This window comes from Coffea eugenioides, chromosome 6, assembly GCF_003713205.1.
Source record: "Coffea eugenioides isolate CCC68of chromosome 6, Ceug_1.0, whole genome shotgun sequence".
NCBI lineage: Eukaryota > Viridiplantae > Streptophyta > Magnoliopsida > Gentianales > Rubiaceae > Coffea > Coffea eugenioides.
Window position 1 is genome coordinate 51776649 of NC_040040.1, and position 72089 is coordinate 51848737.

A 72089-nucleotide genomic window follows, 5' to 3' on the forward strand; every position below is an offset into this window, starting at 1 on the left:
AGAATTGCTTGGCCCGCTTGATCAATTTTCTAAATTTTAGCAAAAGCAAATCCCGTTCCATAAGATGATGATCGTACTCCTTCCTTTTCCAGGAAAAAATTTCTACAATCTTCCGTGAGGTGAGAAGAAAATAAAAAGAAGGGAAGCAACTTTAGAGAGATGTGGAAACCCAAACCGTTTTCAGAGACCGATTATTTTCTTACTTTAATATGTAAATTTTTTACTTTTAGTATTAGTAAGTTTAAATTAAACAAAAGTAACATTTGTCAAATAATAAGTAAATTAAATTACTGAAACGGTATATTTCTATTTTTGACTAAAACTTATCTTTCAGACATATACTTACAAGTTTTAATTAAAAACTTACTAAAGTTAATATTAATTATTTTAATATAATATTTAAAAAGTCGCTAAAAAATTCGATTTGTCACTAAAGGTAACAGAAACCTGTAATAGTAGGTTTCCCTAATATCGTTACCATAACTATAGGCACTGTAGCATTGTCCTAATATACATTGCTAGCCTAGCCTGAGAAGCTTTATGTCGGTCTGGAATAACTATTAAACATACCTAGTAGTTGGTTCAGAAACTCTTTCATTGATTCATGAACAACTATTAGGCATCTATTAGTTGTTCCGAACCGACATAAAATTTTCCCTGCTAGCTTATACTGCTATATTGAACAATTCAAAAATTACTAATCTATTTTTTTTGGAACTACCCATGCACCTTGTTCTATTATATGTGGAATTATGCATCATTTTCTGCATTTCAAATTGCCATTTTATTGGTCGGTTAGAATCTAGAAAAGCATAACAAGATCCGAGAAAATATCACATACTTATATAACACGTAACTTGCAATCCAACATTGGCCAGTTGTAAAAATGTTATACTCAAAAAAAAAAAAAGGAGACTCGTTATTAAATAAGGATTTTTCTGAAGGGTGATCATTGGGCACTCGTTAATATATCTAAAATTTACCTAACTTACAATTATTAAAATATTGTACTCAACACCGGCTGGAACCACCGTACTTTAAAAATTACCTAGAGCTTATTTAGTAAAATCAGACTATCTATATGTTATTAAAAAAAGGGGGATAATTTCAGAAACCTCCCCTGAGATTTTTAATAATTTCACTAGCCTCCCTGAAGTTTGCAAAATTGCACAAATCTCCCCTGAAGTTAATGTTTTGATAACAAAATTAGTCCAATTAGAAAAAGTAACATTAAAAAGGTACTTTAAGGAGAGAAATAAAACTTTTATTTCATAAATACCCCTTATGCATGTATATAAGTTGTATTTATACAAGAATAAAAATAATTAAAATTTAGAAATAATTAATACACACATTTCATCACTCAAAAAGTTCTCATTTAATAAATTAGATAACGCAAATAAGTAACAAAACTACACTAATAATCACAAGATTCAATAAAACAGATTAGTCATTTCTTTTGACATGATGTTTACTATAACTCTTGTAATTTTGAACAGAAAAATTTTCAAATTTGCCTTTTATTTCCCTTCGTTCTTCTTTACTACTATCTAATAATCAAGTAATTAGAGTACTAATTAATGAAAATAACTGTTGAAAATTTCTTTAATAGTGAACGATGACTTTTATTAATAAAATAACATCAATTGATATACCTAATGGAGGAAAAGAGAGAAAAAAGGCAAATTTTTAAAAAAATTTGAGTGGTAAAATTGCATATTTAAATATGAATTTTTTAAGTGTTAAAATGTGTATATTAATTGTTTCTAACTTTTATTAATACAACTTATATACATGCACAGGGGTATTTATGAAATTAAAGTTTCATCTCTCTCCTTAAAGTACCTTTTTAATGTTATTTTTTTCTAATTGGACTAATTTTGTTATCAAAAGTTTAATCTCAAGGGAGGTTTGTATAATTTTACAAATTTCAAGGGAGGCTAGTGAAATTATCCCTAAAAAGGGGAGACTAACCAACTAAGTTCGTTGGCCACCAGGGAGGGACAACTCCCAGAGTGTAGGTAAGAAGTTTGAAACCTTTCGTCCACATTTTTCGTACATAATTTAGTGGAACATTTTGGGAAGTAGTTTAGTTCCTTTCGAATTTTTAATAATTTAATTGGGTCCATCCCTATCCCCCTTCCTTCCTCTAATTATAGGACCAATTGGAAAATTGTTGCACTAAAAAAAAAAGGGAGTTTGTGTTTATGATTCACGAATGGCAAATTAAGTTGATCTGAGAACTCTACGAAGCCACTGTCTGTTGGTATAGCAATTGACTAAATTCACTGTAAATATGTTAATTTCAGCCACTTGTAAATTGTAATCTAGGTATGCTTGCCCTGAACTTAGCACATTGGCCATTCGTAAGACAGGCAATTCAACTTATGCAAAAATGTTTTATTTGCCCTTGTCAGAAGTCTGTTGTTTATGTTTAATGAGTTCAGTGGCAAGTTTTCCTGCTTGCTCAATGTTTGGATACCGAGGTTCCTAGGTTAAAGTATCAGATTAAAGAAGAAAATTATAATTAATCATCAAATGATGGCTGTACATTAATATATATGTTGATTAACTAAGCACACAACCATGAGACTCGAAACAACTTATTTTACTACCAGAACAATGCCCTAATTAACATCACTGTCACGGTCATATCATAAAATTTTATCCTTATAGATTCAAGATATTGCACCGTTGGTTTCAAGATAAGCACAACTTTGATGAACCGTGTTAATGTGGCTTCTTGCTTTGCTGCCAAAATGTTTTTTTTAGCCACTAAGAAAAATGTTGAGCAGCTAATTAAAGTATGTGGCTCCTTCTGCAACAGCAGAGATTCAACAAATGTAATTGACTATAACATGCCAATTGGTGAAGTCCACCCCACGAGTCTTCGTGTCTTTAGGACCACATGCTGCTGATAATGAACTAAACCGTCCAAGTACAAGGTCACAAGACTTCGCTCAAAAACAGACCTGCGGATTTTAGTATCTGCACACTTAATCAATTACTCAGCGGTCATTAATATGTTACAAGTGCAGATTTTGGTAGTGTTAGTCTCCCTTGCCTGCATTTCCTGTCTCAAGATTTCCTGAAACATTTCAAAAGATAGTTTAGCTCCCTTGAATTCTCAATAGCTTAGTTGGGTTCATTCTTATCCCCCTCCCCATAGTTTGGGACCAATTGTAAAATGTCGTACTCAAAAAGTCTCCCTTAGTTGGCTTAATTTACTTTTTGTTGTCCGGGTTCAGCTCTGATAATTTTGTCGGTAACATTTGCTACATACCGGGCGATCGTCACTGGAAAAATGAACCCGTGATCATATTCTTTTCCATTTTTTTTTTCTTTTTGACTTGGCGGTCTAATTTTGGAATGGAGCTCGGATAATTTTGTCGGTATCTCTTTTTTTTTTTTGGGTTATATTAGTACTTGACTTGGCAGTGTATTATTTTTATTATTGTTGTTGTTACCATTATTATTAATATTTACGGTGAATCATTTGAAGTTCCAGTCCAATATCTTCACTTCTTGTAGCAATTCACCAAGAGCTATTTATCCAATTAATGCTTCACTAAGAAAACTTTTCTAGCATCATATGATTGTTGGATGGTGCCACAATCTAAGCTAGGAGTTGCTTGTGATATGCTGATGAGAAAAGTTTATTCTCATGCTAAACTATGAATGGAAATTGTGATATATCGTGGACAGTAGCTTCCAATATTCTGTAAAACTATTTCTAATATTTTCTAAATATGAGCAATAAGCCAGTACGTCCAAAAAGTTTTCACTTGACCTCCTTTTATGATAATTTGTGCTGTAAGAATTTCTGTTGGATTTTTCTGCTCAATGTAGCAAATGTTATTTTAATTTTCTTAAGCTTAAATGCATTTACCGATCAAAACTACCATCAATGGAGCCCAACAAGAAAAGTCTGCTTGTTGGTAGTCTAAAAGTTGATTTAAAATGGATTTCCAAGTCAACACTCAAAAAAAAATTTTCCAAGTCAACTGATCATCAATCATGGACCCAGACATCAATAATCATAGAAGGATCACTTTATGAAGGAACCTCTCTCCTTCGCTTAAAATCTTCCTGTGATAATTATGAATAATAAATGTTATCAACAGCCCAGAGAGGAAAGTTCAACCAAGGAGAGGACAAGGAAATTGGAGATTGTATGACTGAAGAAGAAAATGGAATTGCGAGGAAATTAGTTTTGAAAGCAATGTGGTGCGTCCAAATGACCCCAAATGACCGTCCTTCAATGACAGAAATTTTCGAAATGCTCTGAAGAGTCAACAGAACAACTGTGCAACTCTGTAGCCAAGAAATACACTAATGCAGTTGATTTTTTAATCAATTAGTTAATTTTATCATGTCAACCTCTTCATAATTATGCAGTTGATTTTTTTTCTGTTGAAAATTAGAAGCCACAACGAGTTACAAAGTGATAATTGCTAATAAGTTATCTGTAACTTGTAATGTTGTACACCAATATTTACTATATTAGCACTTGTTTAATATATCTAAAGTCTTCTTCTAAAGCCATCTGATCATTCCACCTGTTGGTTTTACTGGTAAAGAATGGTTAGAGTATTAGCTACAAATACATTTTAGCTACATTTTCCATCACTCAATAGAATTTTCCTGTACAATAAAATAAATGCATCTTCGTCGTAAATATCAATGGATATGGAGCCCAGTATGAAATTGCCTAGAAATGAAAATACTACAAAAGCTGACTGAAATTGTCTAATAAGAATTTCCTTCCATCAATAAATCAAAAAAGATTCCATGTCTACATTCAATTTGGTTGGCCATCTCCGTGTGGAAAAGAACGAAGAAAAGAGAAGAATAGAATTGTAGGAAGTAAGAATAAAAACAAGATAAGATATTGAGTTGTCTTCCGCTAGTACTATGTTTTTGTGGAGCAGAATTCCTAAGTAGGCCCTAGCTGCATGTTTCTGCCCCCTATAGTTGGACCCCTAAATTGATAGAAGAAAGAACAACTTGAATAATTAATGCCGGTATCAAAATGCTAATTTGACATATTTACTATGTGATGTTTGTAGATGACAATGAAAACTTGCTCAATATCTACACTTCTATCAAAACCTATTCGACAATGCAGTCGAACTTTGACATCTTTTGTGATACGGAACGAGAAAACCAGGGTTTAGGAACCCATCATACGTATTCGTTGATAATTGTTTAGGGTTTTTAATTTAGAAGTTAAGCATAATAAAATGGTTGGAATTTTTTTGATTTTCCAATGTGGGACAAATTGAACTTGTACTGTGAGAATAGTTCGTCGTTTAACTTCTAATGCATTCGGTTAGCAGCTTCCCCCATCGCAGCCCAATGCCAAAAAAATAGAATGGTTTATGGAATTTTGCTGGTTTATTAAACAAAACATCCCAACTCCCAAAACTAATGGAAGAAAGTACAACTTTACTAAAACTAGAACTTGAGATATAAAAACCAGCTAATTTGAAATTAGGCTTGTTCTCATTTGCTATGAAATTTTGCAAAATTTAATTAAAGTGATTGGTGAGGATAATGAGAATCAGGTAAATCTACTCTTCAGTAGATTCATAATTTTAATTTCTTTGACTATTGAAAAAATCTAAAGTCTAGATGTAGAAGCAAGAATATAAAAAAGTTAATCATCCAAATTTTAGAATGTATAATCAAGAAAAATAATCAATCGAAAATAACCCTTAATTGTCATGTGCAAGGATCTAAGTTTAGTCTACTAGAGTGTTTTTCCCACAAAATGTGATTTTGTTGTAATTGACTGTCAATTTCAACTATCAGGGTTGGCATAATGATCACGGAGGGCTCTTAGAATCTTCCTGCTTGAGGTAACTCTTTAGTAATAAGGCTATCTGAAAGAGATAATTCATAAATTAATTTTGGCTTACATACATACATGTTGGAGACCTTAGGTCCTGTTCTCTTTACCAACTAAAGAGCCCCTTCTCTGTTTCCTATATATATATCTGGCTTCTTCATCCTTTTTTTTGGTGTAATTCATTCAGTCAATGTTTAACAAGCATGCTCCAATTTCAGTGTTTGGTAGTTTTGTTGTCTCTAATCCTGATTGACTTCTTTTTGCAGATCCCATATGATTATGATTATATGCTTATGAGGGATGGTCACAGATATGTTTATCGTACCTTCAATTCAAAACACACAAGCTGCGACCATAGCCCATCCACTTGCGTGGGTAATGACATCAATTTACAGTGCCCATTTCAGTTTAGAGGTGATCATCCAAATCTATGCCCTATTGAATTCTGTTGTGAAAATAATCGCACCGTTCTACCCGTAATTGGTGGTAACCATCTGGAGAAACAACAGTATAACTTTTCTGTGAAGCTAAACAGTATTGATTATGAGCAACAAACACTTCGTCTCTTTGATCCTGGGGTGCAAAAGAACAACTGTTCTACTCTGCCAGTTTACTCATTCAAGCCAAACGACGACTTCTACCAAAAGCAAGTTGGGGCTTCTACCATAATGTATATTGATCCCGATGCTGGTTCGTTGGTCTTTGTCAGCTGTCAGAATCCCGTGAAATCGAAATATACACCTCTTTATGTAGACACTGCTTCCTGTAATATCACTGCAAATCAGTTTTCAAAAATGAAAGCTCCGTCCAATTATTACAGCTATGTTGTGGTGGGCAAAAATGTGGTGGCATCTGATATTGAAGAGTCGTGCACTGTCTATAAGACAGCTCCGGTAGACCTGCGGTGTCTCCCTAATGTAACAACAGGAGATATTTCGTTTCAAGACATCCACAATCTTCTGTCCAATGGTCTTGACCTCCGGTGGTTAAGAGAGTGGCGGAGCAGGAGACATTTTCCTTGTAAGTACACTGATTTGATGATTTATTAATATGGTGATTGATGATAGCTTATGATGATCTTTAAAAAGTATTCAATACTACTGCTTGAAACTATTATGTTTTTTGGGAAATTAGTGATAAGTTATTGTATCTTGAAAGATTTTATGATATGCAGTGGTATGTTTGGAGGCTAATTTTGGTGTTACTGCTGTTCAACTTTTTTATTTTTCTTAATAGAACAACCAAAATATTGTTAATGAATACAACTGTTTATTTCAAAATCATTGGAGGTATGGATAACTGATTAAGAGAGTGCTGCAAAATATAATTTTTAATTTTCAAAGGATAACTCATTAATGCATTGGAGGTGGACCTAGAGTAATGTGAAAGTGTGATTTAACCTATCTCAGTCTTTGCTCGAACTCATTTTCCCCAAAAGAGAAAAAGAAAGATGGAGGAGTGGAATGATTGTGTCTGCAAATGTGGTTATTGTTTGGTATGATTGTGTCTCGTTATTGCACTCTTTATAGCGATTAGTACCTTTTTTTTTCGAAACAATAATTTTTTATAGCGATTAGTACATATAGAGATAAATTGTTATACTTTTTACAATATTTGGTGTCCACAATCCATAGCAAATAATTAAATGCAAAATTCATGTATATAATAAGAGAATATAAATGTATAACAAATTATGCAAAAAAAAAAAAAAATACAATAATAGTATACAACTACACCTGCCCCAATTTTCCCTAGGTCATCTTCTAATTTTGTGGCAGATGAAGTATTTTTGTGTAAGGTTTGTGACAGTAGATCTGACAGTAGATTTGTGATCTTGATAATAATGTTTGAAATCGTATTCTTCAAGTTAGGTGGAGTAGTTTTGTAGGGGAAGAGAAAGGAAGCAACACACTACCGTACCGTATTGCTAATAAACATCTAGTTTCAAAGTTACACATTAACTTGTCCGGCCGCTTGCCCTTTTTTTAAGATTAAAAGAATTAATGAATTTAACTCTCGATTTCATACAATTAGAATACCAGAAACCTACTGTTGGAAATCTTTGTAAGCAAACAAAAGTACAGGAACATTGCTGACTACATTCTCATATATTTTTGTTTTTTTTTTTTTTTTTTTTAAGAAAGTTTAGTTGTTGTGTGATCCCAACAAACACATGAATTATTGAATTCTCACTTTGAACCATGCAAAACATACATACTTTGAATTTATTCTGCAGTTTGAAACTTATAAACATTTGAGCATCCAATTGGACATTGACTTTGATTTTTGTCCTTGGGCGATATAGGGCTCCCACAAGGGCGAATCAGCGACGCAATTCGATGTGAGTAAACTTATTTCTTTGATATACACACACACAAAAAAAAAATCATTCTTTAATCAGGCAGACTCTTCATATTTCAGTATTTCCATCATAATCCTATGAGTTTTCTTGTATGAGCAGCTTGCCGGTTTATTGGTGTCCCAGCTTTGGGTAAGGCATCTGATTTGTAGTTAACAACTCTGTCCATTTGGAAAATACTAGAAGTCAGTCAATCATTGCTAAAACTTATTGTTTTGTTTTTCTATTTCAGTTTACCTAAATGCAGCAATAAAAGTCATTGGCATTATCCTCTTGTTTGCTTTCCTCCTTTATCGGTATCGTCGGAGGCATTTATCGAGGTATGATACAATCGAAGATTTCCTACAAGCAAACAACAGCCTCATGCCCATTAGGTACTCATACAAAGAAATAAAGACAATGACAAAAAATTTTGAGGAGAAATTAGGTGAAGGAGGCTATGGTTTGGTTTACAAAGGCAAATTGCGCAGTGGAGGTGCAGTTGCTGTCAAGATGCTGAACAAATCAAAAGCTAATGGCCAAGAATTCATCAATGAAGTTGCGACTATTGGAAGAATACACCATGTGAACGTGGTTCGGTTAGTGGGATTTTGTGTTACTGCCTCAAAACATGCTCTAGTGTATGATTACATGCCTAATGGCTCTCTAGATAAGTTAATTTTCTCAAACTGTCAAAATAGTCCTCCATTGAGTTGGAAACAAGTTTGTGAGATTGCAAAGGGGGTTGCTCGTGGCATTGAATACTTGCATCAGGGGTGTGATATGCAAATTCTACATTTTGATATTAAACCACATAACGTCTTACTTGATGAGAACTTTGTTCCAAAAGTTTCGGACTTTGGACTTGCAAAACTTTACCCGATGCAAAGGAGTATTGCAACTCTTACTGCTGCGAGAGGAACTTTAGGTTACATGGCCCCAGAGTTGTTCTACAAAAAGATTGGAAGAGTCTCGCATAAGACAGACGTTTACAGCTATGGAATGTTACTGATGGAGATGGCTGGGAGGAGGAGAAATGTGGATGCGCATGCCGAGCATTCAAGTCAAATATACTTCCCTTCATGGATACATGACAAATTCGATCAGGTGGAGGAAATGGAAATCGGAGATCATGCAACTGAAGAAGAAAAGGCGATTACAATAAAATTGATTTTGATTGCATTGTGGTGCATACAGATGACACCTGAGGATCGTCCTTCAATGAGAGAAGTTCTAGAAATGCTTGAAGGTGATGCTAGGGGCCTAAAATTGCCTCCTAAACCGTTGTTTTACCCTCCAGATTCACCCATATCCATGCAAAGAAGCAGTAATAGTTGTTCTTCTGGTGAGTCAACGGTGCCCCTGTGTAGCTCTGTTGCTTTAGAAATAGAGCAAATGGATGACTAAGTAGTACTTTCAGTGAAAGCTTTGTCTAGTAGATTTGTCTTTCAAACTCTTAAATATGCCACCTACTACCAGATAACATGGCAAACTGAAATATCAGTTTGGTATCAATAAAACTGAAGGGTAGCACCTTGATATATGCTTCATACACTACAAGAAATATATTTTTCAGTGACAAAAATTTATGTGACAACAAAAATCTTGTCACAGATAACCTAATTCAGTGATGACATTAGGTGTCATCACAGATGAGTACAGCACAAGCATAATCAGTGACAACATTGGAAGTTGTCATTCTCAACTCGTCACGAAATAGTTGGCGCGCATCTCATTTGATGCCGCGGGAAATGATTTTATGACAACTCAAGTAAAGTCGTCACAAACGCTCTCTCTACAGTGACAACATAACTTGTTGTCATTGAAAGTCTACCCGGTTCCAATTTTGTGACAACTTTTTGCATCACTGTATACTACAGTATTTTCATCAACTTTCAGTAATTCTACTATGACACCCTAATTTTATTTTTTACCCCCCAATTCTTTTATATTAGCAAAAGCACCGAAGATATGACATCCTAATTTTATAATTTAGCCCCTATTCATTATGTATTAACAAAATGCAAATGATATAATAACAAACTATTTTTAGATATTTGTAATTTTTGCTAAGTTGACATAATAGACATGTCTGAGCATAAAAAATTTTTCATGAATTGTTTATTATTACTTATAACAACCCCCAAAAATCAATAACTGAAATAATTTGAAAAAGTGTAATTAAATATAATTTGTAGTCTAATGTTAGCACTGTGAAAGATTAGTATAACGTGTAATACATCATAAGTAATAATTATTTTCATATGGAATGGGTATATACGAAATTAAAATTATTCAGTAAAATATCTGTTGTGCAATAAGATTGAGAGTTGTAACACATTTAACAGAATATTTGATTACATGTTTCTTTTAATTTATTATAAAAACTAAGTAATAGACAAAGAGTAGGATAAGCATGAGTAAGAAGTGCTATACTGTATATAAGCAATTCTATGCATGTTAAATTTTTGAAACATGTTTTATTGTGTAAGTTTTATTGTAAGGTAATTTCTTAAATAATTTGTATATTGAGTTGTCCAAACCCAAAAAGATGTATATAGACACAAACAAGCACACATATATATATATATACATGCACAAAAAAGAAACCAATATCAAATAATTTATTTGATATTTATAGATGAGATTAAGGAAAAAAAAAAGAGATTAAGTATGAAAAAAGAAACCTGAAAAAAAAATTTGACCAGGGAAAAAAAAAAGAAAAAAAATGTATGAAGCTAAAGGTGTGAATCCTGGAATCTCAAAGATGTGCTTAGATGCCAAAAAAAAAAGAGCGCCAGTCTGAAATCTGAAAGAGGCGCGAGGCGGGTGGCTGAAATCTCTACAAAACGACGTCGTTTTTGGTTGTTCACACACAAACAAAAGTCTCGCCGCTTCTCTCTTCCAACACTTAGACAAATTTCATTCTCAGTCTTTCCTTCCTATGGTGAACTAACCCTTCCTTCCCGTAGATTCGAAATGCCGCTCGCCACCGTTAGCCGCTGAAGTCCGCCGCTATCCACCACCATCAGCAGCTGAAGTTTGCCGCTACCCAGCAACTTGAGCTTTATTCTTCAGCCTTTCCTTCACCACTGACGATGACCCTTTCTCCCCTCCATTGACCCGCAACCGTGTCGAAATGCCGCTCACCACCGTTAACCGCTGAAGTCCGCCGCTATCCACCACCATCAGCCACTGAAGTCCGAGCTATCCAGCACCATAATTTATTCTTCAGCATTTCCTTCACCACTGACGATAGCCCTTTCTCCCCTCTATTGACCCGCAACCGCGTCGAGCTCTTTAGCACCAGCAAATCCAAGGCAATTGGGGAAAGCTATACATTTCTTAGGTAAGTTCAACTGAAGTTTGTTCTTTGTTCTTCATTTCCTTGCCATTTTCGAACCTACATTTTAATTTTCCCCTGTTTTTGTTAGCTCATTATCCAATGGCTTCTGTCCTACCCCCGAAAGGCTTCATTTCCTTGCCATTATTCGAGGCAATTTGGGCTTCTGAAATGTTGCATTTTCAGTTTGTATCTTGAGAAATTTCTGTGTACGGTTCTTCTTTTATTGACTTTGTTCCATAACATCGTAGAGGTATCTGGATTTAACATCGTTTGTGACTTTGTTCTTCTTTTAATTTTCCCCTGTTTTTGTTCTTTTTTTTTTGGGTTGGTATTAACAAGCGTATTTTTTGTTCTGTTCTGTTTGTTTTAAAGTCTGAGCTTTAGAAGTCTCTCCTCTTTAACATTTGTTTGTTAATTGCTAGTGCATTTGTTGGTATTAACCATCAGTTGGTATTAACATTTGTTGATTGCTAGTGCATTTGTTGAAGTCTCTCCTCTTTAATTTCTATTGATTTCATGGTTAATTTCATGGCTGCTTTACATATGGCTTTTTTGGATTTTAGGAAACTGCTTTCATGGTTAATTTCATGTTCATTTTGTGGCTGCTTTACATATTACTTTTCTTGATATATGATACTGATTTCATGGCTTTTCATATGAATTTTCATATTACTTTTATGGCTGCTTTTCATATGACTTGTAGCCTTAATTTTTGAAAAGGCTAGTTAACAAATTATTCTCTTTAGTTTGATATTAGAAAAGTATTTTGTACTAAAGGCTGATGTGTCTATATCTAGGACATGGATAAAACTTGGATGAAGATTAGCAATAGGAAGGACAAGGCTTATGAACTCGGAGTCAAAAATTTCCTCAAGTTTGCATATTCTCAAAAAGTTGAAAATCAGAAAATCCCATGCCCATGTACACAATGCAATAATTTTTGTAACCAAACTAAAACAGTTGTGGAGGATCACTTATTGACTCAAGGCATTCGTAAAAGCTACACAAGATGGATACACCATGGGGAACAATTTCGACACCAAAATTGTGGGGATAGTACTAAACATGGGGATGGAGAGGAGGATAGTGATACTGAAGATTTAAATGACATGTTGCATGACATTGGGACAGCACAATGGGGGGACAATTGGGCTGGTAGGGAAGAATCAACGGATGATAGTCTAAATGCGAATCATAGTGACACAGATAACTTTCTTAAATTGTTAGAAGATACAAAAAAGGAGCTGTATCCAGGGAATCATTTTTACTCAAAGCTATCCTTTGTAGTCACTTTGCTCCATTTGAAAACAATGAGCGGGTGGACTATAAAGTCCTTCAATGCATTGCTGGAAATTTTTAGACATGCACTACCTCCTGAAGCCACAGTTCCCAAGTCTTTTGCTGATGCTAAGAAGCTCATTCGAGACTTAGGTTTTAAATCTGAAAAAATCCATGTTTGTGTCAATGATTGTGTTCTCTTCCGCAAGGAAAATGAAAATTTTGACACTTGTCCAAATCTAAATTGTAAAGAACCTCGCTACAAGATGGCAGGTTCAAGAGTTCCACGCAAAGTTTTGCGTTACTTTCCTTTGAAGCCTAGGTTGCAACGATTATATACCCACAAAGAAATAGCTTCAGATATGAGATGGCATAAAGAAAAGTGTGTGCATGATGATAACATCATGCGGTATCCAGCAGACAGTGAAGTATGGAAACATTTTGATAGGTTGCATCCGGACTTCGCCGTTGATCCTAGAAATGTGAGGTTAGGTCTTGCAACTGATGGTTTCAATCCTTTTGGGACCATGAGTAGTGCTTATAGCATCTGGCCTATTTATCTAATGCCATACAATCTGCCCCCTTGGAAGTGTATGAGAGATCCTTTCTTTTTCCTATCAATGCTAATTTTTTTTTTTTTTGTCAAAATCCTATCAATGCTAATTCCTGGGCCTAAATCCCCAGGAAATGAGATTGATGTTTACATGGAGCCTCTAATAGATGAACTGAATGAAATGTGGCTTGGTGTTGAAACATATGATGCATATAGTGGTAAGAAATTTGACCTCCGGACAGCTTTACTATGGACTATAAATGATTTTCCAGCTTATGCAATGCTGTCCGGATGGAGTACGAAAGGGTATCAAGCATGTCCTATTTGCATGGTTGAGACAACTTGCGTACATTTATCACACCAAAAAAAGTTGTGTTACACAGGTCATCGCCGCTTCTTACCCATTGACCATTCTTGGCGGCGAGAAAAAAAACCTTTCGATGGCAATGTGGACTTTAGGAATCCTGTTGCACCTTTATCTGGAAATGAAATTTTGGATCAGGTACAAAATATGGAGGTAAATTTTGGGAAGACCAAGGCGCAATCCAATGCAAAGAAACGCAAGCGTTCTGAGAGTGGTTTGAACTGGACAAAGAAAAGTTGTTTCTTTGAGTTACCATATTGGGCAGACCTCCTTCTTAGGCATAATTTGGATTTAATGCATGTGTCAAAAAATGTCTCAGAGGCTGTCATTGCCACAATTATGGATATTGAAAACAAAACCAAAGACCACTGGTTGTGTCGTCAAGATTTGAAGGATTTGGGTTTGAAAAAAGAGCTACATTTGATTCCAAATGGCGACTCTTATATCATGCCACATGCCTGTTACAGCCTAACCAAGGAGGAGAAAAAAAAAGTATGTGAGTTCTTGAATTCTGTCAAATATCCAGATGGGTTTGCCTCAAACATTTGCCGATGTATAAAGAATGGCCAGTTTCAAATTTCTGGAATGAAAAGTCATGACTTCCACATTTTTATACAAAGGCTACTCCCACTTGCAATCCGTGGAAGTTTAACAAAAGAAGTTCGGCAAGTGCTATTCGAGTTAAGTGAATTCTTCAAAAAATTATGTGCTAGAACATTACATAGAGAGGTTCTGGAGGAGTTAGGCCAAAAAATTGCAGTCATCTTATGTAAATTAGAGAGGTTGTTCCCTCCAGCTTTCTTCGATATAATGATGCACTTGATGGTTCACTTGCCTGCTGAAGCTATCCTTGGCGGTCCAGCTCAATATCGTTGGATGTTCCCATTTGAGAGGTAGAGAGTTGTACATATAGCCTTGTAAGTTTTTTTTTTATTAAAGACCACTGCAATCTTCTAATTTCTTTTATTTTCCTTTGAGAAAGACATATGGCAGTGCTGAAAAGTTATGTTGGGAATAAGGCCCGGCCAGAGGGATGCATTGCTGAGCGGTACATAGATAAAGAATGCTTGACATTCTGCTCTATGTACCTAGACAATATTGATACGATATTCAACAAGCCTGAACGAAACAATGATAGGGGATATAATACTGGTGAATTGTCCATTTTTTCATGCCCTGGTCGTCCATTTGGAGGGCCCAAAAGGGGCAATTTCCTTGACTCAGAGCTGGAAAAAATTCATACATTTATATTGAACAATTGTGATGAGCTTGAGGACTATATAAAGTAAGCTTTTAATGTTAATTAAAGCTTGTACCTTTGTTCTATATTTTGATATGTTCAAAGGCAAATTTATACAAGGTGATTGTTTTTGTCTATAGTGCGCATAAAATGGAGTTGGAGGCAGAGAGTGCTGAAAATGTGGACCAAAGGCACGATAGAGAATTTGCAAAATGGGTTAAACAGCGTGTATGTTTGTAGTGTCATTTGGACAGCCTACTTTTTTTTATCTCTAATACAATAAATTACTGATTTAGGTGAAATTGTCCTTACTAGGTTATGTATGGCAGCGAGGCTTCCAATGGTGAGCTTCGAGCATTAGCATTTGGGCTAGACAACCGAGTTTGCATGTATACGGGCTGCATGGTTAATGGGTATAGGTTTCACACGAAAAATCGGGAAAGGCAAAGAAAGACTCAAAACAGTGGTATTGTAGTTAGAGGTGAGCATGGTAACAATATGATCGATTTTTATGGTGTGATACAACAAATTATTGAAGTAAGATACTGGCTCGGGAAAAAAAAGGTTATAGTATTCAAGTGTGACTGGTGGAAGACCGATGATAGTGCTGGGATGCAAGTGGACAAAGAATGGGGTATCACAAGTGTCAATTCGTCCAGAAAATGGTATGAAGACCAACCATATGTCCTCCCTCAACATGTCCAACAAGTCTTTTATCTTGAAGACTTGAAACTAGGCAAAAACTGGTTTGTCGTCGAGAGGTTCAGTCCAAGGCACTTGTATGATGTTCCTGAAGATTTAGAAAAAGAACCAATGGTTGAGGAAATATATCAAGAAGAAGCAACTGGGGATTTCACTATTATAATAGACCTCGACAATCCACCATTACTTTCAAGAGAAGACAATGAGATACCGAAGGCTGTACCTTCATCCATTGTACATGCTGAGAAGTCAAAAAATAGCTCAAATGGCACCTTTGAAGACTTCATTAATGATGATGATGAAGTGAATGAACATGAGTCTAACAATGAGGAAGACGAAGAGGAGATTCTTAGTGATAATGACATCGATTCGGAATAGGTGAAATTGATGAGGACTACATGACACTAAATTTAATCTCTTTAACTCCGGCTAACTAGTTTTTATTCCTAAATTATACTATGCTGTAACACTAACTTCTTGTTACTTTTAGATGGCTGGACCAGGAAAGCGAGGCCAAATGCTGCAGAGAAAAGCTCAAGGTGCACAACAGCCTGCAATACCTAATTCAGTTGGAAGCAATCAACCAAGAAGTGCATCCAAGAGTGTATCCTCAGAGGATGCAATATATGTCACTCCAACTTCTTCACCTAGAGAAATTGCTAGTGAGAGTAGGATGATACACCATCAGACATCTGAGTCTCGTGCATCCGGAGAAAATGAGACAAATCCAGTTTCGGATGAGCAAGAAAATGGTAAGTTAGACTTCATTTTCACGGCTGAAATTAAAAATCAAGTTTCTATTTCATGACTGACTTTGTTAATGTGGTCAAAGTAATGTATGGACTGATATTTGTTAATAGCTATGCTGCTGTCAGCAAGAAGAAGAGGACGTACACGAAATCTATCATTATCAAAAAAAAGGGAGGCTAATGAGACGCTCACCATTGAAATTGATGATTGTATTCGGCGGATTGTTGGGAAGGATTCTCAATACTTCATCACAGAAGGGGGTTGTGTTGTTAGGAAGGCTGCTAGGCTTAATGTTCCAAAGTGGTCCCATCTCAATCCCGGTGACCGAGAAGGCATATACAGCACGGTTACGGTATTTGTTGTCCTGCTAATACTCTAATTTCATCCAGAAAGTAAGAGAGATTTTACTGCTTTAGATTTGCTTGGTTTTAAGTAGATTGCACTGTTATTGTAGGATGACTTTCGATTTTCAGAGCACATCACCTCAAAAACTGCTATTAATAGGCAGTTAAACACACAATATCGAAACCATCGATATCGGCTTCACAAGTATTTCCAGAGTTTTGAATCAAGGCAAGAAGCATTGAGGCAAGTTCCTGAAGGTGTGAGTGAAGAAGATTGGAAGTGGCTGGTCAGCTACTTTGAAAATGATGAATTTAAGGTTAGCTTGTCAAAATAACCTATCCTTTTATTAAATTTCAGATTTCACTTCACAAATTTGCTAATCTTTGTCAGTTAAAATTTTCACTAATTTGTGGCAGAAAATTAGTGAACGTAACAAGCAAAATCGTGCCAAAAATGACTGCTACACTACTGTTGGCACAAAATCGCTTGCAAGAGTTGTTGAGGAAAAGGTAATCTGAAACCCAGCCAACAGTTGTACATGTACATCCTTTTTGTCATATGACTGAAAATGAAAAAATTGAAAATTTGGACAGAAAAGGAAAGAAGATGTCGAGCTTTCAGAGATAGACATGTTTGAGTTAAGTCGAAAGTCAAAGAAGTAATGGGGGCTGGTAAATGACAAAGCAAAAGAGACCTTGGTGAGCTGTTTCACTTGGATAATGGATTTTTAAATTATTGACATCCATTCCAGCTACATAATGATCATATTTTTTACTTGCCTAGGACAAAATGAGGGAATTGCAGGCTACAACTTCAATGACTAGCAAGGAAATATGCGAGCATGAACTTGGTTACATACCTGGACACATCCGCAGTCGTAGTGCAACCAAGAAGCAAGCTGCTGAGGTAGAACGCTGGAGGCATGAGATTGAGGACAGCCGAAAAAGAGCAGATGAAGCAGAAAAACGAGCTGCAGAAGTAACTCAACAATTCACTGCTCAGCAAGAGTTGATTAAGACCTTGCAACAGCAACAAACAGAAACAAGAAGCCTGTATGATGAGTTAGCTAACCAGCTGAAAGACTTGCGAAAATAAGCAACTTCTGTGTCAGGTATAAATAAATTATTTGCTCTTCATATCCTTCACAATTGAGGCACTTGAATTCTGGTTCTACAAAATAGAGATTCATTTTTAATACAATTGGGTTGCTTGATGTCAATTTAGTTGCTTGATGGCACTTGAAATCTGGTTCCACCAAATCTGATTCCTGTTTAATGCAATTGAGTTGCTTGAGGCTGATTTAGGTGCTTGAAATCTTGTTCATGTTTAATTACAGCCATTGAGGTGCTGGATGTTGCAACCAAAACTTTAGTGTTTTTAAAGCAAAGGTGTTTGAACGTTGGGATGTATTCCACTTTTTTCTTTGTCGAACTCATCTAAATTTTTCTGTATCAGAATTTTTTTTTTGTGCTAAGGAAAAAGAGGCACCTGTGATTGTGTGTGTGTGTGTGTGTTTTTTTTCTTGATATACTGTGTGGTTCACGATCATCTAGGCTCTCAATGATTTTAGGATTTTATTGTTGTTATTGTTATTGTTATTGCATATATATTTGTGAACATGCAGATATTTATTGTGTTTGTATTGTTATTCTATATTTCACAGAATATACATTCAATGTCTTATTTGCTATAATTTCACTTTATTTTTGTGTTAAGCAATTTACTTAGATTGCTATAATTTCAAATTAGAGTGACATTAGTTTTTATAATATGGTGCCTATCTAGAAGTGTAGTTCCAGTTTTAACACCAGTGCTCATTGCTTCAATTTTGGTAACGTGTAGGTTCTAACACGATTCCCAAGAAGAAGAAGCCAGTCATTGCTGTGAAGATGGTTTTTGATTTGAAGACTACAAGGCCTATCGTGCTCATGTTTTGTTCTAGATGGGAATCGTGCTCATATTTTTGTATAGAACTTTACTACTCTCTATTATGGATGGGAAATCACTAGTATTGTAACGAATGGCTTATTTTGGATGGTGCATGGTTTATGACTCATTTGAGGCAACATTTATATATATATATGTATTTGGGTTGATCTTCTATTGGAAATGAATGTTGGCTTTCTTTTCGTATGTTGGCTTTTTTTTTTCCTTGCTACTCAATGAACGTTTTGTGATTGTTGGCAGCTATGTTGCGTAATTAACATTAGATTATTGCTTTTTACAAAAAAAATAAATGACAATAAAAAGTTGTCACTGCCAACAAGTTTCACTAGTGACACCAGAAAGTCGTCACTTTTTATGGATGAAAAACAATGACAACAAAAGTCGTCACTGAACGGAAGCATAATGTGACAACTCCAAGGGTTGACTATGACAAGAATTTAGCCAGTTTAGTGACAATAAAAGTCGTCACACAATGTACAACAATGAGTGACGACAAGAGTCATCACAAAAGCAAAATCGTTTGTGACGACTTTCAACAGTCGTCACATGGACCCCCTTTTGTGACATAGAACTAGTGACAGCTCTGTGACAGCAGTAAAAGTCGTCACTGACATTTTTTGTGACGACTTCTGAATTTTTAGTGACAACTTTTGCCTATCACAGAAACGCAATTTTCTTGTAGTGATATATAGTAGAAATACCAGCATCAATCTTTGTGTTTACCTTAACAATTTCTACAATTATGCTCCAGTACATATTTTTTTTCTTAAAGTATTATGTTATCTAAAACGAGCAGTATATCTAAATATTTCCTGCAAATTCATAAGATTGATTTTTTCCAGTAGTGCTGCTGTTACTTGTTAAATCGTTAGTTTAACATAGCCTTGTAGCCTTTTTTCTTTGTCCTTGGATTTTTCCTTCCAAACGTGTCTTTCCCTTTCATCAACACGCTGGATTATGAAAGGCCACATCCAGGTGGATGGATCTGTGTTTTTTTCTTTCCTTGTTAGACCTGAGCGGTAAGCATTTAGTTTTTAATGCATTGGTTAACCAGTTTCTATCATTAGAGCCCAAATCTAAAAAAAAAAAAAAAGTCTGGTTCCCTGAATTCTACGGCTTTATTAGTCAAAAATTCCATCGACAACTTCAATTCGTGGACCCAAAAATCGATAGTACAAAAAGAATGACTTGACTAATTAAATCTTGAAATTTGATATTTACAATGTGATTTCAATGAAATTTTGCTCAAGATACACTTTGGTCAACACCTATACGACAATTGCTCCCAACTTTCCCTCCTTTGCCTTTGGTTACCGCATATCATTTACTCTTTTTTTTTCATGGTTGTATATATGATTACAATCGAAATCCACTGGGATGGATACAAGCGAAGTGCATTTGAACATCTTTACAAATAATTCAACAATAACACAAAAAAGGATGAGAACAACAACGTACACATAGTAAGAAAAGTATTAACGTACTTGTCAGACTCTTGAACTTGGCAGCGGATAACATATTCTTCATTTGTAAGAGTTAGCTGATTCATGAACCACCTACCTTTAGAGCTCTCCTTGATGCAGGTCAAAGGATCAAATCTCTTAACTTACATTCTTCTTCAAGATTTTCTGAAAATTTCACCAACGGATGTAGAGATATTCGTTTGATTCGGTGGTAGTTTAGTCCCCTCCGAATTCTTTATTGGACCATTTGATCCCACCATTTCCCCCTATAAAAGAGTAGGAATAAGTATAATATACAATCTGTCGTGCCGAAAAAAAAAAAAGATAGCTAATTCATGAACTCCAAATTATTGAATAGTAGACTATTGAAGGTATGCACTATTGCTCCTATTCTGAAAAGTTAAGCTTGTTTTCCCAATAATTGCATCATTGTTCCTACTCTGATCTTGATTAAAGTTGAACAGTAGACCACAAAACGTACGGGCCATGACACCTTTGAAAAGTTAAGCTTAATGGCTAGAGGCTCTTGAGTCAATTTTCTCCAACTTTATTGGCAATTCATCTTAATCAGTGAGATCGATATTTTTTCTTAGTGTTGAAAAAAATATGTTTTGAAATTCCATATCTAGACATGCAATTTCACCAAGCCTCCACTAACCAAGAACTAGATCGCCACTAATGTTGTGGCTTTGGATACACCCCATAACTTACGCGTACATTTGTAAACTTACTTTACCTTAGTCTTTTCTCTTTTTCTTTTTGCTTTTTGGTTTTTTTGGGGTTAAAAGTCCCCATTCATAAATCATTCTTACACTTAGTGGTGGAGTTAGAACCTGTGGTTAGGAGGGCAATTGTCAATGTATAGATTTGTAGAAGAGTTAAATTTTCAGTATGGATGATTGGATACTCTTATATTTCAATTGTTGTTTTAGATTTACAATTAACATCATAGTTGTTTTTAAACTAAAAAAGGATGAATTTTTTTTCTATAAAGCGAATCTATGCAGTATTTTTAGCCCAATATCTTCACTTCTTGTAGCAATTCACCAAGAGCTATTTATCCAATTAATGCTTCACTAAGAAAACTTTTCTAGCATCATATGATTGTTGAAGTACCCTGGATGGTGCCACAATCTAAGCTAGGAGTTACTTGTGATATGCTGATGAGAAAAGTTTATTCTCATGCTAAACTAAGGATGGAAATTGTGATATATCGTGGACAGTAGCTTCCAATATTCTGTAAAACTATTTCTAATATTTTCTAAATATGAGCAATAAGCCAGTATGTCCAAAAAGTTTTCACTTGACCTCCTTTTATGATAATTTGTGCTGTAAGAATTTCTGTTGGATTTTTCTGCTCAATGTAGCAAATGTTATTTTAATTTTCTTAAGCTTAAATGCATTTACCGATCAAAACTACCATCAATGGAGCCCAACAAGAAAAGTCTGCTTGTTGGTAGTCTAAAAGTTGATTTAAAATGGATTTCCAAGTCAACACTCAAAAAAAATTTTTCCAAGTCAACTGATCATCAATCATGGACCCAGACATCAATAATCATAGAAGGATCACTTTATGAAGGAACCTCTCTCCTTCACTTTAAATCTTCCTGTGATAATTATGAATAATAAATGTTATCAACAGCCCAGAGAGGAAAGTTCAACCAAGGAGAGGACAAGGAAATTGGAGATTGTATCACTGTAATTTAGGTTTGATGGAAAGAGAAGTTTTCTCTGTATAGATAAATGGTTTGGAGTCAAGTCTACGCCTGACTGTGTTTTGCATAAGTTGTGTTTTGAATCTGTCAGGAAATTGCTTTGAGAATGGCTTGTAATGGTGGGGTAAGGAGAAAAAAAAGGGTGAGCTAGTCTTGTGTGAATTGCAACAGTCGACCATTGACTGACCTGAGTTCATATTCTACTTTGATGAGTTTTTTTTTCTGCACTTTCTTCATTTCCTCAAGAATAAAATAATACATCACAAAGTAACTAGTGCAACAGTAGTTTCTGGTTATTATCGAGTTAGCATTTGGAAGTAAACACTCATAACAGTTTCTGTTGATTAGACATTTTTTCTTTTAAATTTATAACTACGACTGGTTAGGGGAGGATTTGACTTGGTAATTGGAATTGATTTAGAAAGGTTGATGACAGCCAATTTTTATTAACCGGCTTCTTCAAAGCTAAAGTCCAAGGGCTAATTAAGGAGATTTGGCCCCAGAGCTGGGACTTGTCTTTTTAGGGATCATGGGACTATAGTAACAGATTTCTCAAACCATTTACAGACGGTGGACACAATACAGAATTACATTGTATTTATGGTTCATGGAAAAGTTTGGAGTTTGTATTCATAAAATTTTTAATATAGATATACTTGCCCTGAACTTAGCGCATTGTCCATGCGTAAGACAGGCAATTCAACATTGGCGGGAATCAATTAGTTTCAGAAGTCTGTTGTTTATGTTTTTCCCTTTTGCATTTTCTTCAACTTATTTTATCATTAACATCACAGTCATGGTCATGTCATAAAATTTCAAGAAATTGCACCGTTGGTTTCAAGATAAGCACAACTTTGATGAACCGTGTTAATGTGAGTTCTTATTATGGTGCCAAATTGCTTTGGTTAATCCTTAGCCCTTTTTTTTCCACGACAAAGGTTTTGCATGTATCAATCTGGGCCATGTTGAGCAGCTAATTAAAGTACGTGGCTCCTCCTGTAACAGCAGAGATTCAATAAATGTAATTGACTATAACATGCCAATTGGTGAAGTCCACCCCACGAGTCTTTGTCTCTTCAGGACCACATGCTGCTGATCATGAACTAAACCGTCCAAGTACAAGGTCACAAGACTTCGCTCAAAAACAGACCTGCGGATTTTAGTATCTGCACACATAATCAATTACTCAGCGGTCATTAATATGTTACAAGTGCAGATTTTGGTAGTGTTAGTCTCCCTTGCCTGCATTTCCTGTCTCAGGATTTCCTGAAACATTTTAAAAGATAGTTTAGTTGCCTCCGAATTCTCAATAGTTTAATTTGGGACCAATTGTAAAATGTCGTACTCAAAAAGTCTCCCTTGCCTTAATTTACTTTTTGTTGTCCGGGTTCAGCTCGGTTAATTTTGTCGGCAACATTTGCTACATACAATAGTTTTGTTGAAGTACCACACATCTGGTACAGCAATATTTTGAAGTAGCAGTAATTGACTTAGCTGATCGCACTGCAATATTGTGAGCATCAATGGTGGGGTTGAGCACTTTATCTTAAATAGTAAGCTAGCTCCTTCTAGCTTCTTTCTTGATTGTCACGCCGGAAGAGTACATATAGGCTTCCACGACAGGTGACCTTAGTAAGGGCACATCCAAAAATGCTATAAATGGAGCCTTTAGATAGCTGGAGAGCATGAGCAACATCGACGTATCTACTAAGATAAACAAGAGAAGATTCAGTGATGCCTGGGAGAATAGAATAGAATTGTAGGAACTAAGAATAAAAACAAGATAAGATATCGAGTTCTTTTCTGCTAGTACTATGTTTTTGTGGAGCAGAATTGCTAGGTAGGCCCTAGCTGCATGTTTCCGTCCCATCGCAGAAAATTGGGCAATCACAAGTTTGAAATGGCTTTTAGTGTGGACTGACCATTAAGGAGTGATGTTCATGATGCGGTGTATAAGCTTTCAGAACAGCTATATTAATTTAATAGTTTTAATTATTAGAGCCCTGAAATTTCGATCCAAGCAACAAAAAGAAAAAAATCATGTTGCTTTGTTTTTTGGAAGAGTAAAAGAGGATATTTGAGTTTAATGAATCGAAATTCATGTATTTAAAGAAATCTTAGCTAGCACGTCCACATGGCAAAAAAGTGAGCAACTATAATAACTTTTCATGTCTTTTTATGATATAGGTTGATGCATATTGACCATTAAGGAGTGATGTTCATGATGCGTGATTTTGCAGACATATTCTTTGTTAAATGGGAATAAGATTTAGGGTGACTCTAAAGAACATATTTTTTGCAAGTATAAGATGTGGAGAATTGAAGTGCATCATTTTTTTTTTTTTTCAAACGATAACAGCTTTCATTAGTAGTCAAAGTTACATTGAATGAGCAACTGCTCTTACATCTTTGTTGGCTAAGTTTACTAACCAAACTGGGAAAGAATCTTCCCACTCTATGTCACTTGTCATTTGCATGGCAAATTTCGCCAGATTATGACTTACACAGTTCCCTTCCCTTTTAACAAAAGAAAAGTAACACTGCTGAAACATGTCCCTCAATCTAAGAATATCTTCTACAATTGCCCCCACTTTCGGGTTCTTTCTGCAACCTGTCTTGATACTTTCCACAACTCCCTTGCAATCCGATTGTACCTCAACCTTCCTCCATCCCATCCTTCCAGCTTTAACAAGTGTTGTTCTAATGACAGTAGCTTCTTCCACCACTGCTTCAGTATGCCTCTCGTCCCTACCAGCCCACACTTTCAGCACTCCCCCATCCACCTGTCTTGCAACCACACCTCACCCTATTATCCCCTTTGCTGTGCTCATAGCTGCATCCACATTCAGCTTAACAAACCCCTCTGCTGGTGGTAGCCATTCCATTGGGACTCTCTGCTTATTTTTTTCCCCCAACACCTCCCTTCTCTCCCCACGCTGGGCTGCCTCATATTCATTCCACTCCTGGACTGCCTTCTCCCCCACTCTTCCTGGACATCCTACCTCACTATTGAACTGAAGCCTATTTCGAGATTTCCAGATTTGCCAAAGTAAGTTCACTGTGAGGCAAATGTGTTCCTCTCCCTCATTCATTGCCTTTGCCTCCATTAAACTATTCCACCATAGCCAAAAACTCTTTCTGAATTCTAGCAAACCATCCCACTGTATTGGTGATGCTTTCCAGATAAACTCTGCATGTTTGCAAAAGAAAAACATATGCTCCAGTGTTTCAGGTTGCTCCCCACAGCAGGCACACACTTCTGATCCTCTTCCAATCCTTTTCTGTATCACCTCATTTACTGGCAATATATTGTGCAGCGCTTTCCATATAAAATGCTTTAGTTTATGTTTCATATTAAAAACCCATAGGATCTTCCATACCTCAGTTCCTTGTTCGTTCCTACTACTCCCCCCCTGTACGCCTACTTCTGTCTTCCCTTGTTGCAGTTCCTTAGCCACCACATATCCTGACCTGACCGTGTACTCCCCATTCTTATTGTGAGGCCATATAAGTTTATCCTTCCCTCCATATAAGCTCAGTGGAATAGCCAGGATCCTTTGACAATCTGCCTCCTTAAAGGTTCTCTCTACTAGAGCTCTATTCCATTTTCCATCCTGTATCAACTCCTGTACCATCTGCATTTGACATTCCGGAGGCCTTGTGGTTGTTATCTTACCATGGTCCTTACCTAGCAACCACCTGTCCTTCCATATATTGATAGTACCTCCATCTCCTACTCGTTTCCTAGCTCCTGTTTCCAGCACCTCCCTCGCACCCACCACACTCCTCCACATCCATGAATCAGAATTCCTAGACTTCATCTTCCATATTGACTCCCCCTTAAAGTACTTCCCTCTCAGTACCTTACTAACCAATAAATTTGGTTTGGTTATGATCCTCCACAACTGTTTTGCTAACATTGCTTTGTTAAAATCATGCAAATCCCTGAACCCCAGGCCTCCCTTCCCCTTAACCTGAGTTAACTTCCTCCATCCCATCCAATGTACTTGTTTCTCATCTTCTTTGCTTCCCCACCAGAACTTAGCCATGTCCCTACATATATCTTTACATAGTCCCACAGGTAGCTTGCAACAGTTCATAGCATAGTTTGGCATTGCCATGGCCACTGCCTTTAGCAACACCTCCTTACCTGCCTGGCTTAGCATCTTTTCCTTTCATCCCTTTATCCTGTTGTTTACCTTGTCCCTTATATAACCAAACACCTGTACCTTAGACCTCCCAATTAATACGGGGAGCCCTAAGTATCTACTCTGTCTTGCATGCTTCATTCCTCCCAATTCCTGCAAGATCCCCTCAATACCACTTTCCTCAGTATTCTTACTGAACAGCACAGAGGACTTCTCCATGTTGATAGATTGTCCAGATGCTTTCCCATACGTCTCCAACAGCTGCCTCACTCTACCAGCTTCCTCTAGAGTTGCCCTGCAGAAAATTAAAGTATCATCTGCAAACAAAAGGTGTGAGAGAGCAGGGCTTGCTGCAGTAATTTTCAAACCTGAGATCCTGTGTTCCCTCATGGCTGTATTAAGCAGTCTAGAAAGCCCCTCTGAAACCAGTAGGAACAAGAAAGGAGACAGTGGGTCCCCTTGCCTAAGGCCTCTAGAAGGTCTGACAAGACCCTTTTTCTCCCCATTGATATTAAAACTATATGTCACAGAAGACACACACTTTGCAATCCAATTAATCCAAACAGAACAAAACCCCATCTGCGACATAATCTTTCCCAGGAATCCCCATTCTACCCTATCGTAGGTTTTAGTCATATCTAGCTTAATAGCCATAAAAGCATTCGTGCCTTCCCTCCTATTATTCAAACAGTGGATAAGCTCATGTGCAATCATAATATTATCAGTAATATGCCTTCCAGGAATAAAAGCTGATTGATTAGCACTAACACAACATGGCAGGAAAGGTTTTACCCTATTAACTAGGATTTTAGAGATGATTCTATATATCACATTACACAAGCTGATAGGCCTGAACTGAGAAACTGAAGTAGGGGAATCTGTTTTAGGGATCAGAGTACTACATGTTTCGTTTATAGCTTTGAGCAGATTACCAGAATGGAAAAAACTAGAAATAGCAGCAATCAAATCTAGCTTAACAATATTCCAAAATTTTTGAAAAAAAACTGGACTCATACCATCCGGACCTGGAGCTTTGTTAGGATGTAAAGAGAAAACTGCTTTTTTGATCTCCCATTCTGTTATAGGCCTAGTCAGTACTGAATTCATTTGATCAGTAATGACCTGTGGGATACACTGAAGGATTGGTGCAAATTCCTCGGGATTGGAAGATGTGAAGAGCCTGTCAAAGTATCCATTGATCTCCCCCACCACTTCCTCCTCATCTTTACACCACTCTCATCCCTCCTTCTGCAGTGTTGTAATAGTATTCCTCTTCCTTCTCCCAGCCACAACAGCATGAAAATAACTAGAGTTCTTATCCCCTTCTCGCAGCCAGTTCACTCTAGCTTTTTGCCCCCAAAATAATTCTTCTTTCTTGTATGCATCAGCTAGCCTCCTCTTTAATTCCCACATTCTTTGTCGCCTATCTGGAGTACTTCTCCCTCGCACCTCTTGGATTTCTTTCTTAATCCTATCAATATCACACCTAGCATTGCTCTTCAGGCTCTTGTTCCAGCTCAACAATGCCATCCTACATTCCTTAATTCTGTTTTTAACCTGAAACAACCTCGAACCCAACTGCTCCTTACCCCACGCCCTCTCAACCACCCCATGCACCTCCTTATACTGTAACCATCTCCTATCAAAACAGAATCTTCGTTTCCTCTTCCTATCATTTGGTTCAGTGTGTAATAGGAGCATACAGTGATCAGAAGCTTCATTGTGGATATGATAGCATTTTGCTTTCTCAAACTTCCTCCTCCATGCCCTACTACCCAGCATTCTATCCAGCCTCTCTCTCACTTCTCCCTTATTATCCCAATTATTGCTCCAAGTCCACGGCTTACCTTCGAATCCAATAGCTATCAGTTCGTTTATACTAATAAAATCTCAAAATTGTTTAAAACTCCTTTCAGATCTCTGTATTCCTCCCCATTTCTCCCCATTACTCACTATATCATTCATATCCCCCACCAACAACCATCTATTACCCCATAAGCTCCTCCTATGCCTAATAATCTGCCACTGCTGCCCCCTAGTCACATCATCTGTACTGGCATATATGCACACCAACCACCAGGAGATCTTTTTACTCGGGTCCTCAATGCATAACTCTATAGTAAAATTCGTGTATAGTACTCTTTTAACCTGGACGTCCTTTTTCCACATTACAGCCAAGCCCCCTGACCTTCCTATTGGATCCACAACAAACAAGTTATCAAACTTTAATTTCAGCTTCAACTTGTTCATGTAACATTTCTTATTTTTAGTTTCTGCTAAGAACCATATTTCTGGGAAGTGGAGTCTATTTACCTCATCCATTTGGGAAACTGTCAAGGGTCTTCCCGCACCTCGACAATTCCACACCATAACTCTCATGGACACTGTGGAGCCCCATTCAGGTTGGGCTCCCCCCCCTTTACTGGCTCCTTCCCCTGACCCTCTACTACCAGTTTCCTTAATTTCTTATGGTCACTCTTGCTATCTTCCCTACACTTACCTTCCCTTTCCACATTTTTCCTTTTCCCCTTATCCATTTCCATTTCTGTGATCCCATTACCATCAATGAGAGGCTTCCTCCTCCCCATCTCCTGTACCAATCTTTTTCACGCCCTGTTCCCTTTATACTTGCCCACTTTATTTTCCTTCCCTTGGCTGACTCCAATTAAAATACCCTCAGTTTCTGAGCTTTCCTGGTGTCCTTCCCTTCTGTGTGATATCTCCTTTTCCAGACATCCATCAATCCACATTATATCCTGCTCCTCTTCAGTATCTTCCCGTACCATTGCCCCCCTCAAATTGGCCCCCGTCACTTCATACCTCTCTTCTTCCCTCCCTTGTTTCCCTCCCCCCTCTATTGCCCTATCCCCTTTTCTCTGCTGCTCTGATCTACCTCTTATGCCCCCACCCCTTTCCATCTTTCTCTCTGTCTGCCCTAAATCCCCCACTTCTCCCTTCTCATCCCCAGATATATCCTTCGCCCCTGCCATGAGATCACCCCCCTCTTCCATCCCCTCCTTCCTATCGCCTACCCCCACATGCCCCCAAGTTAACAAATACTGTCTCTGTCCCCTGTTTTCAGACTGATCAGACCTCTCCTCCTCTCTCATTCTTGCTGCCCGTTCTGATGTCGACTGCCTTTTATGAGGACTCTTAGGCCCACTGGCCTTCAACCAAATTCCATACTGGGATTCCTTGTGCAGATATATTCCTTTATCCTTACAGTTCCTCTCATTGTGTCCCATACGCCCACAGCAATAGCAGAAGTCTGGGCACTTTTCATATTTAAACTCGATCTACCTCTCCACACCATTTATTTTAACTGTAGTTCCCCTTAGCAGGAGAAGGGTCAAATCAATTTCTACCAAAGCCTTGATATGTTTTCCTTCTTTCCCCCCCCATTTGGAACTATGACTTCCTGTACCATTCCGCAGACACTACCAATCTTCTTTCCCGCCTCCTTAGAGATCCAATGCATAGGTAGGTTCCACATTTGCAGCCATATCCATGTTTTAGTAAAAACTTCTTCCCTATGTTCTATGCCTTCCTTCCACGGCACTAATATCAGAGGTTGGTTATCATAAATCCATGGTCTGCCCCCCAATACCTTCTCCCTATCCTGCATATTGTCAAATATGAACTGAAACTGATTAATTCCAATTTCCACCACCTTCACATTTTTCGCAAAAATCCACATATTACTAGCAAAACTTCTAATTCCAGCTATATTGGCCACTTTGTCCCCAAAAACCTTGCCAATAATATTTCGATTACATTCTTCCAGACTCTGAAAAACATCCTCACCTTCTATCTGAATCCCTCCAACTTCCCTATCAGACAATACAAACTTCCGCATCACCTTTTCCAATTCCTCAGCCATTTGTTCCAATCCCAGATTCCCACAGAATCACTACCAGTTACTAAACCAGACCTGCCACAGAAAACAGGACAGAAACTAGAACCACTCGATGCAAATCAACGCAACCGAGTTACGATTCAATCGAACATAGATCACAAGAGAACAAAAACAAGCCTTAAAAGAAGCAACGAAGCAGAAACGAAATCAAGCGAACCTCAACAAAACAAGAAGGACAACAGACAACAACAACACGAACAAAGGCAGGATCAAAGATCGCAACAAACAGATTAGAAACAAAGCCGAAAATGAACTAAAAGAAAGATTACCAGAAACCAAGGAGAGACTAAACAAACACGGAACTAACGAGAAAGCTCCAGCTGCATCTATAACAACGACGCAACTGCAACTACTATATTAAGGCAGGCACTCATTCTAACGAGCTAGATCGAGCTAGGACGAACTGGACGAAACCTCCGAACTCACCTAGCTCAATCCAGATTCAACTGGACAGCTTATATTCCTCATAATGCAAGGCATATTCTGATATATGATTTTGATTGCACAAACCTTCATACCAATTTGAAAACCTAGAGTGATCGGTGAACTATAGATATTATTATGTTTTTGAAATTTGGGAAAGTTTTAACTTCCACGCGGGAAGAGAGAACTCTCAGGTTAGAGAGAGAAAGTTGCTCTCACTAGAGGAGAGAAGTAGTTAATTGAAGTGCATCATTTGTTATGCTAAAAATACAACATGAGAATTTACAATGGAACTATCACAATAGACTATTAGAAAGTTTTCCACTTAGGTGGTGTGTAAAAAGAATAAAAAGTTGGTAAAATTACATATAACCCCCTGACCCCAAATTTGATATAAGGAAGAACGACTTGACTAATTAAGGCTGAGCATGACGTATCAAAACGCTAATTTGACATATTTACTATGTGACATATGTAGATGACAATGAAATTTTGCTCAACATCCACACTTCTATCAACAGTTATACGGCAATTCATTTGACCTTTTCCATCCTTTGTGACATGGAATGAGAAACCCTGGTTTTAGGAACCCATTGTACGTATTCGTTGATAATCATTTAGGATTCTTAATTAGGACATTTTCTATTGTTTTATTTTTATTTTCTATAGGTTACAAGTCTATAGTATATAAACAGGCATATCCGTAGTACTGTCGTAATCAGACTTTTGACAATATTTATCAATTTTAACACTTGTTATGTTATTCGGACTTTATATCTTGTCCCTTTTGGATGCGTCCTAGGTTTAGATTCTTATTGAATCTTGTTTATTTTGGGTTTGATCGTGTATCGATCATTGGTTCTCTCTCATGAGGGCTATTCGTGTAATCAAGTTCAATTTTATGCTTTTGCTACTGCATCACTTTGCCTTTGGTTACAAAATATTGTTTACCTTTTTATATCCGTACATTATTATAATCAAATGCTACAATAGTGGAATGAATACAACAGAAGTAAAACTGGACATCAATACAAATGACATCTGCTGATCATTCATCAATGAGAGAAGTTTTTGCAACGCTAGAAGGTGATCTTGATGCAGGTTTCCAACTGCCTCCCAAGCCAATATTTTATCCTTTCGATTCACCTTTCCAGGTGCAAAGAAGAAGTTGCTATTCTTCCGATGATTCAACTGAACCTTTTTGTGAATCTACAGCTCTAGAAATAGAGCAGGATGATTGATCAATCTTAATTGAAGTTGTAATAATGAAATGGAACTTTTGAGAAGGCACACATTCTGCATTTGATATGTACCACTTGTGTATTATGTTTTCCAATCTCTGATTTTCATTTGACATTGTATATAAGAATTATTCAAACCAGTATAGAGGTAATTGGGTTCCTTGAAAGGTAAAGTGTTAAGTGAAAGAAATTAACACAATAACACAAACTTTTATGCCGTAAAAAATGGAAAAAACTTCAATTACTTTAAGTTTATTAAAACAACGATGCCTATAATCACCCTTGTTATCATACGAAGTAAGTTTATTAAGTTGAAAGTTTCTTAATCTTTTACTCTTAAAAATTTAAAAGGGAAAGAGGCAAAAGAAACAAAGAGTTCTAGCTTGCAAACTGCTCTTAGAGTATCGTGTACCATCGACTGGGGCTAACAAGCAAAACAACGATGACTTTAGTACAAAGACCAACGACCTTTAAATTCTACATAGGTCTACCTCGAAAGGAAAAGGAAAAAAAAATAAAAGAGTTTTCCTGAAGGAAAGAAAGCGGTCTAGATTGGACATGCAAAGGTTTGCATTCAGAATTCGTTAATTATGAAAGAGAGAAACCTATGAGTTTGGGGTAGTTGGTAAACGGGTTGTTAGTGCCAATCGGAGATTGCATGTTGGACTCTTGTATGTGGTGTCTAGAAAAGTTCTAAATTAGGTTTTCACCCCTGAGTAAGAGTTGAACTAGAAAAGTTCTGGATTAAACCTTCACTCTCGAGTACGAGTTGGATTCTACGGGCACTCACTGAAGGTGGAGAATCGAATCCCTAGTGTAGTGAAGTCATAAGAGCGTAATTTTCCTGAATTTGTAATTAAGATGGGGGTTAGTATTCGTGAATTATAATAGCAAATAAATTTAATATTAGATGTCCAATTCACCCTTATAACTGTGTGCATTTTATTAAAGAGTAATTTGCATCTTAATGAATAAAAATGTATGCTTAATGAATATATATGTACATCTCTTTTATATATATATATATATATAGCGTATATTTAAATCGATATTTATGTACGTGTGTATACTGAAATTGTGAGCATATAACATATGTACACATTCATGATTTTCCTGCAGCATTAATTTTTTTGCATAATATAAGAATAGTAATCAATAACCCATTTACAAATTTCCTAAAACTTATTCCCTTCTCATGAATTTAAAATTTTCCTGTTCCCCTTTCCAAAATTTCCCCAAGAAAAACTTCTCCAAAAGCTGATCTTGATATTTGAGCTAATTAGCACTTTTCACAAATATTTCATACTTTCTTTTATCATATACATCATTCGTCATTACTTTTTTTTCAAAAAAAAATTATACATTAATGTTCACATTGTTTTCCTCTCCTCATGCATCACCCTAATGATTTGTAGTGAAGGCACCAGAAAACTTTTCAATCGGACACAAATATATTAAGGTTCTTCTAGTGCATTCAAAACAAGAATATGGATTGGTTCAGTCTTCCTTATAGTTACATTGTTGTGGTTACTCTGATATGGGCTTAAAATTGATTCAAGAACATGCAATTGTTAAGCAGCAGATTACAGAAATTTTGTGCTACTACAAAACTTCAAGCTTTTCTTTCGGATAACTGTGTCGTTATGCCTGCTCTAATATTGACTAAAAAGTAGATTCGGGGAAGTTATGTGCTATTACTCCTACCTCAAAAATTTTTATGTTCTTAAGTCAAGACAATTCTCTTAGTTTTTATTGGAGATTCATCTTACTCAGCGAGATTGATTTTGTTTTTTTTTTTTTCAGGTTCAACCCCAACATGGGACAATAATAATATTTACATAATTTTGAATTGCAAGAAATCAATAAACAATATAAAGGAAACCACTAACTCTTTATAACTCATTAAAGTACGATTTTTCTATGTATGAAAAACACTAACCAGTAAACTAAACTTCTTAAGGTATTGATTTTGTACTTAAATTATGACTTCATTAAATTAATGAATTATGTTTATGACTTCATCCTTTTATTAAAAATTGTTATCAAGTTATCTAAAAGTCTAAAACATAATTACCCTGGTAATGTAGTTTTCAAAATGTTAAACGAAAGCCCAGGGTGTATCCATCCAAGTGAAATAATTTTATGAATTTTAAAGTTTCTTAATTTTTTAATCTTAGAAATTTAGGAGGGAACAGGCAAAAGGAAAAATAGTTTTTATGTAGCAAACAGTTCCTAGGAAAAACATATATATTTAGAGCAAGGACTTCATTTCTAAAGTGACTTTGGTAGGTACTGAAGAAAAAAATTTGTCAAAAACGACTTTGGTCGGTACTGAAGCCTAAAAATGAAAGAGAAAACAACAAAAAGCCTAGATTGGACTCCCTCAAGGAAAGAGGGAAAAAATTTCTAGAATGGATGGTTAATGTGAATCGTGAAAGACCACATCTAGGTCTAGAGTTTTTTTTTTTTTTTTCATTTACTAGACTTGATTTTCGTGTTACTATCAATTGGGGCTGACAAAGAAGAATAGACCTTCTATCTAGTTTAGACATGATAATCGAGGATAATCATTTGGCTTTATCAGATCAGCATATATTCAATGCACTCTGGGTCTCATTTGAATTTGTTCTCGTAGTGATTTGAACACATGAGGGTGAATTAATAGTAATTAATAAAAGTTCATTTTCAAGCATCCAATTGGACATTGACTTTGTCTTTTCTCCTTGGGCGATGTAGGTCCAATCCTCCACGGCGTTGACACATTCGGAAGTGAGTAAACTTATTTCTTTAATATGCAAAAAAAAAAACCATTCTTTAATCAGTCAGATTCTTTCTAATTCAGTATTTCGATTATAATCTTTTTTCTTTCATAAGCAGCTGGCGTGGGTTTTGCTGTCAAATTTTTCGGTAAGGCATCTGATTTATAGTTGATAACTCTATCCATTGGCCGTATATATACATATATATATACTAGAAATCAATCATTGCTATATATATATACTAGAAATCAATTATTGCTAAATATAATACATATATATATATATATACTAGAAATCAATCATTGCTAAATATAATTGTTCTTTTCTTCGATTTCAGTTCTACCCATTAAAGCAAAAATTGTCCTTGGCATTGCCATCTTGATCTTGTCAGCTTTCCTGCTTTATAGGTGGCATCGGAGGCATTTATCAAGGTATGATACAATAGAAGATTTCCTACAAACAAACAGCAGACTCATGCCCATCAGGTACTCATATAGAGAAATTAGGACAATGACGAAAAATTTTAAAGAAAAACTAGGTGAAGGAGGCTATGGTATGGTTTACAAAGGCAAATTGCGCAGTGGAGATGCTGTTGCTGTCAAAATGTTGAACAAGTCAAAAGCTAATGGGCAAGAGTTCATCAATGAAGTTGAAACTATTGGAAGAATACACCATGTGAACGTGGTTCGGTTAGTGGGATTTGTGTTAGTGCCTCAAAACATGCTCTAGTGTATGATTACATGCCAAATGACTCTCTAGATAAGTTAATTTTCTCAAACTGTCAAAATAGTTCTCCATTGAGTTGGAAACAAGTTTGTGAGATTGCAAACGGGATTGCTCGTGGCATTGAATACTTGCATCAGGGGTGTGATATGCAAATTCTGCATTTTGATATTAAACCGCATAACGTCTTACTCGATGAGAACTTTGTTCCAAAAGTTTCAGACTTTGGACTTGCAAAACTTTACCCGATGAAAAAGAGTATTGCAACTCTTACTGCTGTGAGAGGAACATTAGGTTACATGGCCCCGGAGTTGTTCTACAAAAGAATTGGAAGAGTCTCACACAAGACAGCTGTTTACAGCTATGGAATGTTACTAATGGAGATGGCAGGAAGGAGGAGAAATGTGGATGCGCACGCTGAGCATTCAAGTCAAATATACTTCCTTTCATGGATATATGACAAATTCGATCAAGTGGAGGAAATGGAAATCGGAGATCATGCAACTGAAGAAGAAAAGACAATGACACGAAAATTGATTTTGATTGCATTGTGGTGCATACAAATGACACCTGAAGATCGTCCTTCAATGAGAGAAGTCTTAGATATGCTTGAAGGTGATGCTAGTGACCTAAAGTTGCCTCCTAAACCGTCGTTTTACCCTCCAGATTCACCCATATCCATGCAAAGAAGCAGTAATAGTTGTTCTTCTGACGAGTCAATGGCGCCCCTGTGTAGCTTTGTTGCTATAGAAATAGAGCAGATGGATTGCTATAGAAATAGAGCAGATGGATGACTAAGTAGAACTCGTGCTTTCAGTGAAATCTTTGTCCAGTGGATTTGGATTTGTCTTTCAAACTCTTAAATATGCCACCTAGTACCAGATAACATGGCAAACTGAAATATCAGTTTGGTATCAATAAACTGAAGGGTAGCACCTTGATATAAGCTTCATATATAATAGTAATACCGGTATCAATCTTTGAGTTTAACTTAATAATTTCTACAATTGAGCTCCAATACATATTTTTTTTTCTTAAACTATTATGTTATCTAAAACAGCGGGGAGTATATCTAAATATTTCCTCCAAATTCATAAGATCAATCTTTTCTAGTAGTGTTGCTGTTACTAGTCAAATTGTTAGTTTAACGTAGCCTATAGGCCTTTTTCTTTATCCTTGGATTTTTCCTTCGAAACATGTCAGTTCCTTTTCATCAACGTGCAGAATATGACATTTCCTGGATACCGCCTGCCTGAGTAATTGAAGGCGAATACTCCACGGTCTAGCTGATATACTTTTCAAATACTTACGAAGAAAGAGAACTAGTGTTCCCTCTTTATGGTTCAGTTATTTAAGTTGAGGTTTTGTCTTGTGTTGAAGAATTCAAGTTCTTAAGAAGCATTACGACATTAAGGGTGCGTTTGATAAAATTGAAGTCTGAAAACTAAAATTTGAATTTATTAAATTATTAAATTGTTAAGTATTAAATCTAGTACATTTGAGTATTATCATATTCAGTGATAAGTGAATAGCTTATCACTTAATTTTAGGAGCAAATTTTGCTTAGAAAATTCAGTGTCATTAATTAATTCAAATGTTCAATTTTTTGTTATTAAACGCGTTTGAACATGTTAATATCTGAATCCATTAAATTTCAGTACTGAATGAGATTATCAAACAGGGCCTAAGTAACAACCATTGGCACCTTCTTTTGAATTATGGATAGGTTAACTGTTATTGATTGCTACTATTATTGTCTCAGTGTTCATATGATTTGATTACAAAAAGTCAGTCATTGTGCCTAAGCTTTGGAGAAGAAACTGGAGTTGTTGGGGATAGGAAGCTACTTGTGTTGTAATGATAAACTGTTCTAAAAGGATCTAAACTTCAGTTGTTCTGACAAGCTTTCTTGATATGTGTTGCACGAATACAACATTTTTAAAAGTTTTGATCTTAGAGAAAGAGATGACATATTAGGCTTGCAAATGAAAGGGTGTAGGAGTACTCCTAAAACAAATGTCTTAGGAACAAAGGACATTAAGCAGTTGTTGCCCTCACTAAGTACCTTTTGATTGTGACATTTTGCTACCTTGCAGCTAGGCAAGCACTTCTTGGCTTGAAGGCACCATTGTCCCGCTAGGTAGGTCAGACAGACAAAAATATAGAACTAATTAGTTTTAATGACAGTCAACAAGAAATCACGAGCTCAAAGTGCGAAACAGATGTGGCATCCAGATTCCATAAATACTTATATACATTCTTATCATATTAGTTCATGAGTCAAAGGAATTATAAGTATCTCTATTCGTGCTGAATTTCATATTAACATAGGCATTCAAAACTGTTTTATTCATTAGAGAGTACTAAAACTACTTATCTTAGTGAAAATGAATCAGTACCCATGAAAGCGAGAGCCTAATTTAATTTCTAATTCTTAATAATGGAGCAAATTATCAACATTTCAATTACTAACAAGAGCACAAGAAATATTTTCGGACCAAAAACAGGGAAATGAAGAAATGGGAATTAGGAACGAACCGGCCTGACACTGGATTGAGCCCAGCACCGAGCTCCAGACTCTAGGACTTGCATATTCAATAATTTAAAGCCACCATCTCAAACTACTGATAAGAATTCATCCAAACTTCAAGATTTTCGTTCGTTTTCCCTTCTCACTTTTGATTAAGAGGCCAAGTATAAAATAAGCTCAGACAAAAATTATAGTATTTCATCAACTGACCATTTCCTCGCAAAATTTCTAAAATCACCACATAGTTCCACTAAATTAGCCAACAAAATGACAAATAGGCAAAAGGCCTATTAAAGAAGTTAAAAATGAAAATCCAACTACTTGAGAGGAGAGATGGATTGGATGGTATTAGGGAGGACTAACACTTACACCTAACTTACACTTAAAAAAAAAAAAAACCAAGCATCTCATTTGTTTTAACTCTTTGATTTGCGAAGCTTTCACCTTGATCAGGAGAAGGGCTAAAGAGATATTTTGGAGAGAAATAGTAGGAAGGGTTCGAAAGAGTAAAGTGAGGTCCAACTCAAAATTCTTCCAATATAAAAACTTGCTCAAATTATTAATTAGTCCCCCAACTTCTAAACTTAATCACATAAACCTCCAAGATTATATAACCTTCACTAATTAACCCATGAAATAAAGTTAACGTGGTCATGAGTATTACACTTATGCTGCAAATATTTGGAGAGAAGTGTGCAGAGTTCGAATTTGCCATACAGAGGAGCATATGCTTTGAATATTAAACCGTCTTGGCTCAGATTTTATTATTGTGTTAGAAAAATTTTCTTGATTAAATAGTCAGGTCGTCTCTTGCATTTTGTGCCTATCATATATGGGAAGAGAAATACAAGAGAATTTTCACTAAGGAAGAAAAGCTACTCCTATCATGTTGCAGCCCATCAGCACTGAGGTTAGAGCAGTGGTAGCTTCTTGGAAGAAGATTAAACTAACAAAGTATAGCATGGAATTTTGATCTTACATTCTTACCATGAGTATTCTGCTTGTTTAGTTGGTGACCTTGGGCGGCTGTTGGACGGGTGTTGTTTGTAATTAGTGTACTTTGGACGGTGTTGCTGGTTTGGCCTTTTGCTACTTCTCATAATAAGCTCTGTTTTTGCTATATCAATAAAATGAATACCTTACCTAACAAAACAAATGGAGGTAATAGGGGGACAATTTTCTTTTTTTTTTTTAAATACAAAAATAACAACAAAAGGAGTTGACCCAAAAAAATAACAAAGAATAACAACTTGATTATGTCAATAATAATAATAATAATAATAATAATAATAATAATAATAATAATAATAATAGCAACGACTTCAGTGCTAAATTCTAGATTAGTGTGCCTTACAAGTAAGAAAAGTCCAAAGTTGGACCTGCGATCTGAATTGTTTCAATTGACAATGGTGTGTATTTCAACAAAAAGAATAGACTGGAAATAAGAAAAATGACACAAGCAGTCAAGTTTAGATTGGGTTCCCTCAAAAAAGAAAAAAAAAGGCTGAAGGTTGCCCATTTCGGCGATTGATAATTGGTTACGATGATCTCTTAGAAAGTATTAAATTCTACTGAATGAAACTATGTTTTTGGGAATTTAATGACAAGTTACCGTATCTTGAAAGATTTTAAGTTAAGAAATGGAGTGGTATATTTGTAGGCTGAGTATTGTAGTTCTGCTGTTGATCTCAAAATCCAAATCCAAACTTCTCTAGCTTTCTCACTTTATCCAAGTCTTACTGTCATAGTGCACTTGATAAATGCATTGACTGTGTTGATTTAGATTGTGAAGGTGTAAATTTTGGATCTCTAAGATTCTCCTCTCGATTTGATACTTGTACAATTGATTAATGTGCATTGAATTTTTTCTTCAAGCATTTGAAGCTCTATTAAAAGCATGGTTCAAAGTCGCGGTCCCGGTCGCGGCTTGGACCGTTCCACATCGATCTCGGCATATCGGTCACGGTCTCGACGAGACGTGAATTTTTGAAATATTTAATATTCTAAAAATTGTAAAAATATGATAATTAAAAATAATTAAAAATTAGTAAAAATAATAAAAATTCCAGTTGACTCGGGATGACTCGGTGTGACTCGACCGTTTCAACCCTTCACGGTGATGTCTCGGCCTGTCACGTATCTCAGAAATGTTTCGTCGCGGTCTCGTCTCGGGCTAAGCCGAGACGGAGACGACTCGGCCGAGACGTCTCGGTCTCGGCCGAGTCTTCGAACCATAATTTAAAAGTTGAATTTCAAGCATGCAGTTGGACATTAATCTTGATCTTTGTTCCTGGACAATGCAGGTCTTCTGGTAGCACCACTCTACAATCATGTCAAGTTTGGAAGTGAGAAATGATTTTTTCAGTCAGTCTCATCCTTTCCGTTTCAATTTTTCCTTAATAATCCTTTGAATTTTTGTAATAAGCAGCTAGCGTGGGTTTTGCTGTCAAATTTTTTGGTAAGGCATTTGATTTATAGTTGATATCTCACTATTGGGTGTATGATACAGAGTAAATCACTGATAAATGTTGCTTTCTTCTTCTATTTCAGTTCTGCTCATTGCAGCAAAAAGTGTCATTGGCATTGCCCTCTTGTGTGCTTTTCGCCTTTATAGGTGTCATCGGAGGCATTTATCGAGGTATGATACAATAGAAGATTTCCTACAAACAAACAACGGCCTTATACCCATTAGGTATTCATACAAACACATAAGGGCAATGACCAACAACTTTAAGGAGAAATTAGGTGAAGGAGGCTATGGTTTGGTTTACAAAGGAAAAATGCGGAGTGGAGATGTAGTTGCTGTCAAGATGCTGAACAAATCAAAAGCTGATGGGCAAGAATTCATTAATGAAGTCACAACTATTGGACAAATTCACCATGTGAACGTGGTTCGGTTGGTAGGATTTTGTGTTGCTCCCTCGAAACATGCCCTAGTATATGATTACATGCCGAATGGCTCTCTGGATAAGTTAATTTTCTCAAATAGTCAAAATGGTCATCCATTGAGTTGGAAGCAAACTTGTGAGATTGCAAAAGGAGTTGCTCGTGGGATTGAATACTTGCATCAGGGGTGCAATATGCAAATTCTGCATTTTGATATTAAGCCGCATAACATCTTACTTGATGAGAATTTTGTTCCAAAAGTTGCAGACTTTGGACTCGCAAAACTTTACTCGATGCAAAAGAGTGTTTCAAGTCTTACAGTTGTCAGAGGAACATTAGGTTACATGGCTCCGGAATTGTTCTACAAAAATATTTGAAGAGTCTCAGACAAGGCAGACGTTTGCAGCTATGGAATGTTGCTAATGGAGATGGCAGGAAGGAGAAGAAATGGTAATGGACATGTAGAACATTCAAGTCAAATATACTTCCCGTCCTGGATATACAATAAATTTGATCGAGGGGAGGAATTGGAAATTCGAGATCATGCAACTGAAGAAGAAAAATCAATTAGTAGAAGATTGATTTTGATTGCATTATGGTGCACACAAATGACACCTAAGGATCGTCCTTCAATGCGAGAAGTCTTAGAAATGCTTGAAGGTGATCTTAGTGGCCTAAAGTTGCCCCACAGACCGTTGTTTTACCCTCCGGATTCACCCATATCCATGCAAGGAAGCAGTAATATTAGCTCTTCTGATGAGTCAACAGCAACGCTGTGTAGCTCTATTGCTTTAGAAATAGAGCAGATGGATGACTAAGAAGTACTCCTAACTTTTAGTGGAAGCTTTGTATTTCAGATTTGTTTTTCAAACTCTTAAATCTGCCACCTAGTACCAGTTGAAAAGGCAAATTGAAAACTCATTTGGTACCCCAGTAAAACTGAAAGTTAGCACCTTCAGATATGCATCATATGTAAACTCATTTGTATCCACTGAGCTCCAATGTGTAATATATATATGAGCAGACAATGAGCAGTATGGTCTTATATAGCCTTGTTGGTGTTACTGGCCAAATTGTAGGTTTCTTTAAACTGTGTCTTTCCTTTTTATCAATGGGCCCAATAAGACATTTCCTAGATGCTGCCTGCCTGGATAATTGGAGTTGAATGCCCAATGGTCTAACTCAAAGACGAATCAAATAATCATGAAGACGGAGTAGTGTTTCTTCTGGTTCCTTCTTTCTTATGGTTCAGTTATTTAAGCTATGGTTTTGCTTCAACCTTTCCTCTTCCTCTACACAGTGTGAGATGAGTTCATTTAGAGACCAAATCTCCTTTTGACAGTTGTAACTCACCTTAAACTGGCTAAACTGTGTAGGAAGAGATATTATAATCAAATGCACTAGTAACTCTTCAGAGAGTTTCAACTTAAGTGCATTTAATTTCGAAGCAAGATGAGACATTTCCATGATGTACTATCTGATATTGCCTTTACCACTATATTTCATTGAAACTAGGCGTGTCAAGAGCGTACTAATTTCAGCCTTTTCATTCTTGACAAACCTTTTTTCAATGTCCTGAAGGAACTCTTTAGCGGTTACAGTTGTTTCTGACATTGTTCCTCTGAATGCTTCTGAAACGGCCTTTTTAATGATCATCAAACACAAGCGATTTGATTTCTCCCACCTCTCATTATTTTTCTTTTCATCAGAGGTACTCTGGTCTGTAAGAGGTGGGGGAGAATCAATCCTTAACGCAAGGTCGAGATCCATTACTCCAAGTACTATCAAGAGATTTTCTTTCCAGGACTTGAAATTTGTACCATTCAGCATAGGAATATTATTGATGTTGGAAGTAATATTTGTAAGATCATTTGCAACTGAACAGAAAACATAATATAATTAAAACAAGTTCACATAAATCAAAACAATAATAAATTCAAAAAATTGTAGTCTCATCTCAAGATACCGATATTCCATTAATATTTTGTCTTTGGACAAAAAATATTAACTTCGAAGTGATATCTTGGTGCAGTAATAAATACTAATAATAATAACATGTCGAAAAATAAATTTTCCTTTGGGTTAATTTATAAATCACATGTAAAATTCAAATAATTATCACGTATTTATTACCACAAGTGCACATGTAATTTTATTAAATATGGACCTTCCTTTGGGTCGATCAATATTCATAAAATTACAAGTACTCAACTAGTTATATTCTAAAATAAATTAATTTTCATAATAGAGGTCACTTTGGTGGCATATTATTTTAATTAATTTATTCCAAAATATATATATATAATCATACCAATATTCAAATTTAAAAGTATACAAATTAAACAAAAATTTTGATCAAAGTCAACTTTGATCAAAACGTGGTCAAACATGGTCAAATTAATTAAATTAAATCATGACTTATTGGACCAAAGGTCCATATCCATAATTTGACCCAAAATTAACATCCAAGTCCAAAATTTTCTTGAAATCCATAAGTACTTTATAAAAATTACACATTTAATGGGCCATACATATGGATTTTATAGGGCTTAAATATCCTATTTAACTTTATTAGGGTGCACTTTAATTAAAGAAACCTTAATTTACTTAACATATACATATATGCAAATTCTCTGAATCAAGGAAGCAAGCCAAAATAAAATACTAATTACGGTAAAACATGGCAAGTTGTGTACCCAAGATTTAAGACACAAATCACCATATCAATAATTTACTTAAGAGACTCTCGACCATTTAAGATTGAGCACATGAATCAACTACTGAATTGCATCATACTTTATCAATTTAATTATTAACAGTGGGGAAGAGGACGAACTACTTCCCGAAGCCAGAAAGCAAGTATCTTGTGGGTCCCACATAATCATCACTTGATTCATGTTTTAAGTAAACATAACTTGAAAACCGTATGAAGACTTATGTCTCAAAAGCATTGAGTTGTTGGGAGAATTTGACCGAAGACCAAAAGCATCACAGTTCTAACCATGAATTTGACCGAAGACAACAGCACATAAATTGCATCAGACTAGCAGTTCATGCTTATTGATTACGCAAGCACTCATGAACATAAAAAACCGTATGAAGACTCATCCAACATGGGAGCAGAACCCACGGATTCCTCTTTTTTTTATACTGGATCACGTACAAGCATGGCATCGTGACCGAGACCAGAACCACAGAATCAAAACTGAATTCTCTTTGTGCGGCAAAAGCGACCAAAATCATATTCATGTATAATCAAACAATGAATCAGCTAGCAACCGAAGATTTGAATACGTAACAATAATGTATTTACTAGCATCAGAGACCGCAGCCAGTAGCCATGAAAACCAAACCAATAGTAATACAATTATGAATTACTAAAACAAAATTATTTCCTAATAATCAACCATATGGGCTCTGATACCACTTGTTAGGGTGGTTATCTAAATCTAACCACTAGTGAAAACCATCACCTTTAAACCCAAGATCTGTATGGCGATTATTAAGAAATAAATTAACTGTAAAATAGCGGAAGCGTACCTGAATCCATATTGATAGATTTGACACTTGAATCCCTAGAAATTTTGGGGTGGCCTTCCAGGTCAACAGGTATTCACCGATCCTTTGAGAGAGGCCTTTAGTTTCTCTCTGGTATCTCTCCTGACGATGGGATATCAGGGAAGAGCTATTTTGTGGTATTAGGGAATACGACAACTAAAACGATCACTGTGACCTGGGGACCATAACCCTATTTATAGGCAACATTCCTGTTACCTTTTGGAGCCCTATTTCAGCCCATCATTGAAATAGGAGCCTATAAGTTTCTACACATTAAAGGGCCCACATCCTATTAGATACATTAAACCCAAATTATATTTGATCACTTTAATTGGGTTTAACCTTAATTGACAGTTTACAATACATAATTATTCACATATAAGTCCAATGTTGGATTAAGGATCCAACAGGAAACTCAAGTAAGGTATGGTTCCCGTTGTCACAATAAAGATTGTAGCGTGGATTATTGTAACCACACTCTTCAGGCTGCTTTCCTCGTAGCAGAAATGGGAATCTTACGACCGGACCGTAGGGGCTACATCTTTTCACTGCACAGACATCGACAGGTGGTACTGCTGCTGGTGCAATTGAGACGTTGTCCGCAAAGATTGCAGGGCTTAGTAGAGAAGAAAAGCTAATGGCCACTATGATCAATCTCCAGATTTCCATTTTTTATTCTTTTTCTTCTAATGAGTTTTCAGGTTTGATGGAAGAGCAGTTTTCTCCGTATAGATAAAAAGGATTTTTTTAACAAGTGCAGATTGGACACTCATTAATATATATATATATATAATTCATCTAATCTGCCATATATATATATATACATATATTACAATTATTATTTTTTTTATATTTACATACTTTTTATATTCAACCTTACCTATCATTTTTTTGTATTTATTTACTTTTTTTAATTACTAATATATTTTAAAAAATATGACATTTGAAATTGAAATATATGTTAAGTTCTTAACCCTTTAAATAATAACTAGTACAACACCAGCGGCTAGCGCCTAGCATCTTCGGAAGTAGGCCTGTCAACGGGTCGGGTCTAGACCCGGATCCGGACCGGATCCGTGAAATTATTGCGGGTATGGGTAGGGATTTAATTCCGTTTCCCGGATCCGGATCCGGATCCGTTTTGTCAAACAAAAAACGGGTCGGATACGGAATATAATATTCCGACCCGTATTAGACCCGGATCCGGATATAAATGAATTAATAATTTAAAAAATATATATTTATCAATATAATTTGATTAGGGTGATATATTTTAATAAAGTTAATTTGATTTCTTTTCTTATTTGGTTTTTTCTTTGCATTAGTTAGAAATTAGTTTACAAATATATTTTTTTCTCATTTTTATTAGAAATTATAAATTTTGGTAAATTTGTTCGGGTAGACCCGGATCCGGATCCGGGACCCGCCGGATCCGGATCCGGAACATAGAATAAAAGACCCGTCGGGTAAACGGGTCGGATCCGGATCCGGCATAGTAATTCGGGTCCGGGTCCGGAATAATGAATTCCGGCCCGTTGACAGCCCTATTCGGAAGGACCTAGTCGAATAACTGGGCCCAGTCCAAACATATACAGAAATCTGGCCCATTAACAACGCTACTATCTGTAGAAGCTTCTCGAGAAACTCCAACCACACAAAAACCGACCCACCTGTCCCCCATCTACCATAGCTTTCTTCAGAGTTCGGACAGAAAAAAAATAAATAAAATTGGGAATAGTAGTCCAGAAATTCGATTAATCTCGGCTGATCGTGACGGTAATTCGTCTGATCTTTTCATATTCATCCTCTATTTCTTCCTCGATTTCATTTATCCATGCTCTTGTTTTATTCCGCTGATTGATTTGATTTCCGACTGATTGTTGGCTTCTTCTTCTTCTTCTTCTTCTTCTTTTTTTAATTTTTCTATGTCAGATTGCTGAGGTTGCTATTTGAATTCTTCATTTGTTTTGTCTTGTTTTTTATTTTATCCACTGAAATTCTGTTAATCTTTATTAAGATGGTTAAGACAATTCGTAAGATCGTTTATTCCTATTCTTTGGATGATAATTGAGGCTTCATAATTCCTGTAGCTTAAACTGTGAAAGGTAAATAAAATTGCGGCCAGACAATCATAATTTTGGTGCCTTTTTTTCCTCTTTCAGGGAACTACATGTTTTATTAGTTGTGTTTTTCTGTTGTTTGTTTTGTGCAACTAGAAGACAACAAAACTGGTAACTTTTGCATTTTTATGTCATTTTCTTTGAGTTTATATATGGTATCTAGTAGGTTATGGTGAATAGAAGAGAAAATCATATAGGGCTCATATGATTTTAGTTCATCTACTTTGTAGATTATCATACTTTTTTTGTGTTGTGTATGTGTGTCTCTGCGGGTTCTTGTGTGCATGATATGCAAGTTCTTTGTACCCAGACTTTAAATTGTATGGTCGTGTGGTTAGTTAAGTTTTTGCTTTTGTTTACTGGTGAAACTGTGCTTGTGTTAACTGATGTTTCCCATCTTGATTGAAAAACAGGTTGACAAATGAGGGGTAGAAGTTATAGTTACAGTCCTTCCCCTCCAAGGGGTTACAGCAGGAGATATCGGAGCCCTAGCCCAAGAGGTCGCTATGGAGGTCGTGGGAGAGATCTTCCTACTAGTCTCTTGGTCCGTAATCTTCGCCGTGACTGTAGGTATGTTCATTGTGTGTCATTGGAATACTGTCTAAAATTGAGATGGATTGGAAAACCTTGGTTGAAAAAAGTAGTTTTGGTTATAATAGTGCTGCTCTGTTCTAATTTCATGTGTTTTTCATAGATGACGAGAGTGGAGAAAGTAATTTAGAACAATTTGAAAACAAATTTGGGTTGGCATTTTGTTTTTGTCTTAAGAATTTGGTTGGAAAAAGTAGTATTAAGCTAGCTCAAGTCGTTTCATGACAAGACTAGAGTTGGGCTTCTTCTGGAGAGATAGGCCTAAGGATGCTAACAATCAGAAGGCGGGCATCCCATGTCTGTTCTTTGTGAAAGATTTACTAGATGTTGGGTAAAATTTGATTAGTTACAGGATTGAACATGTGGAACTTATTTGTTCTTAGAGATGGGTTGGAAAGTATGTCACGCTGTTATGTTTTTGTGAGCTGATTTCTTCATATATGGACCACAAGGAAGTCATATTTGATGATTTTACATTGCTAACCCTTGTACAAAAATGATATTTCCTTCACAGCAACGGTTGAAAGAAATAGTTTTAATGGTGTTTCTGTATATTAACTGCTCACCCACTACCCTACTTCTAAATACACTCAGTGGAGTGTGAACTGAGCACTAGTGCTTTAAATTAATGTTCTTTTGTTTTCCAAAAGCTAAAGACTTTGGTGCTTGCAGGCCTGAAGATCTTCGTGGGCCATTTGGGGAATTTGGTCCCTTGAAGGACGTTTATCTGCCTCGTGATTACTATACAGGGTAAGAATCGCATTAGTTATCAAAAGCTACTCTATTTAGAGGAATTGAACATAAGAATTTTGACGTATTTGAATATATTATAATAGCGAAAAAGTACTTTTTCCCATCTGGTGTGTGCCCTTTCTTTTTTGTGGACAATTGCTTCAAGGGAATTTGGTTTTTCTTTTTAAAGTGGTGAAGACATGAAGTAATTAGAGTTCTGTTCAAGATGATCTTAATACATGAAGATGAAGGAAGTTGGGTTTGAATACAAACTATGAAGAAGTTCAAGTCTTGAATCTTGGAGGTTAGCAGCCATGTAATTGCTTTGTTTGAATTCTTGCTGGGTGAGTTCCAGCAAAATAACTTGTGTTTTCTTATAATTATGAATCTGGATGGAAATTTGTTTTGTTTTTGGTACAAAAATATATATTTTAATCTAACGATTAACGTTAACTTCTTGTTTTCGCACATCTCTGACACACAAACATGCAGGGAGCCAAGGGGTTTTGGTTTTGTGCAATATGTAGACCCTGCTGATGCAGCTGAAGCCAAATATCAGATGGATGGCCAGGTTCTTCGTGGGCGTGAGCTAACTGTTGTGTTTGCTGAGGAAAACCGGAAAAAACCATCAGAAATGAGGGCTAGAGAACGGTACAGGTGAATCTTGTAAATATGATTGCCCAAGAATACACAAATGCTGAGGGAGGCTATGTTCATTGTGAACGTACAGGTTTGGTATATTTCAGTGATTTCCTGATCCTTTGAAAGTAATGTCTGTCTGTGGTGAATCATGTTTCAGGGGTCAGTCTTATGATAGGAGGCGGTCACCACCTCGTTATTCTCGATCACCATTTTCTTCTCAGACGTATTCCCGTACTCCTGATTATTATTCACCATCTCCTCGACGAAGGTATTATTCGAGGTATGTAATCCTAGGGAGTTTCCTTGTAAGCTGGCTAAACCAGGATCAATAAGCATGACGATGTTGTACGATACTGAGCCGTAAAATTTCTAATACAGGTCCATTTCTCCTCGAGATCGGAGGTACAGGAAAAGGTCTTACTCAAGGTCTCCTTATGGCTCAAGGAGCCGGAGTTGGAGTCGGAGCCGGAGCCTGGATTCTGAAGGTTACTCGATGTAATTGGGTTGGTGAATTGAGATGAGGGGGGCTTGATCACCGGAAGGCAGGTTTATGGGATGTTGTACTCCTGGATTATTATTGAGTCTGTTCTCTTCAGCTATGTTAATAGTGAAGGCTTGCTCATTTATACACTTTAGCACATGATGTATTTTATTTAAGTTCCTGCAGGTTAGAAAGCTGAATTGATGGTTTTTTTTCCCCCACTCAGTTCTTGTTTTATGTTTCGAACTTATTTTTGCCTAGTTTTACTTCCCTTATCTTTTGAGGCTGTTTTGAGGAATTTCGTACCCCTTGGACCCTCTCCTCCCTGAAGGAGAGGACAACAGGCATGAGGCCTTGCATCCCTTTCTAATGGATTTGTTTTCAGACCAGTACTTTAAAGTGCAGTACCGGAGTTTTTTTTTTTTATTTTTATTGGGATGGCGAATTTTGTGTAACATCAGAGTCCTATACTTTTGGGGGGGGGGGGGGGGGGGGGGGGGGGGGTAGATGGACCTATTGAATCTATTGAGAGGCTCAAAGGGAGCTAAATAACTTCAGGCTATGTTCCAAGAAATTTTGGAGAAGTCAGTCAGGGGGTTCAACCCTCTGACCTGCGCACAGGGAGGAACCAAGTCCCTCCTTTGGTGGCCATGCTCGGTTAGTACCGGAGTAAAGACCTGGTATATTCAGTGGTTAGGCAATGGGTTTGATTCACCGGAGTCACGGGCAATTCAGGAGCTTATTCTGTTGCTACACCATAAGAATAGGAAGGAAGGTAAGGCGCCGGCACCATAAGCTTCTAACGTGCGTATGGTAATTTAATCCGGTAATTCTGATTCAGGCAGAATTCGAGAGAACGAGTGCTTGGGAGAATAATTTACAGTTGTTTCGCGATCCCAGCTGCAGAGTGATGGGTAACGCCGGGATGTTGTGGGGGTAAACAGTAGTAGCTGGTCAAGACAACCATTCGACGTGACGCGTCCATAAAATATGAAATGGATTGTGTACGTGTAGTGAATGTGTGTTATGATATATACTATTTAACTTTTTGTAAAGTTTTCCGACATCAACAGTGTAGAAAGAAGAAAGACATCCCTAGCCGGTTTTTATCAGTCTCGAGCCAATGACATTATTGAAAGCTTTCACTTCCCACCCACTCAAGGACTAAAGATAAAGAAGATGGTGGTGGCCTGGTGGGCATCCTCTTAAATTCTTCTGGTTTGATTGTCGTCTCTACGTGAGTTCTGGGTAGATATACACATGGAGTCAAGACACTTATTATTGAGATTTTGTGTTTTGGAAGTATCAAAACTATTCTTTAGTCAAATAATAATCTTTTTTTTGTCAGAATATTAATTCCTAAGACCTAAGCTAATCCCACAAGCTCAACCAAAAGACAATTGTTGACTTCTGGCAACACTTAATCCTAGACACTCGCACCCTCACAAGACGATGTGGGACTCAGGGAGACGGAACAAGGAGTCAAATAATAATCAATTTTGTGTTTTTAATAGTTTCAAAACGTCTGTACTCTGTACTGTAAGAGAGATATTAAAAAGAAAATGATTTTTTTTTTTTTTTTTACTTATTACAGAGCTATTCTAAAGTTGAGGGGGTGCAGCTATAATAGAAACATAAAAATTTGTAAAAATATTCTTTTAATTTTGCAAAGTTGAGGGAGTGCAATTGCACATCCTCAGGACAATGTGTGTGGCTTCTTGGCATCCAATAGACCAAAAATATTAGTTTAAATGACAATCGCTTTATTTATTTATATATTTTTTTGAAAAAAAAAAAAATCATCCCACCCCACTTCAAATTGCTGCAAGCACCCGACGAAAAAAACAAAAGAGAAAAAAGGGAATCTGAAATCTAGTAAGAACCACTCATTTTGTGATTGGTGGGTTCAATCTGAGTGGATTGTACGATGTCTTTATCTGCGTGCAGGTCCGGTGCATGTCATACTACTATTTGGCCTTCGAAGGAGATGGGATGGCTTTCTTGTCTGCATGTACTATTTTTGTGTTTAATTATATTAAAAATCTTTGAAAGAAATGGAGTCTTTTTCTCCTCATTTGCCTTGGGAGGAAAATCATTATTGAAATTAGAAATTGATCGATCTGCTTCGGAATTTTTTAAGGCTAAGGGGGAAGGATTGGGTCCAATCTTCTCTACTTGGATAGTCGTCATTGACCTGGTTTTATTGATAATTGGAAGGAATGGTGACCCTTTTGATCCATTCAACCATTAAAAACTTTTTAATTATTATGCCTGGATTCTAAAGAACATATTGGCCACTACTATATATAGCATCATCAGTTTATCAGTATTGGCGTTGCAGAAAACTTGTTGAGGCGTACAATTGCCTCTATCAGATTGTTCAAAAAAAAAAAAAAAAAGGTGGTCAAGACGTGCAAAATCTGACATGAGAATTCCAAGGTGAATTCAAGAACGCCAGGCGGACTTCTTCAGGTCAATTATACGATTGAATGACTTGAAGAGCTGAAACAAATTAACGAGTTGAATACAAACAATGACAGGACTTGCATGTATATATATATATATATAGTGACTGTATATACATTATCGCTGTTTAATCATGACATGTGTGTAAAAATTAAATTTTAAATTCAAATTTTTACATAATTATCTTTCATTCAACACTATCAGAAATTGATCTGTGACGTGTATAACGGGTCAAAGACAAATTTTGAGCAATCAAGTTCTTCAACAGTCGAGTAAATCCCACCCTTGAGTTGAACTTCAATTCAACTGCCTGATCGATTGTCTTGTTTCAAAAGAAACTCTGATTTGGGCATTTTCCAAAGTCTCCATTAACTTAGTCAAGAGTCAAGACCAACGCAACACAGTAAGAGAATTTGTGTTTATTCCACATTTATAAACAGCTCCCCACCTCTCATTTCTGCTCTTTAGTAGATGGATTCATGGATATATCAACAAACTTGTACTAGCATAAATGGTGAGATGCATTTTTTTCTGGCCGAAATGTAATTAGAAATATGTCGTGGGACCAAAATAGTACGTTTCTCATTGATGAGGAAGTACCCAAAAAAAAAACTTAAAAAATATTTCCTCCGTCCCCATTTTGATAGTTCTAGTTTTTTTTTTTTTTTACACAATTTAAGAAAAAGTATTTAACTTTGTTGGACCGATAAATTTATATTGCTATTTTTCTAAAATACCCTTACATTAAATAGAGTACAACTTTATATGAATTATTCATAGAAACTTGAATTAATGATCAAGAAAGAATCAATCCTCATTTTACATTATTTTACATTTTGGCTTGAAAGAATAACAAAGCTGGCTTTTCATATATCAATAATATGTTTTGGAAAATCTAAATGTATTAAATGGGGTAGGTTAATAATCTATATTAAATAAGGTAATTTACACTAATAATAACCTACATTGAATAAGAGTATTTTAGAGAAATTAAAAGATAACTACATTGTTCAACTGTAAAGTGAACTATAATTTGAGACTGACGAAAAATAAAAAACAAGACTATACTACAAATGCGTAATATAAGGGATGATTGGTATCATTTCTCGGCATACTTTCCTGCAGAATTTTGCTGGCCTCTACCGAAAAATATCTCACAAGTTTGGCCCGTATCTAATTATCGGATGCGTGTAAGTATCGGTCCCTTGTTAAAATTAGGAATAGTTGTCTCCACTTGGATCGGACTGTCCCTTATTAGACTCTGCAGCATTAATTCTCCTAGAAGGAGAGTTGGATTAGAAGGGCACTGATTGCGGATAATACCCAAATTTGCTGCCTGTTTTGAGTGATGAAAGCAATCCCACAGGCAGCAGCCAAGAGAATGTTCTTTCTTGTACCTTACGGAGCTACTACTCCTACAGAGCATGTGCTCCCAAGTCCCACTGTGTTAAAATGCGGCTGCAATAGTTTTGCCTACCGTAAGACTAACGGTTTGTCTATCATGCGCTCGCAGGACAGTCGTTAAGATATATTTTAAGTATCATATTTTTATAAATATAAGATTAATTAAAAAAATAAATAAATATAAAAGAAGATATGTAAGTTTAAATAGAGAAAGTATATAAATATAAAAAAAGATAATAATTGTTAGTATGTATATATATATATATATATATATATGATAGTTTTTATAAACATCAGATGTGTTAACGAGTAAAATCGTAAGACTAAACATATGTTGTTACTTACAGATGCATCTCACCAATGCTAAATCGGAGCACTGATTGCGTGACTTGAACATATTTGCAGGCTCATGTAACAACCTTGCTGATTTGAACAAAACCCTCCTTGTGTATTTATTTAAGGGTAAAAAACAAAAAAACCCCCTGTGATAAATCTAATACACAGAAAAGCCCCCCATGGTTTCAAAATATACAACACGACCTCTCATACTTTGAACTAAATTGTAAAGGTGACGGAATCCGTTAAACTTAACGGAAATGGTCAAAATGACCAAAATACCCTGATATAATTCAACAAAAAAACAGCTCAAAAAATCATTTATTTTATTTTCTAAGTAGAGAGAATTGAGAGTTAAGGGGTAGAATAGGTATATTTGATAAAAATTAGATATAAAAAAAAATTTTTAGGTTCCAATATGTCATTTCCGTTAAGTTTAACGGATTCCGTCACCTTTACAATTTAGTTCAAAGCATGAGAGGTCGTGTTGTATATTCTGAAACCATGGGGGGCTTTTCTGTGTATTAGATTTATCACAGGGGGCTTTTTTGTTTTTAACCCTTTATTTAATTTGGTAAGATCCTTATAACAAAAATTGGGCTACAACATTAGAAGGGAGATCCTTCATAAATTTTATTAAAAAAAAAAACATTAGAAGGGAGAGAAAAGGGCCCCAACTTATCCTTGTACAAATGGGATATTAGCCTTTATCCATTGTACACAATTTGTAAGTTTCGAGTTGATCATCTAAACTGCTAACCGGAAAATTCTAATTTCAACGATCTACTACTTATTTTTCATACTACATTATGATTCAGGGGACCATGATTCACTTTTTTTTTTTTCTTTTTGTCAATCAGCAGCTTTTATACTAATCCTACTCCCACTCGCACTCTTAACCTATCTAAAAGAGGAGCTAATTGAGCCAAGAAGGACTAAACGGAGTGGTTCCGATCTCTAGACCAAAACGATGCACACTGTCACACACCCTTTAAATTTTATTGCAAGTGCAGAGATTTAAATTCCTAACCTACATAGGCGCCTATACACTTTTAAGTTTCACCTAGTAACTAAATCATCTAAAACCAGTTGTGATTAGGACCATGATTTGCACGAATTGCACTTTTTACAGCAATCTATTATTGTGGGAAATAATGTGCGACAGGTTTAATTGCAGCCGTCAGTTAATCGTGCCTAAGTGTGAGCCTTATTCTATTCTAGGGATTGGACATGGGCTTTGATCCATGCCGTCGGTTATCCGTACCAGCATAAAAGTGCGAATATAGCGTGGGGCCTAAATATCGCTCCTTTTTAAGTACGAAACGCAGCAAAAGTATCCAACTCCCTCGAATGGCTACTGTGTAGTTTTAATCACAAAAAAGCATGCTACTGTGTGGCCTGCATTTCTAGCATGGCAAAGCCGTCATAAAAATGCAACAAAATTAAGTGTAACGAAGGTGCACTCATATGTATATATCTATTTGTCAAACGAAACATAAATAATTGAGGATTCTTAGAATTCTCGACAATATGGGAACGTGAAAAGAGATGGAAAATGATGTTAAAAACATAAAAATGATAAGAAAAATAATGACTTTAATGCCTAAGGATTCAATAATATTTCTCTTCCATATTTTTTTCTGCCACCTAAATAATTTAGGTTCTAATTTTTTTTTAATCGTCATTTATCTACTCTACACCTACTCCTACTCCAACCTATTTTAGGAAGAGAGTCCAATCGGACCTATTAAGTATATGAAAACTATCCAATTAAACGAATGTACTACACATTCGCATAAATTTAAACCACTTAGAAGTGACAAAGTGGTGGGAGACAAGTTTCAACTTTTAAACCTTCCACCCCATCAAGTCTTAAAGATTACCAAAATTTAGGCCCTGATTAAGCAGTAAAACATAATGTTCCTCCCTAAATTCTTTTTTTTTTTTCTAAAAAAAGGAAGGGATGAAAAGCACAGAAAGCAAAAGGAAGGCTCTTGCTGCAATATTTTAAATAGCAAAATTGAATGTCCTTGGAAGGCTCTAGTTGCATATTCTGATATAAAGGATTTAATCTCATCTTTCAAGGAGCTGACTATTTTTTTTTGCATATCGCCAATGTAATCAAATTACTGACTTTAAGACTAGTTATCTCAATAGAGTTGATAAAATTATTTTTGAGTCAAATTTCTCCCCTAATCTTCTTAGAACTGTAGACAAAGATAAGAGGAAAAAATTAACGGTTAGGATGTAAATTTTTATTTTGTTCTCGCCAATTCTCCAAAAAAAAAAAGGAGATTTAAATCAGAATCTGTAAAAGTGATCTACACGTGCTGTGAAAATGCCAAAAAGGGTTCAAAGAAAATTCAAGAGATGAGGAGGAAAAGGCAAGCCCCCAAAAAAGGCAAAGAAACAGATGAAAGTATCATCAATTCAATTGCATTAAAATTGAGGGCTTATAATATAATATCATACAAAGGCCAAATTACTTCACAAACCTTTTTTTTCATCCCCATCACTCATCACTCTGCTCCTCCTACCCTTTGTCATTTTACTAGCTACCAACGTAGAAATTTTACTCCCTACTAATTACTTCACTAATACTACTACTACTATTTATATTAGTTTGCATCTGTCATACCGGCTTTTTTTCTTAAAAAAAGAAAGAAAAAAAAAGAAAAAAATCCCGATATTTAAAAAAAAAAAAAAGAGCCCCCAGAAAATGGGGGAAAAAAAAAAGAAAAAGAGAGACTCAAATCAAATCTCCACGTAGCAACCGGATTGAACAAATCCAGAAAACTCGTCAGGGACGTCCAGCTTGGTGAATTTGCCATTTTGCCCTCCTCTGCTCTTCTCTGCCAGGAAGAATCCATGGGGCGCACCCTGATAAGGTGAGCCCGTGACCAGGGCATTATCCCCCAGGTCAACTCCACATGCACCGACTCGCACCGCCGAGTCGCACTCGGCCCAGCTTGTCAATTCCCCCTCGCCTCCCACCCTGACGCACGACCTCGGACACTGGGTCACCCTCCACCCGTCCTCCACTCGCTTCCACTCACCCGTTCCCAGCTCGTACCACTCGGCGCTGCTCTTGAACCCGCCCTGCGTCTCCGTATCGTACCCGCTCACCACCCAGAACTCCGACCCGATGATCGTCCCCTCGCACTCGTCTCGCTCCTCGCTCATCCGCCCCAGCTCGCTCCACTCATTCCCGTTGATGTCGTACACCCACGCCGAGCTCAGCGCGTTCTTGCTCTCGTCGTGGCCTCCGGCGACGAAGATTCGCCCCTCCACCGCGCCCACCGCGAAGAACGATCGGGTGGAGGGCATGTCAGCGCACTGAGTCCAACTCCGAGTCGTGAACTCGTACTGGAACACGTCCCTGACCGGGTCCCAGGTCGACGGGTCCCACCCGCCCATGACGAAGAGCTTCCCCTCGGTGCTGGTAATCTGGCAGAAGAAGGGCAGCCCAGCAGGGTACCTGGGAACCGGGTCGACTCGGTCCCAGGTCCCGGTGACCGAGTCGAAAACGGAGATCCCGTAACTCGGGGGGCCCAGCGGCTTGGACTCCGAGGGAACAGGAAGGGCCTGAACGAAGCAGGCAGCTTTGTGGGTCTGCCCGGCTTTTCTGCGGTGATAGTAGAAATCCCTGCTCTGGAGCAGATGAAGCCAGCGCTTGCAGACTCGGGAGGCGACCCCGTGAGCTGAGTAGTGCAAGCGAGTCAAGCACTCCAGACCGATTTCTTCCGGCAGACCCGGGATCAGCTCGACAAACTCTCGGGAACCCATTACAAGTAATTTCTCCCACTACTACTTCTACTACTATCAGGGAGATTAAAGATTGAGGTACAGCGGCAATTAAGGAAAAGAATCAAGCTGCTTCTTTGCTTTAGGAGAAGGGGAGAGAAGATTCAGAAGAATGGAATTGAGAAATTGTGGGACGGAGGTTTGCAGAGGGATATTTATAGGACTGCCTCTACTGGGCAGTGGCCAAATGGGAGAGGTGTACTGGTACTAGCAACAGAACAGAAAACGGTAGAATCACACACGATGATATATCAAGGGATCAAGTCGACCGGTTCGTTCCACGTGGCAAGTATCGGTTTCTGTTATAATCACAATCATTCAGTCTCTGATCTGATGGACCTGGAACTGGATAGAGGATAATTCGGGTCTGTTTGGAATGACTCCCTCTCTTATGTCCAAGATAAAGAGAATTTTTATGCTGGCATCCTTATCCCCTTCAATAATATTACTACCATGGGCCAATTTCTTGAAATATTGCCGATAAGACAAATCATCACAAATTTGGTGTTTCGAGCCCCGTTTGGAAGGTTAATTTTTAAGTTGTTTCTCTAAAATTTTACTGTAATTTACTGTAAAATTTTTTTTAAAAAGTATGTGTTTTTTTGAATATTTTGAAATTTATAGTTTAAAAATTTTGAAAAGTTTTTTGAGGTTACTGTAGCTAAAATTTTTAAAAAATTTGTAGCAGACAAACTTAACTTCCAAACAAGGGTCGTTGCAATTGAGCTACCTTGTTTGGACTGCGATTTTCCGTCGGAAAATATTGTCTTTTTCCGTGATCACATTTCTCTATCACCTTTTTCGCTCACATATATCAAATCGCTACAGTAATTTTTCCATGAAAAATGACGGAAAATGCAATCCAAACACAAACGTCTTTTTTCATGATCACATTTCCCTATTACCTTTTTCCCTCACATACATCAAATTGCTACAGTAATTTTTCCATGAAAAATCATGGAAAATGCAATCCAAACACAATTAAACAGAATTCAATTTATATTAGGTTTTTTTAAAAAAAAAATGTAAGACCAAAGCAAATTTTAGAAAATTTTCTTTTTAAAGAATATGATCAAAGCGGCAGATTTGGAGCACCGTTATTAAGAGTGTGGAATTTATGGCGTCTGGCAATAGTCGCATCCTTAAACAGATACGGCGAAGTCCTATAGTTATTGATCACAATTGATCAACGGTCAATACACTCCATCAGCACTTTTTTTTATTGTCATCCGTTCGATTAGTCGCAGATCAAGGCGAATTTTTCATCAAATGCAGCCATTTCATCCCCACACAACTCCATTTATGTACTTCCATTTCTCTACTTCGACCCATATCCCCAATTTCTTCCCTCCCCATCCACAGATTTTCTCAAAGAAATCTTGCCCATCAAAAAAGAAATCCTGCCCATATGGAGTTTGTCGTCCCCAGCATTGTCTCGCGCTTTAAACCATGACAATACTTCTTATTTAGCTATATTAGACATTTAGGGTTAGATGTTACATTATTTATAGTGCCTTAAATTATTCGTAAAATAAAAAAATTTTAAAATAGGATACGACTTCGGCATTTTTCAATTTAAATTAATTTTTGTATTTTAAAATGAAATCTAAACCTCGCTTCTAGCCATTCATCAATGGTTGATCACCGATTATGATGAAAAAACTAACGGATTTTTAACATATTTTTTGTTTTAAAGCATAATACATTCCAGACAAATTAGGGTTTTGGGTTGAAAAATTAGGGTTTAGGGTTTAGTTTAAAAAAAAAGATAATTTTATTGTAAATTAAAAAAAAAAGTAGCCTCCGCACCCAACTGGGTGCGGCGATCAAAATTTTTCGTTCGTTGCATGCTCTGTCACATGCGGTGAACCATTTTTCTATTGAAAAAAAATTCCGTTTGGTCCACTTTGAGGAGCAAAATAAATGAATATTTCACGGCCAAATGCGGCAACCCTAAGTTTAGTACAAATCTTAAAGCAACACTACTTTTCTAACGTTTTTTGAAATAAGTAATATTTCAAGAAATTCGCCTACTACCATACTCTAATTACTACCCAATGGTAATTTAGCGGTCCAACATTTTTTGTTTGGTAAATAAAAGTTAGGAAAAATTCGATTTCGATCACCGTCACTAATCAATACATGCTCTAGGTACCGTCATAGGTAGCATATAAGCAGGGGCGGAGGGAAGGGGGGGGGCCAGGGGGGCAACCGCCCCCCTCCAATTGTAAAAAAAAAATTTCTAAGTAAAAAAATTTTTATTATATTGTTTTGCCCCCCAAATATTGATAAAAAATTTCACTTTGCCCCCCCTCCAATTGTTATAAAAAAAATTTCTAAGTAAAAAATTTTTTATTATATTGTTTTGCCCCCCCCAAAATATTGATAAAAATTTTCACTTTGCCCCCCTCTCAAGGACCCAAACAATAATATTGGAAAGTTATTTGGACTTGGTCCAAATAACAGAGACTCGCCCTCCCTAATTGCAATTCTTAGCTCCGCCACTGCATATAAGGAAAGAATCTTATAAATCATCCCATCATTAATACAGTCATCACGAACACATATAATCTTTTATAAAAAAAAATGACATGTCCTTGTTGACTGAATCAACTCATGTTGGCGCGATGATATTCTATCATTCCAAAGCTCAAGTTGAGTCGGTAAACTTCATTTACTGTGCATGGTTGAGAAATGGGAACTCAACCTGTTTCAACATCCTGGCCGCCATCCAAAAAAAATCCTGGCCTGATCCCATTTTGGACGGAATACTCACGAGCCATTCCTGCATAGCCGATGGCTTACATTATGGAGCAACTGACAAGCATAAGCTCCTTCGTTCTATATTTTTATTCATGCGCACTTAAAAACAAGGTGCCATCCCTCGTCCTCATCTATACAGTTACTGTAAACTCCGTTGTCTCAATCTGCCATTTTCTCTTCCCACTTCGACTTTTCTATGTAATTATCCATCAATCAACTGTGCTGGTTGCGTAGGACGAAAGTTCCCCTGCTGTCGTCTGGTTTCTTTCATAATCCTTGAAGCTCCCATGTTTTTGTAACTGTACACGGATGTGATAATCAAACTAGATTCACATGGAAATTTTCGCCCAACACCCACATGGTTCACCAATTAGGTTGAACTCCTAACCATGGGGACCTTACTCACATTAGAGTCCTAGAACAATTATTTTGATCCTCATGCTACGCCATTTAATCAAAGCAAAATCTTACACTAAGTGACTTGTATAGCAGGCACAAAATTTTAAGAGTTATACGTTTTGTTCTTTTGGTTGCGCCTTAATTTATCAATTTGGAGGACAAATAAAAGGATTAATCTTTCCTACACCGACAGCGTATATACTGTCAGCGTTGGATGAATGACAACCATGCAAAATTTGAATTTGAAATTTAATTTTTGCACATGTGCCATGGATCCAACAGTGATAGTGCATGCACTATCAGTGTATATAAGATTTATTCTAAATAAGAACCAAATTATCCAAAATGTAGCAATTGTTTCCAAAGAAAAATGAAAGTTGTCTAGATTGCATCTTTTTCGAAGAGTTTTTAGAAGGGAAAAAAAAATTACTACCACGGCGATTGAGAAATGTACAGAAACAAATATCACGAACAAAAAAAAAAATTTTAAAGAAAAGCAATCCAAACAAGATTTTTAGTTTCCACTCTTGTGAAATTAAGGTTTTTATTTTTTTTCCCACCTTAATCATGATTTGATTTTGATCAAATCACATTCACAATCCAAATCCTAGTGTATGACTGATTGAGAAATGAGGTTCCACGATTGTTGCCGTGAGGGTGTCGCACACAGGAACAGCAATATTGGAAGATATCTAGAACCAGGCTTCTAGAGCATAAAGAGGGTAACGACGAGACAGGGGAGACGGCAAGGGGCGTGGCTTGACTTGACTCGACTCCTGCCTGTTATGAAATATGAAGGTGGAAAAGATAAGGTTGGGCTATGGTAGGGCCGGGTTGGAGCCCGTGGGACTCACAAACAGATCATAGATTCATCAGACGAAGCCGTGGGCCGCCACGTGGGTGGATGAATACTAGATAAACTTTGCAGCAGCGAGGGTGAACTGATGACTGGGAATGAATCATTTTTGTCCCCCTTTTTTAATAACATCACAACCATGGCCGCAAAACTGGACCAACGTAACGCCAACCCAAAAAGAAAGAAAGAGAGGATAAAATAATTGTCTCCAAAGAAGATGATATGATACGTACTATTATTGAGGGCAAAATGTCCCTTTGGCTGGCTCTCAAACTATTAAATATAAAATTTAAACTTTTCAACGTGCAACTGTTAAGTGAATAGTTTTAGTCCCCCTTTAACTGATTAAAACGTACACTTGTAATCCTTTCATCGATGCTATTTCTGTTGGATGTAACGACTCAAATTGACACAAGAGATATAAATATACGTTTTAATTAGTTGAAGGGTTAAAACTGCCTATTTAATAGTAGTTGTAAGATTAAAAGTTCAATTTCATAGCAGTGCGTATAGTTGTAATTCTTTTATGAATGCAAGCAAGTCGTTGAGTGCAACAGAACAATGGAGGTGGTTCTTGACGCTTTTGATGCTGTTTCTGTTAGACATAATGACTCAAACTGACGGAAGAGTTATAAATACACGTTTTAAATCAATTGAAGGATTGAAACTGTCTAATTAATAGTAGTTGTGAGGATAAAAGTTTAATTTCATAATAGTCGTACACTTATAATCCTTTCAACGACTGTGTGAGTCATTGAGTACTGCAACAAAATGGTGGAGGTGGTTCTTGCCGCTTTTGCTGCTGTTTCTGTTGGACATAACAGCTTAAATTGACAGAAGAGTTATAAGTATGCGTTTTGATTAATCGAAGGATTAAAACTGTCTAATTAATAGTAGTTGTAGGGTTAAAAGTTCAATTTCATAATAGTCGTATACTTATAATCCTTTCAACGACTGTGTGAGTCATTGAGTGCAACAGAATAGTGGAGGTGGTTCTTGCCACTTTTGTTACTGTTTCTGTTGGACATAACAGCTTAAATTGACAGAAGAGTTACAAGTATGCGTTTTGATTAATCGAAGGATTAAAACTGTCTAATTAATAGTAGTTGTAGGGTTAAAAGTTCAATTTCATAATAGTTTAAGGGTCACGTAGACGTACTACCCTGTTTATTTATTATTATAATAATGTTCAATATTGGCATGAAGCCAACTTGGCCATTGGGCATCGCTGTTGGCTTGTTTTTCAATTTCTGCCTTTTCGGTAGTGGGAAGTTCTTCAAGCCTGTAGCTGAAGGGGACAACAACCGCCCAAATTGCTCCGCCAGCTTTGAACGGCACTGCATTGATTTAAACCCTTCAATTCTGGATATGGTTTTTGCTTACCACTCCATGCATCCGCTAAATTTGGCACATTGTTTACGGGAGCCAATGAGCTTTCACTTCACCCTATCTTAATATTAAATAAATTGGACAACATTGAGATTTTTTTTAAAAAAATTTAAAATATTTAGTAAGAACCGATTTTAAAAAAAAACTGGTTTTCCATGGATTTTGACCAATTGAGCTCATTATTGTTTGAGTTTGACCGGTTCAATTGATACAAAACTGGAAAAACTACTTTGTTTTTTGTTGTCATGTTCAGTAAGAAACTTAATCTTTGTTTTGTGATGAAACAGAAGTCAGTATTATTAATAAACTAGTTGAAAATCGTCCAGCATGATTTTCTTGATAGAGAAATGTGCAAAAACGGTAGAAAATACATAAAACATGACACACATATATCTAATATAGAAACTCTTTAAATTTAACAGAACTACAAAATTAAAAAGATTATACTGTGAATCATAAACCATTAAATCTGACAAATTGAACGAGATGCAGCATAAATATATGTGCATGTATATTTCCTTAGACTTGCTATCCAATTGGTAGAAGTTCAAAACTGATATTAGTTGAGAGATGTGATGAGAAGGGCTAATAAATTCCGAATTAAATTTATAACTATGAAAAAACTCTTAGATTTGAGGAAAAAAAATAAAACCTCCTACTAATAAAATAGTATAATTAAAACTAAACGAAAATCCTACTAGAATAGCTTATGAAAGAAGATATTAATCTCTCACTTGTAACCACCTACAGACGAGTGCGTAGGTGGGCGGCAGGATTTCAAAGTGATGTAACAATACATAGTAATTCAATTCTTACAGCTGTGAACTTAATTATACGAATGATACCATAGACAACAGCACATATTATTAAGGATTGGTGCGACAAAAAGTTAAATCAAAGTGATGTAACAATACATAATAGTCATTCAATTCTTATAGCTGTGAACTTAATTATACGAATGATACCATCGACAACAGCACATATTATTAAGGATTGGTGGGATGAAAAGTTAAGGGTTTAAATCTTACTTTCTATCACTTGATACTACATGTGAGTTGCCACTTTAAGTGACTTAAATCCATACGGATGCATAATGCACTCGTCTAATTCGATGATGGTTCAGTACCCATCGATTCTTCAATAAACCTAGTTGAACCCTCCTCCTCCCTATTAAAATAGGTTAGCGTAGATGTGGGATACACAAGTAACGATTGAAAAAAAAAAAAAAAAAAAAAAGAAGAAAGACAAGAGCACATGTTATTGCTCCAGATTAAGAACTCCATGCATCCAAGAGTAGCTGTCTATTTTCTATCTCTTTTTTTTTTTTTTGTGTTTACCTTATTGGGGTATTCTTGGATGTTGACCATTTTGGATGCGTAATACAAATAAAAGAATTGCTTGTAGCAGCCGTTCAAATTATTCTTTTCAGAAAGTGTCACAGTAGCGTTCCCTGAAATTCATGGTCAAGTGTTTTAATTAGATTCAGAAATATGTGACTGATATGGTTAGAATGTAGCACTGGTTCTTGAGATGTTCTAGTATAAGAGTCATTCTTATACCATTTACAGTAGCATATTGATATTATTCCTTGTAGCACTTGTCAGCTTCAAATAGATTCATCTAGAAATTTTCCGCTTCAGAAAATTGACCATACACTAACAATAGTATGTAATCAGCACAGATGTTTCAGTGCTCTACAAACTTCTAAAAACACTCTCAACCAATTCGAAAGAAAATTGCATTTTCATTTGGACCTTAAGCTAGTCCTTTTCACTTTTCAGCCATTGGCATGGAAAAACAACAGTATGTTTCAATCGTAAGTCTAGTTTATCCAATATTTTGTCCTGTCAGGCATATGCTTTTAGATGAACTCCATTATTAGTCAAATTGCAGACCATATCCTAAAAGCCAGGGAGATTGTTTTCACCCTCCCTTACATTACATTCTTGAAAAAATGATTTTGATCTTAATGTCTGTGGACCTTTTTTTTAATACCACTAAACCTTATGATGATACCCCTTTGGCTTTCAATACATTGATCTGAAGGTCTTGTTGACAATAGCGTCCTAAAACAGTTGAAATCCATATTGCTGGTGTCATATATTCACCATCTGATGGAGTATAATGCATCAACAACTGTAGAAGCATACCACTTCCATTAGTCAAGAGATTCTTAAGGTGAGTAAGTGATTTGTACCCCGATTTTAGAAAAACAAAATGACAAGGACTAGACCTATACCAGTGATAGGAACATTTATTTAAACTTCAAGACCTCCAAGAATCAAACTCCCTACAAAATTTAGATGCACAAATGCCCATCTTTGAATAGAGCTTACGATATAACACATGCAACAAAACAAGAGAACAATCAAGAATACTAGCATAATTTTGGGGGAAATCAGATTTTATTAGGGTTTGGAACGAATCAGTATATCTTTATAGAATGAATATAAGGTATATATATATATACAACCAAACAGCCAAACGGACTGGACCCAAAAATAGATTCAAAACCAAGACCCAAAATAAAAACAGACACGGTAACTAATATATACTGTAAGCTCAGCGAAACGAAACATAGTCGAATCGCCATAGATCGAAAACCTAATTCAACGCATCCCAACAGCTTATATGACAGGCATTCAATAAACAGTCGTGCCAGAGACATCAAGTGTTACTTTTGTCAAAAAAGTGAATTAATTAGATCAGGAAAATGTATGTCTAGATGAGGGTGGACCAATAACCCTAAACTTGTACGTACATTTAAATAAAAATTGAGTATAAATCAGGCGATACTAACGAGCGTCCAATAAATCCAATTTAAAATAATTAAGTTCCAGATAAAAAAAAAATAGCTTTGAGATGCCTGTAGCCAATAAGTATATCAAATTATTAAATGTGAGAATATTGATCTTTCCAAAACTTGCAGTTAAGCTATCCCGCATCATAGAAAATACTGTCTAAAAGCTTCTAGAGAGTTTCTTATAGTTCACAGACGAAATTACCTTTAAACTTTAACATATCCCCTCATCATGATATTCTTGCCAAAACGAATCTAGCCTGGCCTCTCAAGCCTTGGCACCTTTAATAGCCAAAAATTAAAGCCAAAAAAAAAAGTAAGAAAGTTTGTCGACCATTTACAACTAGATTAGCTAGTAAGGAATCTTTAATATTAAAATATTTGTGATAGCTAACATCAACTTTGATTAAGGTCCCGCCAGTTGGATATCGGAATATCCTCATGCACCCATGTAACCACGAACTCTTCATTAATTTACAAAGGTTAAGAGGAATTATTATTAAAGTTTTTCAAACTCAAGGGCCTTTCGTTTTGTCCGCCTGTGATCTGTACACCTTTAAAATACTATGCTAATCGTTACGTTTTATAGACCTGAAAACTTTAAGGAAATTCACTTTCGGGCACAAAAAGTGAAAGCATCTCGTGCCTCCAAAGTTATTGGAGGATATGATAAATGGCTAAAATTTGCCAACAAATCCAAAATTCGAACCTGCACATTCAAGAAAACATCATAAAATTGTGATGCAACTAATGTATTTGCAGTTTGTAGTAAATTTCATCGTGTTCAAAAGGTGTTACACCATTAAAGAATATCTGTACTAGCAACTGCATATACATCCCTTTCCAATGTGATATTATTGTTGTTGTGCTTTCACAGTTCAATTTGTCCCTTTCCTACTTGCTCATGGAAGAAGAAGAGGGATGAATACTTTTAAGCTTATGAAATCTTTTTTTTAGTGTTGGAGATCCTTGATTTAGTAGTCTATATTATGCATCCATCGACACTAGGAGGGTTTATACTGTATACTATATATATATATATATATATATTCAGGGTCCCACATGTCCCTCCAAAAACCAGAAACAAAGTGCAGCAGAGTGGGTATTCCTTATGAGTCCCCCTCAGTTACTTTCGGACCGATTTACTGATGCTTGCTGCGTATCTCTCATTGTTTGAGTGTGTGTGTAATATTCCGTTTAGGAAAAAAAGGGTGGGAGAGTTGACTTCTATGGCTTAATCGTCAGTGGTTTTGTAGTTTTCCGCCGCCCGGAGATTTGTCCCGACTTGCTGAACCGCCTATTTGCTGTACCAATGAGTAAAACGATACCTGTACAACATGTGACACACACTTTAACAGCAAAGTTTTGTTTCTGGACGTCGCCGGAACTGGTAGCAGTTTGGCGTTCTAGTTCCGCTGGCAGCAACGCTGGCAGCAATGGTTTAGTACTGGTAACTGCTGCAACTACGCCGCTTCCCGACAAAACACACCACCGTTTTGTGTCTTTCTCATTATGAACTTCTCGTCTTACGTCTAAATCTTTGGCTCCAAATTAATTTAAGGCAAAGGATGATCGGCCGCCGCCCTTTACTTTAAGCCCGTCAAGATTCTTCTCCCTAGTTAATCGTGCTTAGCTGCACCGATACACGCACACACATTGATGGAGCCAAGATTTTTTTTGTCTGGAGGGTCAAAATTTTTCGTAACAAAATTATCTTAATATATTATGTTCAAAATAATTTTTATTTATTTAAATATATGACATATAAAAATATCAAATATTAACTTTAATTATAAAAGTATGTCTATTTTATAAATATGCAGTATAGTCTTAACATAAATTAAAACAAGAAATAACATTTGATTAAATATCTTATAATATCATAAACCACCCAAGTTGTATGTTATGAGTAAATGCTCCGATATGTCACCTATGCAATATATATAAAACTATGCAATATAAATATAACTATTTTCAATTGAAAAAAAGATAAAAGTTATGTTAAAATACCTTAAAATTTCAATCTTTTTTCTTAAAAGTAAATTGAACTTTATGTTCTTTCTTAGAACTAAATTCATCCATGATTGAATTAGTGTTAAATTTTTTAACAATTTCCTTTTTTTATGTACACAGTTAAGTAATTGAACTAAATTGTATATTTGTATATGAGCCAATAAAATAATTATTTTTGTTTTAGCCCATTGATAATTATGAATTGGGTCTTTTATTATAATATATCAAATTGGGTCCATTTACTATGGATCATCAAATTATATGTTTAATTTTTTGAAAGTTAATAATTAGCACAATAAAAAAAATAAATAAATATTTTTGAAGAAAAAAATTAATTCATAGGTAGCTATTTCATATATGTGTGTGTCTGTTTGTATATATATAAACTCTCATAATATAAACTAAAATTGTAAAACTTAGAGGGGGGCCAACTTTGTTTTGCACGTATATTTACACATTATGAATTAAAATTTTCAAAACTTATGGGGGACCATGACCCCCTCAACTTCCCTTGGCTCCGTCATTGAATATATATATATATATATATATATATATATATAATCTTTGGTCTAATACAATTTTAATCAGTGTTATACTCCTACTACAACTCACAATATGGATTTCACAATGGTTAGGATGCCAAGAATAGTTTCTTGGCAGTGGGGCTTTTAAAATAGTCAGGTTACTTTTCATTTAACACAATGGAGCTAGGTAGGCAATAAGGTAATGATGTATAAAATTAATACCCACACTTATTGAAAGTTTTGTCCTATAATCAATCTTATCTGTCTAAATAAAAACAAACATATTTGGACCATGAATTGCACCATGCAGCAATTGCCCCAATAAATGAATATCATTACAAGTAGCATATTTGAAGGATGATATCCGCATATTATTCTACTAGTCCATGAGATTGTTGATGGAACTTTATACTTGGACAAAAGCACCTCTTAAAAAACTACCCTTTATGCAAACCATTTTTCCCTCGAAAAAAAAAAAGGAAAAGGCAACTACCCTTTATGCAAACCTTAATATGTGATATGTACTCACAAATATTAAACGAATTGTCATATTATAGAAGGACAAGTACTCTATCTAGAAAGACCCACCCTCTTGGAATTAATTACAAAGACAAAACATATATATATATATATATATATATACAGATACTACTTGCATTCTGTAAAATATTCGCTCTAAAATAAACGCTTTCACATTTACAAATTAAAAAGAAAAGACAAAACACATTTATTTCTATTTATACTACAAATCCTTGAAATTAAGAGGGAAACAAATACTACAAAAGAATGGCATCAAAGTTGATGACTGGAATTGTAATTGGTCCGGGTGTAATTGCCTTAATTTGCGTTCCATGGAACATAATCTCCATTAGGGCAAAAAAACAATACATGAGGACACTAAAAACAATAGAATAGAACACGTTTTCGTTGTTGATGGGTGATTAACTTAAACATATAATTTAGCTCTCCATCTTCCTATAGTTTTTTAGGGATCGATCATGATCACCAGCATGATTATGTTTTATAATAAGTTGGAAGATAATACAAAATATCCCTCTCTATTAGCACAAAATGTCCCTCTCTATGCGGACTAAATATAATGACCGAATTCACTGTGAAAATAATTCCTATACCACAAATAACACTAAACCCGTATTTAATTAACACACTTAATTAACCACATCAAATGTTAACTAGCTTGGTTTAATATTGTCAACACTCTCTTATATGACAAATAGCTCATGACTTGAAATTAGGTATGTAATCGAGCCGAGTCGAGCTCGAGTATTGCTATACTCGAGCTCGACTCGACCTATAAATAACTTGGATCGAACTCGGCTCGAGCTCGATTGAGTCGAAAAATCTCAAACTCGAGCTTGACTCGAGGAAATCTTTAAAAGCTCAAGACTCAACTCGATAAGGAAATCTTTAGTCAAGCCTTATCGAGTCGAGTAATCAAGCTTTTTGACTCGACACATTACTTGTAAATTTAGTATAAATTATACCCATAACAGTCATTTTATAATTATAATACATATATATTGTTTAAATTATACTGCTCAACGAGCTACTCGTCGAGTCACGAGCTGCAAAATTCTAACTCGAACTCGACTCGAATAGTTCGAGACTCGGCTCGAACTCGGTCTATTCGAGACTCGGCTCGAACTCGGTTTGACCGAGTTCAAGCCAAGCCATTGACCAAACTACTCGCGAACTACTCACGAGTAGTTCGGCTCACGTACATCCCTACTTGAAATTAATGTACACGATTGTGTTATGTATATATGCCGCCCAACAATGAAGATGGTATGACAATAAATAGAGTTATCATTATTTTTTTTAAGCCACACAACTCTATCCATTGTCCCTATCAATAATAGCTAATATAATACCAATTTGTACTTTGCCAAATGGTTGTTTATGCAGGTCTCATAGTCTGATAATGACCTGATTAAGAGTTATATATGGAACTTCTGCGATTTTATTGATTCTTTTTTCTTGTTTGCAGGTCTCGGCTTGTTGGCATTGGCGGTTGCTATACTCAACTATGAGTGCTTTTGTGTGTGATGCAGAAGAAGCAAGAAATCTTTTGCAAGTTAGTATTTGTCTATGAGTAGCATATGCTGGACATGCTACGTACAAATGCTGATTTCCTTATAATTTGCCCGAGTTAATGGAAATTTTTCAAGGCAAGAAGAAACTAACGACTGTGCTACTAGGGGAAGGTTATAGTCAGATATTGGGAAAGTCTTATTGAAGAGATATGGAGTGCTCATTGAACACTCATTAAAATATATTTCAGGTATTATATTTTTGAAATGTAAAATTAATTAAGAAAAGTAAATAAATACAAGAACAGACATTGTATAAGATTAAACAAAAAATATATATAAATATAATGGATGGTAATAATTGTTAATATGTATATATGCACGGCAGGTTAGGTGAATTTCATGCATGTTAACGAATGTTCAGTGAACACCAATTAGAAAAACCCTATATGTGTCACCCTGTTTTCTCTATAGCTGGTCACCCTGTTCATCGTTGTTGTCTCCCAAGTCCTTGATCCTAACTCCATCAATTTTTCTAAACATTTGCTACCGGCATTCTTATCATCCCGAACATCAAATTCACAAAATGGGATTTAGGGGAAAAGGGAGGTTAATTAAGAACCGAGAGGAGTTTGAGGACTCATTACAGCTACAAATCTGGGCCACCGCCACATTAAAACCATTTTGATTTATCTCATATACTGATAGTGTATACATTAGCGGATTAAAATGCATGTCACATATACAAAATTTGATGTTTAAATTCAAATTCATTTAATGTGACATTCATTCAATCTCGTCAGTGTATACACTGACAATGAAGAAAAGATTAATCCATATATATAGAGGATAATCAATTTCCAGTTTTTCTTTTCTGGTTTGATTATTGCTAGCTTAATTCGGAATATATGCTGAAAACTTTTTACGCTACATATGGAAAATGTTACAGGAACACAAACTGTCATGGGATTTTCAAAATTTTCCGCAAAAGATATACGTCTCAACCTATTCCTTCCCTTATAAAATGCTCCGATGATATTCAATTTATTTTCCATTCCATCACACCGACCATAACTTTGATTACGAAATGATTTTGATCTAATAGAAAACCCTCTACTCTTTCTCATTCCTGTTTTAGGTTTTCTAGGTAATTTATGAAAGAGAAGCATCTAGTATGGCACCTGTATTATTGTTATAATCTGTCAATTCGATTGACATTTTGAAACTAGTGTGTATGTTTTTTTTTTTGAATTCAAAGTCAAAAAATTTAGTTTTGCCCACTGATTGATTATCCCATAACTGATTATTCTACAATTGATTGTGAAATTAATCACACTATAATGGGAACCAGACTGGGCCTAATTATCAAGGGTTAATTTCATTTTGCACCCTTCAACTTTACTCAAATTTTCACTTTGGTCCTTCAACTTTAAAATGAGAAGATTCTTTGGTTCTTGAACTATAAAATTTGCCTCACTTAAATAACATCATTAAGGAAGTGAGACAGATTTTTGCCTAAGTGGGTATACTTTAGGGACTAAATGGAAACACATTTTACAAGTTAGGAACTAAAATGGACAATTTTTATACTATAGGGACTAAAGTATGACAAATTTGCAACTTGGAGACTAAAGTGTCCCACTTTTAAGTTTAAGAACCAAAGTGAGAATTCGAATCCAGTTAAAGGGTACAAAGTGAAATTAACCAAGTATCAATGGAGATACATATTCAAGGCTCCTCACCTATTCCATTTCCAGCTGCACCACTAGTTAAGAACACAAATAATTGGTGGATCCACCATCACGTATATCTGACAAATTTTATCACAAAGGCATGGCTGAGAAGGAGCAGTACATGATCGAGAATCCAATCCAGTAACTTCAATCTTCTTAGGTTTCAAACGTATTTCTCTAGAAATGTGAGGCATTTATTAGCATTAAAAGGAGAACAAGGTTTACATTTTGGAAATAATGCGTTTGAAAACGTAATTGCTTTTTTTCTTTTTTTTTGAATAATCAACCATATAAGTTATTTCCACTAACCAATTACCCTGTAAGTGCCCCCGTGGATAGCTCGGTTGGAACTGGTTGTACTTAATTACAGTAAGGTCCCAGGTTCGACTCTCATGTGCTACCGTTGTTGGATATCTTTGGGCGAAACTCTACCCAACCTGGAGGGATTAGCCTCCAGACTCGAAAAAAAAAAATATACCCTATAAGTGATTGTTAAAAATAATCAGAACCACAAAAACATAATAGGAAGCAAGCGGGGCCTAATCATCCATTGCATACAAGGCTCTTCTTCAACCATTCCAGCTGCACTATTACATGATCATTCATGTAGTAAATAAACGAGGAAGAACTCATGTTCTATTGCAGCCACAAGCCCTAGGGGAATTTGCCAAACGATTGTACATGTTCCGCAGCTTCAGACAATTGAAATTGCTCAATTTTTGGAGAGCAGGGTTCGAGGCTAAATTCGTCCTGCTCACATAACACATCACTCCCTAAAGAATGAGACCAACAAGACAATAAAATTTTTCTTTCAAGTAATTGTAGGAAAGAAGCACCAATTCGTTCAAAATCATGGTAATTAGACATGGTGTCTTGGATGTTGAATTCGTCGAGGATAAACGAAGAGAA

The 72089-nt window shown here is 36.1% G+C and overlaps 4 protein-coding genes and 2 pseudogenes across 6 annotated transcripts; 5 read left to right on the top strand and 1 right to left on the bottom strand.

Moving 5' to 3' along the window:
- The first annotated feature begins 6023 nt into the window (after positions 1 to 6023).
- Positions 6024 to 9732, top strand: LOC113776127 (putative cysteine-rich receptor-like protein kinase 16). 2 transcript variants are annotated; one of them, XM_027321217.1, is made up of 4 exons: positions 6024 to 6871; positions 8157 to 8192; positions 8313 to 8342; positions 8443 to 9732. In XM_027321217.1, the coding sequence occupies exons 1-4, from the start codon at positions 6055 to 6057 to the stop codon at positions 9594 to 9596; spliced, it is 2037 nt and encodes a 678-aa protein (XP_027177018.1). In that variant the 5' UTR covers positions 6024 to 6054; the 3' UTR covers positions 9597 to 9732. The 2 variants fall into 2 exon arrangements, with proteins under 2 accessions (XP_027177018.1, XP_027177019.1); XM_027321218.1 differs by lacking the exon at positions 8313 to 8342.
- Positions 9733 to 16162: 6430 nt separating this feature from the next.
- Positions 16163 to 17429, top strand: LOC113774401. Its single transcript, XM_027318944.1, has 5 exons — positions 16163 to 16424; positions 16533 to 16774; positions 16877 to 17083; positions 17184 to 17276; positions 17361 to 17429. The coding sequence occupies exons 1-5, from the start codon at positions 16163 to 16165 to the stop codon at positions 17427 to 17429; spliced, it is 873 nt and encodes a 290-aa protein (XP_027174745.1).
- Positions 17430 to 31413: 13984 nt separating this feature from the next.
- Positions 31414 to 35896, top strand: LOC113774402 (annotated as a pseudogene).
- Positions 35897 to 40157: 4261 nt separating this feature from the next.
- On the top strand, positions 40158 to 41398 carry LOC113774403 (annotated as a pseudogene).
- Positions 41399 to 45748: 4350 nt separating this feature from the next.
- Positions 45749 to 49009, top strand: LOC113775384 (serine/arginine-rich SC35-like splicing factor SCL33). Of its 2 annotated transcripts, none has more exons than XM_027320233.1 (6): positions 45749 to 45852; positions 46610 to 46766; positions 47460 to 47537; positions 48012 to 48176; positions 48319 to 48441; positions 48540 to 49009. In XM_027320233.1, the coding sequence occupies exons 2-6, from the start codon at positions 46618 to 46620 to the stop codon at positions 48658 to 48660; spliced, it is 636 nt and encodes a 211-aa protein (XP_027176034.1). In that variant the 5' UTR covers positions 45749 to 45852; positions 46610 to 46617; the 3' UTR covers positions 48661 to 49009. The 2 variants fall into 2 exon arrangements, with proteins under 2 accessions (XP_027176034.1, XP_027176035.1); XM_027320234.1 differs by lacking the exon at positions 45749 to 45852 and adding an exon at positions 46058 to 46181.
- A 6245-nt stretch (positions 49010 to 55254) lies between these two features.
- On the bottom strand, positions 55255 to 56921 carry LOC113774776 (F-box/kelch-repeat protein At2g44130-like). The gene has a single exon (XM_027319393.1). It carries the CDS (start codon positions 56632 to 56634, stop codon positions 55603 to 55605), a length of 1032 nt encoding a protein of 343 aa, XP_027175194.1. The 5' UTR covers positions 56635 to 56921; the 3' UTR covers positions 55255 to 55602.
- Positions 56922 to 72089: the final 15168 nt, after the last annotated feature.

What these genes read in the sequence shown, in the direction of transcription:
- LOC113775384 (XM_027320233.1), top strand. Translation starts at nt 46,618, where the DNA reads ATGAGGGGTAGAAGTTATAGTTACAGTCCTTCCCCTCCAAGGGGTTAC. An exon ending in AATCTTCGCCGTGACTGTAG is followed by an intron (nt 46,767 to 47,459) that starts GTATGTTCATTG and finishes TGGTGCTTGCAG; the next exon opens with GCCTGAAGATCTTCGTGGGC. An exon ending in AGGGCTAGAGAACGGTACAG is followed by an intron (nt 48,177 to 48,318) that starts GTGAATCTTGTA and finishes ATCATGTTTCAG; the next exon opens with GGGTCAGTCTTATGATAGGA.
- LOC113774401 (XM_027318944.1), top strand. Translation starts at nt 16,163, where the DNA reads ATGGCTGGACCAGGAAAGCGAGGCCAAATGCTGCAGAGAAAAGCTCAA. An exon ending in TTCGGATGAGCAAGAAAATG is followed by an intron (nt 16,425 to 16,532) that starts GTAAGTTAGACT and finishes ATTTGTTAATAG; the next exon opens with CTATGCTGCTGTCAGCAAGA. An exon ending in TTGAAAATGATGAATTTAAG is followed by an intron (nt 17,084 to 17,183) that starts GTTAGCTTGTCA and finishes AATTTGTGGCAG; the next exon opens with AAAATTAGTGAACGTAACAA.
- LOC113776127 (XM_027321217.1), top strand. Translation starts at nt 6,055, where the DNA reads ATGCTCCAATTTCAGTGTTTGGTAGTTTTGTTGTCTCTAATCCTGATT. An exon ending in GAGCAGGAGACATTTTCCTT is followed by an intron (nt 6,872 to 8,156) that starts GTAAGTACACTG and finishes TGGGCGATATAG; the next exon opens with GGCTCCCACAAGGGCGAATC. An exon ending in AATCAGCGACGCAATTCGAT is followed by an intron (nt 8,193 to 8,312) that starts GTGAGTAAACTT and finishes TTGTATGAGCAG; the next exon opens with CTTGCCGGTTTATTGGTGTC.
- LOC113774776 (XM_027319393.1), bottom strand. Translation starts at nt 56,634, where the DNA reads ATGGGTTCCCGAGAGTTTGTCGAGCTGATCCCGGGTCTGCCGGAAGAA.